General features: G+C 43.3%; 3 protein-coding genes and 1 long non-coding RNA gene across 19 annotated transcripts in view; 1 reads left to right on the top strand and 3 right to left on the bottom strand.

Moving 5' to 3' along the window:
• Positions 1–8066: 8066 nt before the first annotated feature.
• LOC146352779 (uncharacterized) lies at positions 8067–14023 on the bottom strand. 2 transcript variants are annotated; one of them, XR_014787846.1, is made up of 7 exons: positions 13872–14023; positions 12400–12571; positions 11544–11739; positions 11251–11396; positions 9564–10869; positions 8891–8934; positions 8067–8663 (listed from the first exon to the last, which is right to left on the bottom strand). It is a non-coding gene; the product is annotated as an uncharacterized LOC146352779 (long non-coding RNA). The 2 variants fall into 2 exon arrangements; XR_014787847.1 differs by lacking the exons at positions 11251–11396; positions 11544–11739; positions 12400–12571; positions 13872–14023 and having other exon boundaries at positions 8073–8663; positions 9564–9681; positions 10126–10280; positions 10766–10850.
• A 5184-nt stretch (positions 14024–19207) lies between these two features.
• Positions 19208–34345, bottom strand: ATP5ME (ATP synthase membrane subunit e). 14 transcript variants are annotated; one of them, XR_014787845.1, is made up of 10 exons: positions 34237–34345; positions 32962–33016; positions 29730–29828; positions 22553–22716; positions 22165–22296; positions 21938–22030; positions 21786–21825; positions 21361–21508; positions 21055–21209; positions 19208–20832 (listed from the first exon to the last, which is right to left on the bottom strand). XR_014787845.1 is itself a non-coding variant. In XM_084834845.1 (5 exons), exons 1-4 carry the CDS (start codon positions 34270–34272, stop codon positions 22589–22591), a joined length of 318 nt encoding a protein of 105 aa, XP_084690971.1. In that variant the 5' UTR covers positions 34273–34345; the 3' UTR covers positions 19208–22296; positions 22553–22588. The 14 variants fall into 14 exon arrangements, 4 of the variants coding, with proteins under 4 accessions (XP_084690971.1, XP_084690970.1, XP_084690973.1 ...); XR_014787843.1 differs by having other exon boundaries at positions 19208–19783; positions 20016–20059; positions 20621–20700; positions 20812–22296; XR_014787844.1 differs by having other exon boundaries at positions 20291–21508.
• Positions 34346–34797: 452 nt separating this feature from the next.
• MYL5 (myosin light chain 5) lies at positions 34798–50846 on the top strand. Of its 2 annotated transcripts, none has more exons than XM_084834842.1 (7): positions 34798–35008; positions 43853–43960; positions 46399–46474; positions 46955–47059; positions 48690–48768; positions 49736–49784; positions 50662–50846. In XM_084834842.1, the coding sequence occupies exons 1-7, from the start codon at positions 34892–34894 to the stop codon at positions 50758–50760; spliced, it is 633 nt and encodes a 210-aa protein (XP_084690968.1). In that variant the 5' UTR covers positions 34798–34891; the 3' UTR covers positions 50761–50846. The 2 variants fall into 2 exon arrangements, with proteins under 2 accessions (XP_084690968.1, XP_084690969.1); XM_084834843.1 differs by lacking the exon at positions 34798–35008 and adding an exon at positions 43302–43515.
• A 1816-nt stretch (positions 50847–52662) lies between these two features.
• TMEM175 (transmembrane protein 175) overlaps positions 52663–70594 on the bottom strand; it is a 25029-nt gene continuing 7097 nt past the window's right edge. Inside the window, exons 4-10 of the mRNA XM_084834838.1 lie at positions 69938–69989; positions 68500–68535; positions 66738–66821; positions 65984–66148; positions 61974–62052; positions 59370–59499; positions 52663–54781 (exon numbers count right to left, since the gene is read on the bottom strand). Coding sequence (XP_084690964.1) covers positions 54118–54781; positions 59370–59499; positions 61974–62052; positions 65984–66148; positions 66738–66821; positions 68500–68535; positions 69938–69989 — 1210 coding nt within the window. The 3' untranslated portion in view covers positions 52663–54117. The remainder of the gene's footprint in view (positions 54782–59369; positions 59500–61973; positions 62053–65983; positions 66149–66737; positions 66822–68499; positions 68536–69937; positions 69990–70594) is intronic.

Here is a 70594-nt window from a genome sequence, read left to right as displayed (position 1 = left end):
TTCCCAGTAGTAATGTATGGCTGTGAGAGCTGGACTATAAGGAAGGCTGAGCGCCAAAGAATTGATGCTTTCGAACTGTGGTGCTGGAGAAGACTCTTACGAGTCCCCTGGACTGCAAGGAGGTCAAATCAGTCAATCCTAAAGGAAATCAACCCTGACTGCTCATTGGAAGGACAGATACTGAAGCTGAAGCTGAAATATTTTGGCCACCTAATGCAAAGAGAAAACTCTCTGGAAAAGACCCTGATGCTGGGAAAGACTGAAGGCAAAAGGAGAAGGGGACGGCAGAGGATGAGATGGCTAGATAGCATCACCGATGCAATGAATATGAACTTGAGCACACTCCGGGAGAGAGCGCAGGACAGGAAGGCCTGGCGTGCTATGGTCCATGGGGTCACGAAGAGTTGGACACGACTGAACGACTGAACAACAACAACCCCCTAGTGACCAAAGATGAGATAGCAGCGGTGTTGCCTTTAGGACAGCCTGATTGGGGAGTGGCCACCGCTGCACAAAGGCAGAGGCATGCCGAGTACTTTCGGCTCATTTTAGCAGGCATGAGACAAGCCGTGCGAAAGGCCCCCAATTTACAAAAGGTTTTAACATTAAAACAAGATAAGAACGAGCTGCCTGCAGCTTTCCTTCAGAGATTCAGGGAAGCCTTCGGGAAATATACAGACATTGATCTGAGTGATCCCAATAATTTGAGAATTCTCACGACTCAGTTCGTGGGTAATAGTTGCCAAGATATTAGAAAGAAATTGCAAAAAGTCGATGGAGGGTTGGCAGCGGACCTGGGAGTGTTAGTGGAAGTGCCCAAAAGGTGTATGAGAGACGTGAAGAAGAAGAGAAAGTGCATGAAAAACGGCAGGCAAAGCTTATGGCAGCTGTGTTTAAAAGGGAAGAAGAGAAGAAAGGAGAGGGGAAAAGAGGGAAAGGAAGGAGAAAGGGGCCTCCCCTTGGGAAGGATCATTGTGCCTTCTGCAAGAAAACTGGGCATTGGAAACGTGAATGTGAAGCGTTGAAACAAAAAGAGAGGGATGACGCTGAGGGAGGAGCTCAGGGAGTCCTCCATGTTAGGGAAGGCTAAGACAGACCGGGGCCCAGCCCCCTCCTGGCCATAACAGAGTCTAGAAGGGACCTTATGGTCAGAATAAAGGTTGGGGACCATCCTTACGATGCCCTCATAGACACGGGGGCTGCCCTGTCCATCCTCCCTCTTGCTCGGCCACCAGGGGGGAACAGGAGGGACTACCACCATAATGGGCATTGAAGGGAAAGCCACCCGGGTGCCCTTGTCCCGACCACTCCTCACAAAGGTTGGAAACACCCATTTAGAGCATGTGTTTATCTGTACCCCCTCTTGTCCGGTGGCATTATTAGGGAGGGACCTATTGGCTAAACCCCAACTCGAGATTGCATTTACCCCAGATGGGAAAATGGAGGTGCAGCTCCCCAAACAGCAGAGTAGCAATTATCAGATGGCACTCTTGAACGCCATACCAGAACCCCATGCAGAAAAGGGGGAAGAATGGAAACAGACAGAAAACCGAGTTAATCCCCTGGTTTGGGCTGGAAAAGGAGGGGCGGCCCACGCCAAGACAGCCACACCCTACAGAATACCTCTTAAACCAGGAGCCAGGCCAGTTCATGTGAAGCAGTACCCCCTATTGCGACAAGGAAAAATTGGACTGCAGCCAGTAATATCAAGACTGCAAGAAGAGGGACGCCTAATCGAGGTAATGTCCCCCTACAACACCCCCATCATCGCGGTATCCAAAGGGGAAGGAAAAGGGTACCAACTTGTGTAAGACCTCTACCTCCTCAACCAGCAAATAGAAGCCCCCTACCCCGTGGTGCCAAACCCACACACTCTCTTGTCAAAAATTCCAGAAAGCCATGAATGGTTTACTGTCATAGACCTGAAGGATGCTTTCTTCAGTATCCCACTGCATCCAGACTCAAGGCCGTTATTTGCCTTCCAATGGGAGGACCCAAGAGGCGGGGCCAGAGTTCAACTAACATGGACAATGATTCCCCAGGGACTTAACTTATCGCCTGTTGTCTTTGGCCAACAGCTTCAGAAGGATTTAGGGCCATGGATCCATCAACACCCGGAGATAAATCTCTTGCAGTATTGTGATGACCTCCTAATTTCGTCTCATACCAAGGATGAATGTCTAGAAGGGTCGATCCCCCTTCTAAATCATCTGGCCGAAGGAGGCTACAAGGTGTCCAGAGAAAAAGTGCAGCTAGTTCAACAAGTCGTGAAGTTTCTTGGATATCAACTAATGAAAGGAACATGAAGCTTGAGCCAAGACAGGGTCGAAGTTGTCTGCACTTGCCCTGCTCCCTCCTCTCCTCGCGAGCTACGGGCCTACCTGGGACTGACTGGGTTCTATCGATTATGGATCACAGAGTATGGAGAAATAGCGCGACCATTATATGAGGCGTTGCAAAAGGACAAACTAAAGGAGTGGAGATGGACCAAAGAGATGAATAAGTCTTTCCTCAGTCTCAAAGCTGCTCTTGTGAATCCACCTGCCCTGGCTATACCGAACCGCAACCGGCCCTTTAGGCTTTACGTACACGAAAACAAGGGGATAGCTTCGGGGGTTCTCTGCCAGAAGAAAGGGCCAGCCTGGAGGCCTGTGGGATATTACTCCAAGGTCTTGGACATTGTGGCAAGGGGCTGGCCGAGTTGTCTTCGAGCTGTGGCAGCTACAGCCCTAATCAACACAGAGGCAGAAAAAATGACTATGGGAAGACCCACTGAAATTTGGGTCCCCCACGGTGTGCCACAGATCCTGGGATCTGGAGGAGGAAGCAAATTCCTCAACCCTGCCAGGCACTCCAGATATGAGATAAGCCTACTCCTGAATGAGAGCTTCACCTTTAAAGCATGTTCCAGCTTTACCATTGCCGCCCTACTGCCAATACTCCAGGGCCCAAATAAGCCCGGACCACCCGACCATGATTGCCTTGAGATATTGGACTTAGATACAAAAGGCCGACCTGATTTAGAGGATGAGCCAATTGAAGGGGCTCAGGATTTGTTTGCTGACGGGTCCAGTTACATGCTAGACGGAAAGCGGTATACAGGAGCAGCAGTCGTCACTCAAGACAAGAGCATACATGAAGAACGGCTACCGCCACATTTCTCCGCCCAGTCCGCCGAATTGGTGGCCCTAACAAGAGCGCTCCAGGCTGGAAAAGGGAAGCGAGTTAATATCTACACTGATAGCAAAAACACTTTTGCCATCGTACACGCCCATGGGCAATTATGGAAGGAAAGAGGCTTCCTCACGGCTAATGGATCCCCGGTGGCCAACGGGGACCTAATAGTAGATTTCCTTGATGCACTTTAATTGCCCCTACAAGTGGCCGTCATCCACGTCCGAGCTCACGGAAAAGAGGAGGACAGATGGAGAAAAGGAAATTAAAAAGCAGATGAGGCGGCAAAGAGGGCAGCCCGAGAGGGAGTTCAAGGGGTGTTCCTAGTCGTACCGGGGCAGGAGGACCCACCCATATATTCCTCCTCTGAGTTGCAGATGGCGCAGGAACACGGAGTATATCCTCGGGCCGATGGGTGGATCCAGATGACAGATGAGAGGTTACTTCTACCACAGACCTTGCAGAAGGCCGTCTTAGAACAGGTGCATCACTCCCTCGGACACCCAGGGGCCTCAGCTATGATTGAGTACTGTAAAAAACTGTTTGTGTCCCCAGGTTTGACAGTCCGCGCCCATCGGCTAGCATCAACTCGTGAGATCTGCCAGAAAACTAACCCTGCAAGATCGCCTCCTCCACCCAAAGGTGGGAGGCCTTGGGCATATTATCCCTTCCAGAGGGTCGAGATTGATTTTGCTGAAATGCCACCTTGCAGGAGTTACAGATACCTGCTTGTCACTGTGTGTCAAATGACAGGATGGATAGAGGCATTCCCATGTAAAAATTGCCAGGCAAAAACTGTAGTCTCCAAACTATTGCAAGAGGTAATACCACGGTTTTCTTTGCCTGAAACTATTGAGTCAGACCAGGGTTCGCACTTTACTTCCACCGTTACCCAAGGGTTGGCCCAAGCTTTGGGGATATATTGGCATCTCCATTGCCCCTGGAGACCCCAGGCGAGTGGCCAAGTTGAAAGGGCCAACCATAGCCTCAAGGAAACTTTAACTAAGCTCCAGAGAGGGGTTAGGCTCACGTGGGTTGAGGCCTTGCCCGTCGCTCTGACAAAAGTTTGAAGGATGCCCAGAAAGGGGATAAAACTTTCTCCCTTTGAATTAATGTTTGGATTTCCGCCCCGGGTGCATTGCGGAAGAAGGGAAGAGGTTAAATGGGAATTGGGGGATCAGATGTTGAGGGGGCAATTAACTACTCTGCAGTCTGTTCTCTCGCAGCTACGAGCTTACTCTGTGCTGTTCCAGAGGCTACCGTTCAATGCACCAATCCACCGATTCCAATCAGGGGACGAGGTGCTGCTGAAAAAGTGGAATAAAGAAACTCTAAAGGAGGGATGGGAAGGGCCTTATTTAGTGGGACCGACTAGTCACTCATGCGTAAAACTTGTAGGATCAACTAAGTGGACCCACTGCAGTTGAATAAAACCTTTCTGGAGGCCTCTGTCTCCTCCTGTCACCCGGAAAGAACAGGAGGACACAGGCAGGAACAGCCCTCTGCTCCCTGGCACTCACCCGGAAGCTGCAAGGGACACAGGCGAAGAGATCAACCAGGAGCCACAATCTTCTGTTATTTACAAATTCCAACACTTGGGGAAAGCTAAGGTTCGACTTAGCCGAGCCTGAGATTCAGGGGGATTACCTATTGACAATCAAGGTATTCGTGTAATAGAGGCAGAAAATCCCGTACGCTGACAAGTGATCGGGAAAATGGAGTGGTTATGGGTCCTAGCACTGCTTACCAATGGGGTAATGGGATCAAAGCAATCTTGTTGCCAGGAAGGGGGAAAAATAGTCTTCAGAACCTCTCTAGGGGCAGAATACTACAGATCCATGAAGTCTATCACTTGCTTAGGAAAGAAGGTTTTTGAGATACAATTGACCAAACCCTACATCTATTACACTGGTAGTCAGATAAGCCAATTATCACTAGGGGCCAAAGTTTGCCTCACTAAGGGAGGGCAGTGGGGATTAGATAAATGGAGCCCGCCTCGGGTCCATCAGACCATTAAGCAAGCTGTGCAGCAAGCCGGGTTAACCCCTGCAGCCCCACATCCGCTGCCCTTAATAGAGGTCCCAGAGATAGAAGATCGCCCCTGGAAAGCCCGGCTTGGGCTTCAAGTGGCCCAAGATACTGACAATGTATGGTTAGAATGGGTAAAGTACACCGCCAAATCCTTGAACAAGTCTGATTGTTTCGTGTGCGCAACTGGGAGATCTGTCACCAAGGTATTGCCCTTCCCTTTAGGCTGGGATCAGCCCTCCCTCCTCACTTGTATAATCCGTTTGTTCCAGCACTCCAATGCATGGGGGGATAAAAGCTGCCAGAGCCTTAATAAACTCCCCCCCCCCTCAAGAGGGAGGATCGCGTTGTACCTCCCGTGTCTTCCATAGAGGGATGGAACCATACTGGGTGCATCTCTTGGGCCCTTGAGGAAGATAGTATTTCATTAGGAAACCTCTCGACCTGTACCAACATCACCACGTTTGCTAATGACTCTTTGCCGATTCCCCGTGCTGATCTTTGGTGGTATTGCGGAGGCTCAGAACTCTTTGAGACCCTTCCCTCAAACTGGTCTGGAATCTGTGGACTGGTCCAGTTTGCGGTCCCCTTCTCCATCTCCTTCCACCCGTCCCAGCAACCCACTCACCGCTGCCAAAGACACAGCACAACCCCCTTTGACAATCAAATATACATAGATTCGATAGGAGTCCCGAGGGGGGTCCCAGATGAATTCAAGGGAAGAAATCAAATAGCTGCAGGATTTGAATCCACCCTGTTTTGGTGGGCAACCATAAATAAAAACGTTGATTGGATTAACTATATTTACTACAATCAACAGCGATTCATAAACTACACCCAAGATGCCATAAAAGGACTAGCTGAGCAGCTAGACGCCACTAGTCAAATAGCCTGGGAAAATAGGCGTGTCCTTGATATGATGTTGGCAGAAAAAGGAGGGGTGTGTGTGATGTTGGGCGGAAGGTGTTGCACCTTCATCCCTAATAACACCGCTCCTGATGGCACAGTGGCAAAAGCACTACAAGGTCTTACCACCCTATCTGAGGAATTGGCCGAAAATTCCGGGATCAGCAACCCCCTCATCATTTGGCTAGAAAAGTGGTTCAGCAGATGGAAGCATTTGGCAGCTTCCATCCTTATCTCATTGGTAGTAATGGTAGGAATCTTGGTGCTGTTTGGCTGTTGCATCATCCCATGTGCCAGAGGCCTGTCCCAAAGATTGATTGAAAGTGCTTTATCAAAACAAATGCTTCTACTATACGACACAGCCGAAACAACCAGCTAAGCACTCGGACCACCAAAAAGCAAGCTGTGAGACATGAGTAAAGACTTAAAGGGGGGAGTGTTAGATAAAAAGGGGAGGTCATAAGTAGCTAGTGTAGCTAGTGACTTGGTCAAGTAGGCATGACACGTGACAGATGAGTCAGCTTAAACTGAGAGCAGGCGGAGAGACAAAGTACAATGGGTCAGTTTAAACTGAGAGCAGGCGGAGAGACAAAGAACAATGGGTCAGTTTAAACTGAGAGCATGCGCAGAGACAAAGAACTGATGGAGAAGTATTGAGCTGTTAGGGGTGGGTATAAAAAGGTTGGGCGCGCCATGTTCTGGGTCCAGACTGCTCTGCACCCGTTTTGCAAAACGATCAATAAAACTTTGTTGGCTCCACTGTCGCCTGCCTGGCCTCTCATTTGACCAGAAGCAAGAACTTTTTCTAACACCCTCCCTCACTTGATGTAGTTACCAGAGGAACCTGAGACTGCGAGACCAGCCCACCCCTACCACCAAGACCTGAAACTCTTTTATGTGTCTGGAATCGGCTTCTGCCTCGATGGTGTCATCGAAAAGGTGCCTTCCTTCCCTAGGCTGGGACTGGCTGAAAGGGGGAATATTCAGCCAATTGAGAAAATGTGCTCCAGGGTTGCTGAGATGATCTTGCCCAGGCAAGGGGAAGGCAGGCATCGCCCTGGATCAGTTGGCATCCAAGGCCACCCCCACCACTCTGCCTAGACCCCATGGTGGGCCTGACAGCCATACAGCCCAAACCGCTGCATTTACTCAGAAAGAGTCCCATTTATTTCAGTGGAACTTAGACCAAGTGAGTGTGCAGTTCTCCTGTATATGGAGAACTTTGTGGTTTTGGGTAAATTCTTATAAAAAATGAACTGAAAATTCTCACCCGCCCCTACTTCAGAGCTGTGTGGGGCATGTGGCCTGGCCGTGCTTCCTCAGCTAGCGGGCTGACCTCCTGCGGAGTGGGTGGCCCTGTCCCAGTGCCAATGTGGAAGGAAGAGTCAACTGCCAGTCTGGTTCCCTTTGGCACATGGGATGGGAGGGGGCCATCTTGTCTTTTGCCTCAGACAGCAAAATGTCTTGGGCCAGCCTTGCAGTACCCTGAGCAGTTATCGGTGCATTAGAACCTAGATAAACGTACAAATCACAATGCAGACACCATCAAGATTATTAATATATCTGCCACTCTGCCTGTCTGTTGCAGGGAGAGAGATGGGACTGCAGGGCCACTCCATCGCCTCTGCTGACAGGCCTCCCTCAGCTGTCATGGTGCACAGCCATTCCATCAGGCTACAGCGGAGGGAGAAATGGAAGGCAGAGTCCACTACAGGGCTTCCTTTAAAATGCCAGCTCCATTTGTCTCCTCCTCTCCTGAACTTTTTCCGTTCAAGCTGGGCATTATAAAAACGTTGCTGTGCCTGAATTTGCTAGTTCTTCTCGTCTTGCCTCTATCCCTTTTCTTAGATTCTAAGCCTGCAGGGAGGGACTGCTAGCAAGCTGTGTTATCACAGAATCCAGGCCACGGCAGATTATTTGACTTAGTAAAAAAGCCAAAGGAAAAGAAAATTGATTTTATATCACTGTATTTATTTTCCTGTTTATCTCTTATTTTTTATGCTAGTTTATCTTGATCATTTTTATTCAGATCTTTGAAAAGATATTTTAACTTATAGGATTGTGTCAACTAACCTAGCAAGTGACCCCTGCTCAATGCCCAGAGGAAGGCGAAAAACCTCCAGGAGCTCAGGCCAATTTGCCCTGGAGGAAAATTCCTTCCCGACCCCAAACGTGGCAGTCAGCACTACCCTGGGCATGTGGGCAAAGGCCATGAGCAAGCAAGCCGCCAGCGCTCCCTCCTTCCCCCACCGTCCCCTCCAATGTCTTGACGGTTGGTGTCCTGCATATCCTGTGGCTGTCCTCCCTAGAAAACCATCCTGGATGGACACATGCAAATGAGGAAGCTCCTTCTCCTTCTCTTTGCAGCTATGGACTGAATTGATTCACTGGTGAGCAGGCCTGAGCATGTATTCCAAAGGGTCCAGCAGATTTTTCCTTCGCTATAAGCCCTTGGCAGACATTCTTTGTACGCTTGAACTTTTTCCACCTCTTTCTTCATCAGTCATGGCTGGTCCTGCTGTCCTTTCTTCAATACTCTTCTGGATTTTTATCTTCTGCAATGATCAATACTTGACATTTATATACTGTTTATCAGTTTGGTGAGGTTTTATTATTTTTAACCTTGCAAAAAGCATTCGTCTGTTGATGAAGGAACTGGAACACTTTCGGGGTGGCTCCAGCACAACTAGTTCAAATACTTGTATCTTTTGGTTGTATTCAAAAAAATTTCTTTGAAGCACTGTCCATACCAAAATGTCTTCATTCACCCATACCAACTCACCTGCACTCCTAGATCAGCCTCGGAAGCCTTGCTTGTGTCCCCACCTGCAAAAGCAATAAGGTTGGCAGGTGATAATGCCTTTTTTGTAGTGGTCCCCCGCCTGTGGAACTCTGCCCCTATTGGCTTCCACAGAGCCACATCATTATGAGCCTTCAACTGGATCTGAAAAACTTACCTTTTCACCTTGACCTATAACAGAGCCAATTTCTTGGGTGCTGTTGTGTAGTTGGGGCCAGCTGGTTTTAATAGTTAATATTTCAATATTCATTTTATTTCAATATTCATTGTTTTATTATATTTTATGGTTTTAATCATGTATTGGGAATGTTTAATAAATTGACTAATTGACTAGAGAGCCTGTAATCTTGCGTATATTGGCCATTTATGCCACCATTTTGCATACAACTAGATGTGCGCATATTCACCATCGCCAGGTTTTCTGCAAAATGGCAATTGTGGCCTTCAAGAATGGGTCTCAGGAGAGTCCAGGTGGCTCGGTGAGGGGGTACAGGTGGGGGGGTGTCAAGTGGGGGCAGGGGCTTGGTGAGTGCAGGGTGGTCAAGTGGGGGCAGGGGCTCGGCAGACACGGTTTGGGGGCATGGGGGGGGGTCCGCCGGACTCCTAGACTGAATTGGGTGCCACCCTGCGGCCATCCCTAACTTTAAGGGCCTACCTGCATGTTGGTAATGATCTTCTTTTGTTTTGTAAAGCCAGTGTTCTGAAGGAATGCAACCAGTTGTGTCCTCTATTTTGTTTTCTTCATCCATTTGAAAACTCCAAATTTCTTCATCCTTTTCAAGCCAAACCAATGAAGGGTGCAGTGCTGTCAGTTTGACTGCACTTGTGCTTGCAGCATGAATGCATTTTCTTTTCTGGAGAACTATTGTTTCACCCTTGTAATCAAGACTTGACACAGATTATTTAGAGAGCCAGGGAAAGTAAAGGACAGACTTTGGCAATTGGAGATTACGAAATACTGACCTCATTTGTTGGATTCCTTCATTCCAGTCACCTTCAGAATATACAACTTCTTGTTCTAGACATGAAAGATGATTCTTACCTCTCACCTGGCAGCCTTGGCCATTGTTCTGTGTGTTTTAAAAGGGCGGCAATTCCTTTGATTAGTCTATATGTTTTTCAAAGTATTTAGCCTCCATTCTTTGACAAGTGTCAACTTTCTTATTTTTCATCGTCGCTAATATCAGATAAATAAATTAGAAATCTGGAAAGCTCACCTGGCTAGTTGCAGTTTTGAAATATTTTTGGGAAAATGGGTGGTCATTTTGTTCTTTTCTATCTTTTATCACAGTTTTTTTACTTAAGGTGCTGATTGTCTTTTATCCATGAAAGCTCTCTTGCTTCCTTCCTTCTCTCACATTTGGTGCTGTAACTTATCAGAATGCATAGATTTAGTCTCTGCAGCAACTTTAACTTAACGGAGTTAATAATTACTTACTTTCAGCTGTCCTAAGTTCCCCTCCCTCTGGATGACCTGTGTATTGAAAGTAACTGTGAAGTTGACATTCCTGAAGAGACATCTAATGCTTGGCTTCATATGAAAGCTGGTTTGATTTTATGGATTGTATTTAAGAAAACATGGTATTTCCTGCTCAGATGTTTATTAGATAAAGTATAGCACCTTTTGACTTGGAGAATTCCCTTTCCATCTGTAAACATTCACAGAAATTAATAGTGTTTTAAACTTCATCAGTGTTTTCAGTGATTGATTTGAAAAGGCCTAGCAGCCAGAAAAAGTTACCAGTATCTGCTTCCTTTAGCAATAAAGACATCATAAGAACCAACTTCTAAGTTGACGATATTCATCTGTGACATTTTATTTACACTTCCCTCTTTTCGAAATTCAGAATTACATACCTCACACCAGACTTCTTGATATGCGTTCTTTCATTTATACTGTTGAGAATATATACAGTATATATATGCACACACATTTTACCTTGGATAATTCTTTATCAAATCTGCAAGGAAATACAAAAATATCCAACAAAAGTTTGACAATCAAATATATACTCAGTGCTTGGAAATTTGAACAGGTCAGCCTGCAAATAAGTAGCTAAAAATCTGCTTTCTTCCCAATATGGAACCTACCTCTTAAGGACTCACTGCCATGTTTATGATGCTGATCTATGATGTTTTACACTTCCCTCTTGAAGAAATGGGTTATGCTCCTTACCTTACATCCAACCTATTATTATGAATTTATTGCTTTCCTCATCCTGTTGAAAACCACTAATTTATTTAGCAATTGGAAATTCAGAATCCATTTCTTTAACGATTGGAAATTTGGAAATGCTCACCTTCTTGTTCTCAAACTGAAAAAAATGTTTCTTATGTCTCACCTGGCAGTCTTGCCGTTGTTCTGTGTATTTCAAAAGGAGGACACCTTCTTTGATTAGGCCATATATTCTTCAAAACATTAGTCTCCATCCTTTCACTGGTATAGACATATGAGGAGCAGCACTGTTCAAGCTTTGACTATTCCAATCTAAATTTACAAAGTGACTAATTGATCAAATCAACTTTTAACCATCAGAGAGGTGTTTCTCCAGATATTGGTTTGCACAGGCCAGACAGAAAGGAAAAATGACCAAGGATCTATCATTGCAATAAAGGAGACCTTCTTAGGACCTACCTGCATGTGGGTGATCTGCAATGATTCACACTTCCTTCTTCTTGAAGCAATGCAACAAGTTTTGTTCTTGATTGCATCAGACCTTTTTTTAGTAGATAGTTGCTTTCTTAGTCCTGTTAAAATCCATGAATGTTTTTATGCTTTTCAACTCCGTCATTCTTTAGCAACTGTAGTTCTTTTTAACTCCCTTTCAGATCTGCAAAGAAGTTGACAAATTATCAAATAAATGTTTATACATCATAGCTGTTTCCAGTGATTGGCCTCAGCAGGCCAGCCAACAAAAAAAAAAAGGACATACCTCTTAAGGATTTACCTCTCATCAGATTTTTTGCAATGTTTTTCATTCTTTCCTAAGCTTTTCAGAAATGAAAATGCCCACAGCTTTTCTAGCCTTATTGCTGAAGTTTGTCTATAGTTTCCTCTACCAGTGCATGTTTGCAGGTTGAAGATGTTATTGACTGGAGAAGAAGAATTTCCCCTCTGTAATCAGGTCTTGGCAAAAGATTATCAGAGAGCCAAACAAAGAAAGGAAAAGTTACGCTTTGGCAATTCTGAAATACTCCACTCAGCTACTGGTTTGCTTCATTCCAATTTCCTTCAGAATATTTAAGCTTCCTTAATAGTTAAGCTTCCTAAGAATGAAGATGAGAAAAATGTGTCTCACCTGGCAGCCTTGCCCATTCTTCTGTGTATTTTAAAACCAACAGCACTTCCTTGATTATCCCTTTATCCTTCAAATCATTTTGCTTCCATCCTTTGATTGGTGTGGACATCTGAACAGCAGCATTGTTCAAGCATTGACCATTCTTATCTTTCAGTGTCTCTGATAAATAAAGGAGAAAACTGAACAGCTTACCTGGTTAACTGAAGTTTTGAAATCTTGATGGGACGGCTGGTTCCTTTTGGCTGTACATTTTTTGGTGTCTGATTATTCCTCATTGTGTTATCTCAATCTTTCCCTCCATCAGAGGAAAACAAAGCTGCTCCTATGAGCTCCTTCCTCATCCTCTACCTCTGGCTCTAACTGCCTATCAGTGAGAGAACAATGAGTGCATCATAGTGGAATCCTCACAGGCTTCATCATAATCATCACATCAGGGGAGTGGGAACCTGCGCCCCCCCCCCATGCCCCTTTGGGATATGTGATTTCCTGACACGATTCAAATCTCTCTACACTAAAAGCATATACCAGACCAGTCTTGGGAATTGTAGTTCAGTGACAGAGTGGAGAATTCTTTTAGACTGCTCGCTCATTGCTCACAGAACTACAGTTCTCACGTTTCCATTGGGAGAGGGAACCATGAGAAGCCTGTAGTGTGTAGGTAGTCGCATTTTTGGATTTCTATTTGTTTAGGGGGAGAGTTGGGGTTGAATTTTGCTGTGGATATGGAGTGGGTCTCTTAGGGCTAAACCAGATGTGTGTGTGTGTGTGTGTGTGTTTATGATTTTTTATACTAAGAGGACCGCATGGGAGAGTGGAACAAAATCTCCCACTCCCCCACCAGAACTCATCCCATGCCACTGTTTTAAGCCATTTTCTCAGCCCAGCTCCAATACTGAAGAGAGCTGGCAAGGAGAAACAGCTCAAAGAAGAAGAGCACCGAATGATATTGTGGACTATGGGGTGGGTTTTGCTCCACTCCCTCCTCCTTAGTATAAGAAGGAAACCCCCACTCTCACTGTATAGGATGGTGAACGGGAAGCACACATTTAAAGAACACATGCTTGATTTGGCCTTAAGTGTCTATGTGTTTGTGTTTACAAAAGAGATTTTAAAAAATAGGAAATGCTTGTAATGGCTCAATTCTCACAGTATGGATCACTGTCTAACCTACACACACCCCTACTTTTTCCTTTCTATTATAGCAACACTAGCAAAAGGACCTGGCTTAGCACGGGGTGGGAAGAGCCCTTAGTTTGATACAACAAGGCCTTACGGATACAGCGAAGCCTTCAAGCACAGTTCCCCAGCTGCCCGAGTTGGACACCTTATGCCTGCCCTGGCCTAGGCCCAGCCCTTGCCATGCTGCCCCCATAGCCCTGTGAGGGAGGGGTCTGCTTGTCCCTCGTCCCTTGGAGACTGTCTTGAGCTTCCCTATCTGAGGCCAGCCGTGGCGCCCTTCTTTGGCGCTCGTCCTTCTCTCCCCCCCCACCACATCAACTGCCAAGAGACTTCTTCCGTTACCTGGGCAACTTGCTCCCTTCTCCCGGCCCCTGCTGCATCTACCCGTATCTCTTTCAGCTCCTTCTACAGTATCCCCCTTTCTTTACAAAATCACTATGCCTATAGCCATCCCAGATAGAGGGAGAACATGTCCTGAAACTTACATAACAACTGAGTGTATGGTTTTCAAGTCCACCAAGCATATACAAACACTTCCTTTCATATAGAGAATAAGAGAAGATTCTGTTTTTTATACCACCCAATGGCTGAACTCTGGGTGGTTCATCTTATGCAGCATCACGCCTAGATATGCCCTGAAGGTGTGAATAGGGACAGCTGCGAAAGAGGGGAAATAAAAGCTGTACCCCTGAAAATGGCTAGGGGGCAAGCCAACTCCAAGCAAGTTGTGCCAAGATGGTGTGGACTTTCCCCTACCAGCCATTTCCAGGGTGCAGCCTTTCTTTTCCCCCTATTGAACGATGATGTGACAACTGCTACTGTCAGTGTGAGCAGGGCCTGTTCTCAAGGCCCATAGCAGGCCTTTGATAGCGGCCCCAACAGACACCGTCAGAGCAGTTCCTTCCCACATTGGCAGTGGCAGTTGTCACATCATCATTCAATGGGGAGACATCCAAAGCTTCAGAAAACTGAAGCGAGGCTCAGCCTTGGGTCCAAAGTGCAGTGGGCTGAAGCAAATCAGCCCCTACCAGAAGCACCAAAGCAGGTTCTGGTGTGGGTGTGTTTTTGCAGTACGTACCCCTACTATGCGGCTTTCTCTTTACAGACAACTGAGGACCTAGAACTGTCCAGGAGGAAGAGCGGGTTGTTATTGGTCAAAGCAGTTCATTTGCATGAGATGAAATATCCAAGTAGTTAGAGGGTAAACATTCATAATTTGAGAACTGAGCAAATTGTTTCTTCATTTACATAGAAAAGCAGTCTGGCACTGATCCAGCAAAATTTAGTAATGTGTAAGGGTCTTCCAGACGAGGACTTTAAGGTGGTATTGGCTTGCCTTGTTAGCGGGATTTTATCACTAGTTGTCCTTTGTCATCCCATGTTTGCCCCACACTTCTCCCATATTTTCTCACACTGTGGAAAATCTGTCCATTATTTTCTGGTGCAGTGTGATCCTCCCAGCCCCCCTGCCACATCCTAGCACAGTGATCTTCACTGTTTTTGAAACCGGAGCCACTTTGGCTCCAGGCACCAGCCTTGAGACCTCCCCACCCCACCCCAAAAGCTAAGGGCTCTCCATCCCAAAAGCCTCCTTGGGTAGCCCAGATCACAGCAGCCAGCTAGAGATGTCAGAGAATTCCGCCATGGATCTTGGTGAGGCCAAATGCCAGTGCATTCAGCCCCCTGAACTCCGTGGCGGAACGGCCTGCCACCCCCCCACCCCCCGCGGATCTCCCCCAGGACGAGACTTACCTGGGGCGGATGTTCCGAATGGCGGCGGCTCCAGCGGTGGCTTCGGCGGCGGCAGCGGCTGGTCTTCTGACCGGCTGCCGCCGCCACCGCCATTTGTAGTCTCCCCCCCCCCCATTCGTGATAGGCTTTACGTAGCCTATCATGTCTGGGTTAAAATAACAACAACACACGTACGCAAATGGCGGCTATGGCCACCACCATTTGCATTCCCTATTTTTGGTTGTCTTAGTCTACATAAATATTTACGTAGACTAAGATGGCGAAACTAAGGGGGAACGCGAATAGTGTAGCAGACGCTACTTGCGTTCCCCCTTATTTGCATTCCCCCTTACGGTGAAAATAAAGGGGAACGCAAATAGCATCCGCTACGCTATTTGCGTTCCCCCTTAGTTTTGCCGTCTTAGTCTGCGTAAATATTTACGTAGACTAAGACAACCAAAAATAGGGAACGCAAATGGCGGTAGCCATAGCTGCCGCCATTTGCGTACGCGTTTTTTTTTTTTTAACCCAGACGTGATAGGCTACGTAAGTCTTTACATAGCGTATCACGGCTGAATACAGGGACGCAAACGGCGGCGGCTACGGCCGCTGCCATTTGTGTCCCTGCTAGCCAGCGGCTGGATGTCCGGCTGCTGGCGGAGCCAGCCAGCAGCTTTGTGGAATCCCCGCGGAGCGGATTCAGCTGGCGAGGATTCCGGGGGGAGGGACGGAGCGCCTCCCGCACAGCGGAACCTGGCGGAGGCAGGTAAGGGGGGGTTCGTACATCCCTACAGCCAGCCCACCCCAAAGCAAAGCAAGAGAGCCCCTGCTGAGAGTGAGCAGCTACTGAAGAGAGAGAGAGAGAGAGAGAGAGAGATGGAGAGAGATGGAGAGAGATGGAGAGCTGCACATGAGGTGATTGGGAGTTGCCAGTAGCCCTTGGGCCTTTCAGTGAAGAACACTGTCCTAGCATGTACCTCGTGACTGGGTTGGTCTCTTCAGTGGAGATAGAATGCATTGATGGTTGCAGTCCTAAACTCTGTTTGGGGACAGAGGGAGGGAGAAATAGAGTTGGAGGAGCCTGAGGAGTGCGGATGGGCTTTGGCAGGACCATTCCAGCAGGAGAACAAATGGATGGATTTGACCCTGGCCCAGGGCAGCTTGAGCTTGGCTGCTACTGGCATGGACATTCCCATGAGAGAACTTCTGAGAATAAATTGTAGTACACCAACCATAAGCATGTTTCTGCAAACTTCTATCCCATCACGTGAGTTTTATCTTGGCATTTCTGAGGTGCACAGATCTTGTAAGATTTGAAGGGGCCCAAGAAGCCACACACTTGGAGCAAAAACAACAAAGTTCCTTTAAAAAATGAGCTGCTGGCCTAGGCCCTGCTCGAGAACCGTAGGCAGAACCCAGGCCTGACAGCTGGAGCCTGGTACTCTTCTCTCACTAATAATGGTCTCTGACTGGCTGCTGTGGGAAGCAGAAGCTGGAGCATGGCCTAGATGCGCTTTTGGAGTGATCCAGCAGACCTCTTTGTGGTCTTATGACCCAACGCCATCCTACAACGGATATGAATATAAGACACCCACCTATATTGGGGAATTAATTAATTTCATTAATTCCCCAATATAGGTGGGCATCTTATATTCATTAATTAATTTCATCGGAGTAACTCTGTATGAAATTGAAGCCTATTATTGCATGCCTGGGGTGCGGTAGCTTAGTGGTTAAGACGCTGAACTGCAGACCGGAAGGTCGGCAGGACAGCAGTTCGAGACCCGAGTGCCATGTGACGGAGTGAGCTCCCGTCTTCAGTCCCAGCTCCTGCCAACCTAGCAGTTCGAAAGCAAGAAATTGCAAGTAGATAAATAGGTACTGCTTTGGCAGGAAAGGTAACAGTGTTCCGTGCACCTCGGTGTTCAGTCATGCTGGCCACATGACCACGGAAGCATCTTCGGACAGCGCTGGCTCTTCGGCTTAGAAATGGAGATGAGCACCACACCCTAGAGTCGGACACGACTGGTTGGGGACACCTTTACCTTTATTGCATGCCTATACATGACTACTCAGAAATAAGCCACATTAAGTTCAATGACACTTACACTCAGGTAAGTGTGGGTATATGAATATTGTCTAACATTGCAATCCTGACCACACTTATTTGGAAGTAAAAACCATTGAAATCAATGTGACTTGCTTTCCAAATCAACCTGGTTAGAATCTGGTTGTTAAGGGTGACCTGGTTTGCATGATCAACACAGCCCACTGTGATTTATTGGCCTGCAGATGGCCATTTTGAATATTCAAGCCACGACTGCAGTTTGTCTTGACATCTGAACCCAGCGAGGATGAGTTGTTGGCACGATTAACAAACTATCCACAACCCTAAAACATCCCATGGGTTCTGGGTGGTTTGCTAACCATGGCAACAACTCACCCTTGGCAGGTTTGAACATCACGACAGCTGTGGCTGTGGCCTACGTATTCAAAATGGCTGCCTGTACACACCATCACCCACTGTCGCTTCAAGAAGTGACAGTGGGCCGCTTGATGATGTGAACTGGCCCATTAGCTTGGAAGTTAGCACGTTAACTACTTCACCCTAAAAATCGCTTCCCTCTGTTCACCTATACCTTTTGCGACATTTGAAGCCCATTCTGAGATTTTTTTAACTAGCCCCAAAGCAGGGCTGTGTGTGTGTGAAAGAGAGAGTACAAAGGGCTCCTTTGAGCACTTCTCCAGCTGATTGGGGTAGGGTGGGTTATCTGTTGTATCTGTTTGCATGCATCCCCAAAATTCTGTAAATTCCTGTACGTTCTGGCCACTCATGACTCCCAGAATGGGGGGGTTAACCCCCTCCCTCACCCGATGTACTCACCAGAGGAACCTGTCACTGCGAGACCAGCCCACCCCTACCACCAAGACCTGAAACTTCATTTTATGTCTGGAATCTCCTTCCTCTTCGTTGGTGGCATTGAGAAGGTGCCATCGCTGGGCTGGGATTGGGTGAAAGGAGGGAATAGTCAGCCAATGGGGACAATGTGCTCCGGGGTTGCTGAGATGATCTCTGCAAGGTAACAGAGAGGCAGGCAGCACCCTGGATCAGTTGGCACCCAAGTCCCCCTCCCCCGCCTCTAGCTAGTCTTCATGGTGGGCCTGACAGCCATACAACCCAGTCCTAAGATTTACTCAGAACATAGCCCCATTTATTTCAATGGAACTTAGGCCAAGTAAGCATGCACAAGTATTGCAGCCTTAGAGTCCAGGCCTAACGTATTCAAGATGAAAGCTATTTCCACGAGATTAAGTATCTAGTTCTTTCCATCCTGTATATGGAGAACTTTGTGATTTTTGGTAAATTCTTACCAAAACTGAACTGAAACAAAATTTTCACCCGCCCCTACTTCAGAGCTGTGTGGGGCATGTGGCCTGGCCATGTCTCCTCAGCTCGCAGGCTGACCCCCTGCACAGTGGGGAACCCTTTCCTAGTGCTGCTGTGGAAGGAAGAGTCAACTGCCAGTCTGGTTGCCTTCTGTACATGGGATGGGAGGGGGCCATCTTGTCTTTTGCCTCAGACAGCAAAATGTCTTGGGCCAGCTCTGCAGTACTGTGAATGAGTGGTTATCTTTCCATTAGAACCTAGATAAACGTACAAATCACAGTGCAGTCACAGTCAAGATGACTAACGTATCTGCCACTCTACCTGGCTGCAGTAGGGACAGAGATGGGACTGCAGGGCCACTCCATCGCCTCCGCTGAGAGGCCTCCCTCAATTGTCATGGTGCACAGCCATTCCAGAAGGCTACAGCGCAGGGAGAAATGGAAGGCAGAGCCCACTGCAGGGCTTCCTTTAAAATGCTAGCCCCATTTGTCTCCTCCTCTCCTGAACTATTTACGTTCAAGATACATTATAAGAACATTGCTGTGCCTGAATGTGCTAGTTCTTCTCGTCTTGCCTCTATCCCTTTTCTTAGATTCTATGCGTGCAGGGAGGGACAGCCAGCAAGCTGTGTTGTCACAGAAGCTAGGCCACAGCAGGTTATTCTACTTAGTGAAAAACCAAAAGGAAACGAAAATTGATTTTATATCACTGTATTTATTTTCCTGTTTATGTCTTTTTTGTTATGTTAGTTTATTTTGATCATTTTTATTAAGATGTTTTAAGAGATATTTGTATTTATTTGATCATGTCAACTAACCTAGCAAGTGACCCCTGCTCAATGCCCAGAGGAAGGCGAAAAACCTCCAGGAGCTCAGGCCAATCTGCCCTGGAGGAAAATTCCTTCCCGACCCCAAACGTGGCGGTCAGCACTACCCTGGGCATGTGGGCAAAGGCCATGAGCAAGCGAGCCGCCAGCGCTCCCTCCTTCCCCCACCGTTCCCTCCAATGTCTTGATGGTGTCCTGCGTGTCCTGTGGCTGTCCTCCATAGAAAAGCCTCCTGGATGGACACAGGCCAATGGGGAAGCTCCTTGCATCTACGGACTAAATTGATTCCCTGGTGAGCAGGATTGAGCCTGGATTCCAAAGGCTCCAGCAGATTTTTCCTTCGCTGTAAGCCCTTGGCAGACATTCTTCATACTCTTGATCTTTCCACTTCCTTCATCAGTCATGGCTGGTCCTGCTGTCCTTTCTTCAATACTCTTCTGGAATTTTATCTTCTGCAATGATCAATACTTGACATTTATATACCATTTATCAGTTTGGTGAAGTTTTGTTATTTTTAACCTTGCAAAAAGCATTAGTCTGTTGATGGAAAGAAGGAACTGGAACAATTTCAGGGTAGTTCTAGCAGAACTGGTTAAAATACTTGTATCTTTTGGTTGTATTCAAAATGTTTTCTTTGAAGCATTGTCCATACCAAAATGTTTTGATTCCCCCATACCAACTCACCTGCACTCTTAGATCAGCCTCAGAGGCCCTGCTTGTGTCCCAACCTGTAAGAGCAATGAAGTTGGCAGGTACAAGGGATAAGGCCTTTTCTATAGTGGTGCCCCACTTGTGGAACTCTGCCCCCACAGAGCCACGCCATTATAAACCTTCAAGTGGATCCCAAAGACTTACCTACTCACCTTGGCCTATAAATGAGCCAGTTTATTGGGCGCTGATGTGTAGTTGGGGCTAGCTGGTTTTAATAGTTAATATTTCAGTATTCATTTTATTGTTTTATCATTATTTTAGTATGTATTAGGTTTTTAATCATGTATTGGGAATGTTTCCATAAAAGGTGGCCTATTAGTTTTAAAATAAATAATAAACTGTACATTGACTCCCTGGCCAAAGAGTTTGCTGAATGTGTTGCAGTGCTTGCTTGCTTCTTTCCTTCTTTCTTCTCACACCTTGCTGTCTTTATCAGCAATCAGCTCTTTTTATCAGAATGCACAAATTTAGTCTGTGCAGCAATAAATAATTTGACTTACAGGAGAGAGTAATTACTAGCCTCTCAGCTCTCCGCAGATCCTCTCTCCCTCTCTGGGTGAACTGTGTAATGAACTTACCTGTGTTCTTTACATTCCTGAAGATGCGTCTGTCAGTTGGCTGGCTTCATTTTATAACCAAGGTGGATATATTTTACAGGCTGTATTAAAGATTTTAAAATATGATAGTTCCCTCTCAGGCATTCATTAGATGCAGAGTAATTAATGAAAGTGGTAAGAAATTCAGAGAGGGCATATAATGAAACTCCTACCTTTGAAAATTCCCTTTCAGTCTGCAGAAAGACACAGAAATGAACAAATAATTTAGAAAACACCACCAATGTTCTCAATGACTAGTTCAAAAAGACCAGTTAGCCAGGAAAAGTTACCCACCTGTTTTTTGGGTTGTTTTCTTTTTTTTGGCAGTATAGACATTTTAAGGGCCTACCTGCATGACCCTCTGATGTTTTGTACATCCAGTATCCTGAAGCAATGCAGCCATTTATGTTATTTACCTTGCTTTCTTCATCCATCTGAAAGTACAGACTTATTTCTCCTTTTCAAGTCAAGCCAATGAAGGGCGTATTGCTGTCAGTTTGCCTGAACCTGTGCTTGCAGGCTGGATGTGTTTTCTTTTCTGGAGAAGTATTATTTCATCCCTGTAATCAAGCTTTGATAAAGATTATTTAGAGAGACAAGGAAAGTAAAGGATAGATTTTGGCAATTGGAGATTCTGAAATACTGACCTCATCTGCTCGATTCCTTCTTTCTAGTCCCTGAATATACAGCTTCTTGTTCTAGAACTGAAAGATGTTTCTTACCTCTCACCTGGCAGCCTTGCCATTGTTCTGTGTATTTTAATGGAGGGTAATTTCCTTGATTAGTCCATATATTCTTCAATGCATTTAGCCTCCATTCTTTGACAGGTGTCTACACAGAAGGCATTAACCATTCTTATTCGTCAGGGTCCTGAACATCAGATAAGTAAATGAGAAATCTGGAAAGCTCACCTGGCTAGCTGCAGTTTTGAAATCTTGGTGGGGAAACAGGTGGTCATTTTGTCGCTTTGTATCTTTTATCACAGATTTTTACTCAAGGTGTTGATTATCTTTTATCAATGAAAGCTCTCTTGCTTTCGACATCATAAGGACCAACTTCTAAGTTGATGATGTTCATCTGTGATATTTTATTTACACTTCCCTATTTTTGAAATGGAGAACTACATTTGAAATACAGAAATACATACCCCACAGCAGACGTCTTGATATGCATTTGTTTCTTCAATTCTGTTGAAAACCATGAATACAGACATATATATACACCAACTTCTAAGTTGATGATGTTCATCTGTGACATTTTACTTATGTTTCCCTCTTTTCAAAATTCAGAATTACATACCTCACACCAGACTTGATATGCATTCTTTAATTCTGTTGAAAGCCATGAAAATATACACACACATGTTTTAACTTTGATAATTCCTTATCAAATCTGCAAGGAAATTGGAAAAATTATCTAATAAAAGTTTTATGATCAAAGATATTTTCATTGATTGAAACTTTGAATGGGCCAGCTAGCAAGGAAAAGTAGGTAAGAATCTGCTTTCTTTCCAAGATGGAACCTACCTCTTAAGGAGGACTCACTGCCATGTTGGTGATGTTCATCTCTGATCTTCCACATTTCCGTCTTGAAGCAATAGGTTCTGTTCCTTACATCACATCATACCTCATTATTATGAATTTATTGCTTTCCTCATCCTGTTGAAAACCATGAATTTCTTCAGCCTTTTCAAGCCAAGCCAATGAACGGTGTATTGCTGTCAGTTTCTATTCCGTTTCTTGAAGAAGTGTGTATTTGCATTCTTTTCTGGACAAGTATTGTTTCACCCTTGTAATCAAGCCTCGACAAACATTACTTAGAGAGCCAGACAAAGAAAGGAAGTGATAGGCTTTGGCAACTGGAAATTCGGAAATGCTCACCTTTTTGTTCTAGTACTAAAAAAATGTTCCTTACCTCTCACCTGGCAGCCTTGCTATTGTTCTGTGTCTTTTAAAAGGAGCATGTATGATGCCATATATTCTTCAAAGCATCTAGCCTCCATCCTTTCACTGCAGTGGACATATGAGCAGCAGCAGCAGCACTGTTCAACCTTTGACCATTCTTATCTTTCAGTGTTTCTAATAAAGAGAAAACAGAAGAACTCGCCTGGATAGCTGAAGTTTTGAAATCTTGACCAAAACATTAGTGTGTTCTCTTGTTGTTGTTGTTAAATGCTTTTACTCAATGTCTTATTCATCTTTTGTTATTTCCTATTTTGTTCTCCCTATTTATTTCCTCTACTGGAGGAAAATCAAGCTGTTCCCATGAAATCCTTCTTCATTCTCTGCCTCACTGGCTCCAACTGCCAAGCTTGACCCATCACTGAGAGAACAAAGAGTGCATCATAGCAGAATCCTCACAGGTTTCATCATAATCCCCACATCCACATGGGGGTTGGGGGAGACTAGTTGCCATCCTCCAGCATCTCTGGGAGATGGAACTTGCGGACACCTATTAGGATAATCTTTCTACACTATGACCTGATTCACACATAAGATTTAGTGCTTCCCAAAGGAAGCCTGAAATGAGCAGAAACACTTGTTTCTTGATTGGAACAGGTCAGCGGAGCTCCCTTATGCAAGCTCCACCGACCTGCCCTGTTTCAAAAACGAGCATTTTAGCTCATTTCAGTTGCCTCTGGAAGCTCTCCGTCTTTGTTCTGTACTTGGTGGTGCCATTCTGGATGGAAATTGGCAGGGCGCAAGAGAATTGGTGGGGGCATTAAGCACCCCATTGGATTGTGCCCCAAGGTTTGTTAGAGCAGCTGTGTTTGCACAACATGATAACATGTGTTGTCGTGTTGGGTTTAGTGTTCTGTGCGAACCCAGCCTATAGCAGTGAGGGAAAGACTAGATAAAGCACCAGGAGTAGGAAAACTGCTGAGAAGAGAAAGTGAAGGAGGAAAAGCTGTGAGGCAGAAAAATATCACCTGCAGCTACTGTTTTTATGTTTCTTTTCACCCCATGTATGTCATGGAATAAAGAGACAAAGGCTCAGGATGTTGAAAAAATATATATGGTTTTATTCCAAGAAGTAGCCATACACATTTCAGCCCCGAGTATAGTCCTTCTTAAGGGGCTAGAGTAAAGAAAGGGGACATTTTGTAGAACAAAATCATTCTGTAAAAGATATAAGGTTCTGAGCTTTGTAAAATGTTTTTACAACAGATGATAGGACCCTATTACAGATAAAGATATGCCTATTCTAAGGCCTGTGAGCCTTAATGAAGTGCTAGAGTTTCAGGCTCTTCAGTAAAGTGCAGCACTTTTGAGACACTCCCTTGGAATATGCTGTATGTCTAGAAATGGGAGACCTTGCACCTCATCAAATAACAAGACTGATACAGCTGTAACATTTTGTTGAAAATGTAGAAAAACTACTCCATATCACAAGTTCTCACCTGTCACAGGATTTATCTTGGAGACTATCATTTTCAGAGATTTCTGCAAGCACTTGTATAAAAATCTAAGCAATTTCACAGTGGAAAATTAGCATTACTATGTTTTTAAAAAATGAATGTATATTTATGTGCTTTTGTCCCTTCCTTCTTTAATCTAGCCCCTGAAGGACCATACTCAGGGCCGAAATAGGTAGGGCTACTTCTTGGAATTAAAACCACGTCTATTTTTTCAACATCTTGCGACTGCCTCTTTATTCCATTGGATCAGTTTGGATGTTCTCCAGTCTCGTTTACACTTAGCGCATATATATGCCATGATGTTGCATAGCTCAGAGGCGGAGCACTTGCTTTGCATGCGGAAGAACTCAGGTTTATTCCCTAAGAGCTCCAGGCAGGGCTAGAAAAGGCTCATGTCCAAGACCCTGGAGAGCCACTGTCAACCGGCATCAACAGTGCTGGTCTAGATGCACCAACGGCCAACTGAAGTACAAGGCTGCTTTCTAGAAGTGTCTATAGTTTTTTACCCAAAAAATCTGAAGGACTTAGTGGGAGGGCTCAGGCAATCAACCTGCATTTGGGGTCGCCTTTTGACAAAACAGACTAGGAAGATGCCTGAGGGGGCTGCTGAAGCTCCAACCAAAGCACAAACCCTTTCTTAAAAAGAATGTTCAAGGCTTAGGTCTGCCTCAAAAACACACTCACCCAATCGTCAGATATAAAGAGATTGGCTCTGGTGAGAGAGTGGTACTTTCTACAGGCTCAGAGGCACAGTTGCAAGGACTGGGTCCATCTACTTTAGACATAATTGGGGGACAGATGCCATTACTCAAAAATGGCAAGTTGAGTGCCTGTGAGGTGGGCAACAGCTGTTTTCTTCCTCCTCTTCTCCCTCCTCCCCTCAAGTGAAGATCAGGGGAAGGGACGTGGTAATGGTAGCAAATCTGAGCAGACCCCAAAGTTGAGCGTTAGAATAGGGTGGGGTGAATCAACTGTACTCCTGTCATTGATGTCAGGAAAAGTTCCTTTAATTCTTTGTTAAAAGGAGAACGTCCGCTCCCCCCCTGCCCAACTCCTTTATCCCCTCTGACTTTTGGCACTATCAGGAAAGTGTTGCTTGCCTCCCTCATCTAAACCCAGCACCATCTGCTGCAACGCTTTGAGGCCCCCACTCCTCCAATGATTTTTCAGTCTTCCATATAGGATGCCAAACCCAGTTTTCTGTGAATTTAATTTAAGGTGAACATTTTGGTTATGTTGTCCTCTTTTACTTACATTACATAACCACACAGACATTAGAAAACAGATTGTGCAACAATGTATTCAGAAAGGAATGGTATCTCTTCCAACGGTAGATAAGATATAGAGTCCACATTTCACAAAACTGGTGTAGTATTTTTCTTCAGAGGCTTTTGTCGTATAAGTCATTTAGTTCATTCATGTTTTAAGGTATACTTTCTTCATCCCGTCACTCACTGTTGGACACCTTTCTCTTCCACCTCCATACCCTGTCCAGGATCTGACTGGGCCGCTTTTCAAAGAACCACACTAGTTAAGCAAAGCCACCATGGGAGATTTGTCTTTGTCTTTCTCAAGCAGCTGTATATGCCACGGCAAAGCTCTTTTTAAACTGAAGAGAGTTTCCAAAGCAGTTTGTGATACAGCACAGGGGTCTATGTGTGTGCATGTGTGTATATCTGGCATCAAAAAAACACTCAAATGTTCAGTTGGGCATGCCAAACATTTTAGACTAAAATTGCTCTTTGGATCCCAGCCACTGTTTTTCAACATTACCTGGCCTGTGTTCATGGAAAAGAGCCCTGTGTGCTTTGGCCAGCATGAAAACACATGAGTAACAGCAGGATTTTATATTTCCAAATGTAGATCCAATGTTTCCTTCTCTGGTTCCTAGCAACTCTTAGGGCAGTTGCAGGTCCAACCTTGTAATCATCACATGACCTACAGACTTAATTTGAATGTCTGCTATGCTCTATCCCCTGCTTCATCTTGGGACCCTTGAATATGCAGACACCGACATCACCATCAGGTCAGGTTGTTGTTCTCTCGGTTCCTCCCTGCTGCCAAACCAACTTTTAACATCTTGCCCGATGAAGCGATCCAGAGACCGTGAAAGCTTGCACATTGCTTGTCATCTTTTTGCTGGCCTAATAAAGGAACTAATACGGATTTGGGGATTTTTCTTATGGTCAACACCCGAACTTGTTATCTTCAAATGCAATTTTAGAAATTCTAAGTTACATAGCATGTCTTTATGCAAAAAGCAAGGGACGCATAACAATTATAGTTCAAAGAAGCCATTTTTTAAATTTTGTATTTTTTGGTTAGACGTTACTGAGAATCACTTACATCTCTTCAAACTAATTAAAGTCAGTCACTGAACATGTGATATAAAATATTTTTACATACCAATTTAGGTCATAATGCTTTACTTGATGATAGAACAAAGGGAATGATTAGCCAAGTTTAACATGTCTTTCAATGCCCACCTCTCAGCTCATTTGTCACACTGAAATCCATTCCCCACACAAACAGACAGGCTGATTGTATCTCCTACTAAGTGGCTAACTTGATATTAGAATTAGGTTCCATTTTCACAACTATTGCTGCATGATAAGAAATATCTGCACACTTACTACTAGGTCAATATGTGGGAGCTGATTTTATGCTTTTGACTTTTTACCTTGTATTTCATACATCAAGAAATCTGGACTGTTTTCAACAAGTGTTTATTGATGTAAATAAGTTTGTGTTTGACACTTAAGATTATCTACTTCAACATTTCAAACACTGGGTATTAAAGGTAAAGAGGAAGATCAAGCAGGTTTATTTCAGTATCGTATCTTCGCTGGCTGAAAAGGAGAGAATAAGACAATTAAGATCACCAATACAGCTTTCAAATATGCCTTAAGTACACAAACCTTTCTACCAAGTGTACTTAAGATATGCCTAATGTATTGTTGGCAGCTGTTTCTGCAATTTTTAAAAGATTTCATTTAACAAAATTCAACTTACAGTTGCTATTTCACTGTTTACAGGATTTACTTGAGGTACCATCTAGATCGGCAGAGACATGTCTTTGACAACAGACATTCCATTATTCAGTTCATGAAAGGGCTTCGCAGGGAAATATGATACATAGAATCACTGAGTTAATTGTTTTTCTCCGTTTATATAAAAAAATTAAACTGTGATACTGAAAAAAGTATCTCATTCTGATTGTCCTCTATTCATCCTTATTTGATGAGTTAACTTATTCAGCTAAAGCAATGCAACATTATTTTTGGTACCTCATTTCCAGGGATACGGCTGCTGTACTTTTCCGGAACTTTGGTACTGCTAGTCTTGCAGCCACTAGCATGAATTTGATCAGCTCCTCAGAGACTACTTTTATTTTGGTCCTCAAATATCCTTAACAGTGCAAGTTTTGGCTCTGTCTCTACAATTCACATTAACTGTTGATGACTTAGTTGCCAGATAATCAATGACACAGCCACTTAATTTCCCCCCAGATATGAGAGAGAACACATTTCCAAAACTTCTGATAGTGAGGCACGCTTTTCAGAATTAAAACTTGGGCCACACTTCATTCTTATGCCTGAAAAGGTTTGGAGCCCAAGAACTGCCCACCTCCAGAGGACTTATACCCTGTTTTTCTAGGTCACTGATCTGGACAAGCCCACTAAGGCAAGCTAAGATTCTGACAGTGGGCAATTTTGCTACATCCCAGATGTTTCATTCATTCAAATATTCCTGATGCCTCCAGCAGAGTGACTGGAAGAAGGCAGGGCCAGAACAGGCAATCGTGAGGACTACTTTGTGGGCACGCACAAGTCCTTGATAAATTACTTCTCACAGAACAGTTTCAGAATTACTCAGCTCAGGAACGCTAATATTACACTTAGTTCTCAAGAAAAATAGCTCCAGAATCTTAACTGGCTTATTTTAAGCTTATTGACACCTCACTACATGTTTTGGGAAAATACAAATGGCTGCCTTTATAAGGAGTAGCTTTAGATAAACAGAGCGGTCCTAAATACTGCATGCAACTGAGTAGGAATCTTATATTGTGTATATTGTCTGTTTTTTTATGTAATTGGCTTTTAAAATCTGTATACTATAATTTTAAATGTTTTTAATCTTTGTAAACTGGCCAGAGTGCTTTGGCTATTGGGTGGTATAGAAATGTAATAAATAAACGAACAAAGTTGACCTCAAAAACAAACCTCAATTCATAGCAGCACTTATAGCGCAGTAAATGAAGACAGGCAGTGTGCTATTAAGCAACGAAGGGAGCAATGGCCACTAGACACTGTCTAGAGGGTCACAGGATTTTTTTGGTTTCTTGGAACCGAAGTTGGAGCCAGGGCTCCAAATGCAGTTCCCAGAAACTGCACTCCCCTCCCCCACCCCCTTGTAGCCGGTACGGTTCTTTCTGCACTCGGAAATGGAGCACGGAGGTGGCAAAAAGGGGGCAGTCCTGGGGTGGTGAGGAGACTGCGGAAGCCGCTTTACGCAGCTTCCTATATGCAGCGTGGCCTCCTTCCCTCCCCCTCCCCCTCGCCATGGCTAGCCAGACAGAATCAGTTGTCTAGCCAAAAATGCGGTGCGGCTGGAACACAAAGGCAAGGAAGCCTCCAACTTCAAAGGATGCTGACTATCTCCAATGCATAGCAGTTAATAGGGATTTGTTAAACATGCTATTCAGTACATTTCTTCATGGCATTCCTCCAACTGTAATACTGGAAGTGAACTGCCCAGAATTGAATGAAATTATGCTAGTTATAATTTCACGATAAAAATAGCTGCTCTGGGCCTGTCTATAAAATATAAATTTCTTCTTGTCATATCACAGCCAGTGAGAAAGTTTCTTCCCTGTTACTCACAATGCCACCTCTCATCAAGAGAAGAATTGACTTCTGGATAAATTTGAGGAGCAAATATCTGTTGGTACATAGTACTTAGCATAATTGCGCTGGGGCCAAAATAAAGGAAGGCTGGCAGTATTCATAAAGACGTCTATCTGGTGCACCACTGAGAGCTGCCAAATTAGTGAGCACCAGGGACAGAGCCTTGTCTGTGAGGGACCCACCCACTCTAGGAATCTGTTGATCTTTAGGTGAGCCTTGAAACCCTTTTTTCAGTCTGCTGTGATGGTGCTGTGTTTTACAAATGTTTTTATCTGCTGCTGTTATGTTTTACTGCTATTTTAATCATATTTTTATTGTTTAATTTTAAAGGCTTTTTAAATTTAGTAATTTGATTTTTTGATTATTTTAACGCTTGCATAATTTGATGTTTTGAGGCTGTAAACTGCCTCAAGGTTTACAAGGTGAAGGAAGTTACGCTGAAAGGCAGGTTAAACATTCATTAAATAACAACATCTCAGATTGTTCTTAGCCTTGAGTCTTCTATAGGCTTTTGGAAAACAATTCTGATTTTGAGAGCATCAGCAGAAGAATATTTTAAAAAATGGTTTCGCTGCATTAGAGGCCTTCCTCTTCAAAATGAGCCATTGAGGGCAAAGATTCATCGGGAGAATCCAGCACACTGAAATAGAATCAATTAAGCAGTTTCTGCTGTTATCATAGGCACATCATCGCACCTCCTTTTCAGCCTTTCAGTACTTTCACATTTCTTAAAAATTAAAAGAATGAATAGATTTAGGAAAAATACCTTCTGCAATTGCTTTTGCAATACGTTCCATTTCCTCACGTTTCTTCTTCTCCTCTGCTTCTATTCTCTTTTCCTCTTCAGCAATAGGCTTCAAGTAGTCTATCATTAAGTAAAACAATTAATGTTCAATATCACTGTATACTTAGAAGTCTATTATAATCTATTTGGACAACAGAAGACTTGCTCAGTAAGTCATTATACACCAGTTATTCCTTCACAATTCTTTGCATCCAACTCTTTAAAAACATGGCAAGTTTCAAGGTATACACACAGATATATCAGTGAGATCTCTGGAGAACAGCAGCACTTTAGGTGGGCTCAACATAGATTAAGATCTGTGGCCTTGTTGTTTTTGAACCCTAGCAGTTATGTCAGTTTCGGCGTAAAATGAAGAACGTAGGGAAAACCACTAAACCATTCAGGTATGACCTAAAGCATATCCCTTATGAATATACAGTGAAGGTGAGGAATAGATTTAAGGGATTAGACCTGACAGACAGAGTGCCTAAGGAACTACGGATGGAGGTCCGTAACATTGTTCAGGAGGCAGCAACTCAATCCATCCCAAAGAAAAAGAAATGCAAGAAAGGAAAGTGGCTGTCTGATGAGGCTTTACAAGTAGCTGAGGAAAGAAGGGAAGCGAAAAGCAAGGGAGAAAGGGGAAGATATATCCAACTGAATGCAGATTTCCAGAGAATAGCAAGGAGAGACAAGAAGGCCTTCTTAAATCAACAATGCAAAGAAATCGAGGAAAACAATAGAATGGGAAAGACTAGAAATCTCTTCAAGAAAATTGGAGATCTCAAGGGAACGTTTTGTGCAAAGACGGGCATGATAAAGGACAAAGAAGACAGGGACCTAACAGAAGCAGATGAGATTAAGAAGAGGTAGAAAGAATACACAGAAGACCTATACAGGAAAGATCTTAATGTCCCTGATAGCCATGATAGTGCGGTCACTGAACTTGAGCCGGACATCCTAGAGAGTGAAGTCAAGTGGGCCTTAGGAAGCATTTCTAAGAACAAAGCTAGCGAAGATGACAGTATTCCAGCTGAGCTATTTAAAATCCTAAAAGATGATGCTGTTAAAGTGCTGCATTCAATATGCCAACAAATCTGGAACACTCAACAATGGCCACAAGACTGGAAAAGGTCAGTTTACATTCCAATTCCAAAGAAGGGCAATGCCAAAGAGTGCTCAAACTACCGTACAACTGCGCTCATTTCACATGCCAGCAAGGTTATGCTCAAAATCCTACAAGCTAGGCTTCAGCAATATGTGAACTGAGAACTATCAGAAGTACAAGCTGGGTTCCGAAGAGGCAGAGGAACCAGAGATCAAATCGCCAACTTTCGCTGGATCACGGAGAATGCAAGAGAATTCCAGAAAAATGTCTATTTCTGCTTCATTGACTACGCTAAAGCCTTTGATTGTGTGGATCACAACAAACTGTGGCAATCTCTTAAAGAGATGGGAGTACCAGACCACCTTACCTGTCTCCTGAGAAACCTGTACGAGGGTCAAGAAGCAACAGTAAGAACCAGACATGGAACAACCGATTGGTTCAAAATTGGGAAAGGAGTATGACAAGGCTGCATATTGTCGCCCAGCTTATTTAACTTATATGCAGAGTACATCATGAGAAACGCAGGGTTGGATGAATCACAGGTCGGAATTAAGATTGCCGGGAGAATTATCAACAACCTCAGATACGCAGATGATACCACCCTCATGGCAGAAAGCGAAGAGAATCTAAAGAGCCTCTTGTTGAGGGTGAAAGAGGAGAGTGCAAAAGCTGGTTTGAAACTCCACATTAAAAAAACAAAGATCATGGTATCTGGCCCCATCACTTCCTGGCATATAGAAGGGGAAGAAATGGAAGCAGTGACAGATTTTATTTTCTTGGGCTCCAAGATCACCGCAGACGGTGACTGTAGCCATGAAATTAAAAGACGCTTGCTCCGTGGGAGGAAAGCTATGGCAAACCTAGACAGCACAGTAAGAAGCAGAAACATCACCTTGCTGACAAAGGTTCATATAATCAAAGCTATGGTTTTCCCAGTAGCAATGTATGGCTGTGAGAGCTGGACTATAAGGAAGGCTGAGCGCCGAAGAATTGATGCTTTCGAACTGTAGTGCTGGAGAAGACTCTTACGAGTCCCCTGGACTGCAAGGAGGTCCAATCAGTCCATCCTAAAGGAAATCAACCCTGACTGCTCATTGGAAGGACAGATACTGAAGCTGAAGCTCAAATATTTTGGCCACCTAACGCGAAGAGAAAACTCTCTGGAAAAGACCCTGATGCTGGGAAAGACTGAAGGCAAAAGGAGAAGGGGACGGCAGAGGATGAGATGGCTAGATAGCATCACTGATGCAATGAATATGGACTTGAGCACACTCTTGGAGAGAGCGCAGGACAGGAAGGCCTGGTATGCTATGGTCCATGGGGTCACAAAGAGTCGGACATGACTGAACGACTGAACAACAAAGTTATGTCAGTGCCCAACTAATTTTGCAAGAAGAATATCAGTTACTAGTGGCTGTGAATTCATTTGTTAGCATAGGGCACAACAAAGCAACAGACACTTTAATTAAAAAAACACTACTGTAATATTACATTTACATACATACTTAAGTACAAATGGTGAACTTACAGCTCAAATTCCTGATAACACATTCTTTGGAGTATTATACTATAATTTCCCCTACCTTATATAAACATTTTGTTTTGCTTGTTACTAAGCTTTGTAGAGAGAAACACAGGTATACCCACTTACACTCATCAGGAGTATTTTCTTCAATAGTTTTTAAATTACTTTACAGAGGTGTTTAGGTGAACATGCTCATATTATTCATATCCAAAAAAACCATATGCATTGCCTCAGAACTTAGGAACTCCTGACATTGACTCACCAACAGAAAACTCTAATACGGACCAATATCTCTGCAACCAAATGCATGTGCAACCAAATGAACTATTTTCAAGTGACCCAAGACATCTCACATCAGATTACTGACAAGTCAGACACATGTCAATATTTGTTACAAAGGAACAGAAGAGAAAAGCATTTGCATATGTGAATCCATTCAGCTTCACGAAGTTCTCTCGTATACAGGATAACAGCCTACCTTATTCATAATTATAATGTAGTTTACAAAACCAAGTGTAAGCACCTGAAAATGGAAAAAGCTCAATTAGAACTGTACATAATTATTTTCCTTAGCTCCTTACCGTATCTTTTCTTTCCATAGATCATTCCAAGTAGCAGTGCTGAGTACCTGGTGAACTGTAAAATAAGTTACAGAAATGTGAAGGAGAAAGAACATAATTTAAGTGCACAAATACACAAACTTTGCCTGCAGTTCCCAGACTTGAAGGATTGCAGAGTTTGGAGCAAATCTCTAACGCTGCAGCTAAGGTCTCTCTCACCCCCTTTACCACCTGCTTAAAGATAAAAAGAAGTCTTGCCTGCTTAAGCTTACAAGGGAGAAGCACTGTGCTGGGTGCGTCACTGCACACAAAGAAGTTCACTTCAAAATCCAGCCAACTTCAAGGGGCTCATAAGATTCAGGGCTAAAAGCTTAAGTTGTATACAGTTATATCTACTGAAAATTGAGAATATTGGGGTTTTGCTGGATAATCTAATGTGAGTGAATAGCCAAGTCTAAGAGTGTTACTATAACCCAATTACACCCATTTTAATATTCTGACCACACACCTAAAACGTGTTTCCACATAGTTGCCTGCATTATTTGGCCAAGATAAATATGTATTTAAGTATTTACAACAATCCACATCTACTCATCTTGAACAGATGTCTATTATACCTATAGCTAGCATACCTATTAGCTTTTAGCCAACACACCAAGGCAGTTCTCTTCCAGATTAGATTTCCCTAACTTTTGTTGTTATGATTAACGCTGCGACTTAGTATTTGCAGGATGCTTTCAACGACTCTGGCATGTTTTCACAGGGCACAAAAGTGGATTGCTTTCAGTTTGTTTTGCGAACCATCTTTGAGACACTTGGTCAAAAGGCAACCTCCAGTCGTTTTTGTAAGTAGGTAAGGGTGCGATCCGATGCATACTTGGACAGAAATAAGTCCTACAGCTCCCAGCCTCCCCCACCCTGAGAGTTGTAGGGCTCATTTCCCTGGGAGCTGTAGGGCTTTTCCTGTCAAAACATGCCAAGGACTGCGCCCTAAGTGAGATATTAAACCGTGACAGGCGGGCTTGCTAAAAGACGTCCATTTGAACGGGCAGAAGAAAACCTCCCTCGCCCGTGAAAGCCCAACAACGCAGGCAGAGAAGGGCAGCGCCACAGCATCAGCCGCACACAGAGCCGTGCCCCAGCCATTCCCCTTGACCTCCTCGGCGGTCACCTTCCGGCAAAAGGAGAAGGCCCCGCGCGTCGCTCCCGCGACCTCCTCGGGCCCATCCCGGCCCGACGAGCACGCCCCCAGGCGGCCCCGGAGGCCCGAAGCGACCCGCGAAGCGCCGCCAGTACCTTGACCAGCGGAGACACCTGCACCGGCGGAATCATCTTGCCTCTCGCCAGAGCGCCAACGCGGACGCGACGCCAGAGGCGCTGAGGAAGCAGGGCCCCCTGGGAGCGCGGGGACATGCGCGGGCTCGGTGACGTCAGGGCGTCGCTGGTTCCAGACGCGAGCGCGCCTGCGCCGCGAAGGGAGGGCAGGAGGCAGGCATAGAGATAGAAAGCGGAGACAGCGCCGCCACAGTTTTCCTGGTCCAAAATTGAGCAGGCTTCCCACTTTAACCTCCAGCGCGCAGTGACTGTGTGGGGTGTTCAGGGGAGCCGAGGAAAAGAGCGGGGCATTCAGCGTTCATAGCGAATCGCGGCTGTGTTAAATTGCCATTGGAAACTGGGAGAAAACACAGAGAAGAGAAAACACGGGGAAAGTACAGAGGGGGGAAAAATGTGATTTCGGCTGCAATCCCCTACACATTTCCCTGTGAGCAAGTCCCCTTGTACCCAGGAAGGATTGCATGTATAGAATTGCGCTGTAAACGAGGCTGGGTATCATTCTAGCCTTTTCTATCTCTATGGAAGGAGAAGGCGGCTGCGGCTGCCTCAAGGAGGCGGGAGTGACGCCAGGCCCAGCGAAATGCGCATGCGCAGGATCTAGTGTCGCGGTCGCCTCATGCCTCCCCCACAAAGCTGGTTCGAGGAGGGCGCGGAGCCTGATGGGCGAGGAGCGGGGCGCCTCCCGTCCCGCGCCTTCGCCTCGGCGTTCCTGCCCTTCAGGCCCCTTGTTCTTGTGAGGCTGGGAAAGGGCCCGTTCGTTCTTCTGCAGGATACATAGTGATGTGACAGATTAATAATGATTATTATTTTAAATGGCTCCTTCTGTGGTAGCGTTTTTGGTGTAGCATTTCAAACTAGAAGTCTGTGTTCCCATTGGGGGGGGGGGGTGTTTCTGCCTTCGGCACCTGCAACGGAGACCTGCAGGAAAACGGTGCCGTGTGGGGCGCTCCTGTTCAGCGTGCCAGCCAGCAGCAACTTTCAGGATGGGCTCCCCTGCTGCCCCACAATGGCAGCTTGTTTCAAAGTATGGTAAATTTCACCCTCCATTTCTGCACTTCCCTTGCTAGTGAACACCTTAAAAAGGAAAAAAAGGCTGCTTCGTGTTGCGCTGAAGTAAGAACACCCAGCCCCAAAGTGCCTTCTCTCTGGTAGCCAGCACCCACTTTTGGCTCTGCCCCACCTTCATGCTTGTCATTTTCCTCTACTGGTCTCCGTTGCTGGCTGTCAGATGTACATGAAGATTACACCAGATCACAAAAAAAGAAATAATTTTCTGAGCCCTTATGAAGGCAGGAACTCATTTGTAAGGTTGGGGGAGTGTCTTGTGCTCTTGCGCAAGAGTGAAAGCCCCCCTGTCTGCTATTTAGCCAGGAATACTCATATCCCCCTCTTGTCAATGCCCTTGTAAATTCTATCCTCCCTTTTGATGCTTCCATTGTTAGAGAACACCTTTTTTCAAAAAAGGCTGCTTCAACTTACACTGAAGTAAGACTACCCCCCCAAAGCGTCTTGAGGGTTGGAGAGCAGTGAGCAGGATCACAGAAAATATGTAAATTTCAGGGCAGAGCAGTAAAACGGAGGGGGAAATTACACAGAATTCCTAACAGCAGCCGTTCGCTCCCACACACTTGCGCAGGAGCAAAATACAAAATAAAAAATTGTGAACTTGTCCTTTCTTCAAGATTCCTACAAATAATATATATTAAACATCCATCTTCAGGCTGAGAAGGGATGAGGGAAAACGGCAGCGACGCTAGCAAGCTCGCAAGGAGTGGTAGGGATTTTTGCTGCTCTTGCTGGCCGTTCCTGACAACTTAACATAAAAATTGTCCTGCTGGGATCGGACATCACACTAAGGTACCCTGAGAACAAGCCATCCTAAACAACCCTACTACAAGTCATGGGTTCTCAGGGTGGCTTGTTTGCGCAAAACTACCCCCTGACAAGGAAAAAGCCCTGGGTTCGGACATCACACTAAAGGCACAATCCTATGCTTGTTTAGACAGAAAAAAGGCCTACAACTCCCAGGACAGATAAAAGGAAGTACTTCTGCACAGAGCACATAGTTAAACTGTGGAATTAACTACTATAAGATGTATTGATGGCCACCAATGTGGATGGCTTTAAAAGAGGATTAGAGGGATTCATGGAGGATAAGGCTATCAATGCGACTAGTCCTGATGGCTATATATTACTGCCAGTATCAGAGGCAGTATGGCAGTGTATACCAGTTGCTGGGGAACATGGGTGGGAGGGTGCTGTTGCACACATGTCCTACTTGTTGGTTTCACCTGGGCAGCTGGTTGGCCACTGTGTGAACTGAATATTGTACTAGATGGACCCTTGGTCTGATCCAGCATGGCTGTTCTTATGTTCTTTTGCTGTAGCAGTGGATTTGCTGCACTGACAGGGAGTTGGATTAGATGAAAAAAAAGCCCTACAATTCTCAACATTCCCCAGCCAGCCATGCAGGGTGGGAGTTGTAGGCCTTTTTTCTGTCTAAACATGCATAGGTTTGCACCCTAAGCCACTCTGTGGCCACCCATAATAATAACCCATTGTGGCCTAGCATGACGTGCTAACCCAGTCTATGACTCCACTCTGGAGAAAGTTATTCATGCTTAAGTCCCAATGAAACAGTAGCTCAGGAATCCTGCAATAAAATAAAACAGATGCTATAAGTTGTTGGCAGGACTGATATCTCCTAGTATGTATAGATGGGAAGAGAAAACTCACTGGAAAAGACCCTGATGCTGGGAAAGATTGAAGGCAAAAGGAGAAGAGGACGGCAGAGGATGAGATGGCTAGATAGCATCACCGATGCAATGAATATGAACTTGAGCATGCTCCAGGAGAGAGCGGAGGACAGGAAGGCCTGGTGTGCTATGGCCCATGGGGTTCCGAAGAGTTGGACAGGACTTAACGACTGAACAACAACAACAGTATGTATAGAAATTGTATACTGTGATTAATTCATATAGCAATCTGTGCTATAAACCTTTTGGAAAGCTTATTCTTGTGACAACTCCACTAAGAACAACAATACATGGCTTTCAGTGATAGTCTAATTATCCTCCCCTATAGTCTGAAGACTGTTTCAAGAACAGTATAATACAGACTTTTTAAAAGTTGTTTGAAAATTATTTCCTAAATTGGATCCTGAAGAGTAAGGGAATAGCAGATGCTAAAGATACACATGCAGCTTACCAAAGCCCAGAGAGAATATCGTAACACAGTATAATTGGTGAATATTATTAGCATGAGCAGCTGCAGGCAAGAGATATGAACAGCAAGAAGCAACTGCACAAGAATGTTAAAAGGGTAGAGTTAATGAATATTTCTAACATGGCACATCACTTTAATTATCTGGTTTATGGTGGAACCATTCTTCTTTTGGAGTTAATGGAGCATGGAAGCTAACGTTACTACATCAGTCTCACCCTTACTTACTTAGATTAATTCTTACAATGGGATATGTTATTAACATTTGTAACTGACAATACTGTGTTACAATTCAATGGGATCTAATGTAGATGTCTCAAATCACAATACAATATTGGACCCAGTATTTGTAGCTTGTGTAAATTATACATTAAAAAATCTATATACAGTTCTATAGATCTTTGTTGCCTGCATAATGTTAAAGCCATGAGAAGTGTTTATGTCATATTTTCATTGCCTAGCACCTTTTTTTGACACGGTGTTTCTAACGAAGTTTAGGAATCTTAAACTTTCTTGCTTTAACTAATTCTAAGTAATGGGCATAATCCACCCAAACTAAGACACTTTTCAGTCCCATTGATCTCAATGGGAGAGAAATAAGCATGTCCTTGATTCTCCTATTGAAATCAGTGGGATGTGAAAATTTTTCATTTTGGCTAGATTGTGCTATAGTTTGCTACAGGAATTTTATAATTCAGGCACTTCTTTCCTAAGAACAGTAATATTATATAGAAAGGTTTGAATAGTGCTTATGTGCAGAGATATTCATAACTAGTGCAGTGTCTTAGATCTCATTTCTATTCCAAAGCAATGCTCAGAAAAACACATTAAGTTCAGTTCACTCAGGTCAGGTATCTACTTAGTACCTGAGCAGACAGTCCACAAAAGGAATGGTGCTGTACAGCAGCTCAAATGGATGATCATCATCACTGCTGTGGCATCTGCAGTAGCAAATAGTGATTATATGTATAGATAATAGGGGTGAGCAGGGGGAGGAGAGACAAATTAAGGAGGAAAAGCATTGTTCATCAGAAGTATTACATTTTAGGCCACACTACTGTTTCCAGTTATGTGGTACCTCTGTTTAGCTTTGCAGCCCACAAAATCTGCAAAATTAGAGTCATGAAATCTCCAGGAACCCTTTCCATTTCTAGTCTGTGGGCTTCTCCACACAGAACTTTTATCCTGCGATTGAGATTGGTTACTCATGGAAGTTTGAGGGTCCTTTACATGACGTCATCAACCACTAGGGCGTCTCCTGCACTAAATGACCTTTTCCCCATTTTAAAAAAGATTGGAGATAATGAGATATCAAATTACAGCATGTTGAGTTTTATCATGAAAAGAGGGAGTCGTGCAGTAAGAAGAGCTAGACCACAGCACCATCTAGTGGCTGTATAATGAAACATATAGAAAATGCAGATATCTGGGGGAAAGGGGTGGGGAGGAAAGCACGTGTAAAAGGAGCCTGTCATGATCCTGCATTTAAAACAGAAGCAGAAAGCCCCGGTAAAGTTGTGAGATTTTAGGCTGGTGTAGAAATGCTCTATGAGTTGGATTCAGGATCTGCCTTCTGTTGATGGAAGGGCTTCACTCATGGAAAGTGCCTCTGCCCAGTTTTCAGAGGTCCCCCCTTCCCCCTCTCTTCACTATAGCTCATTCCATTCAGCAGAGTCCCCTGACCCTACGACCTGGATTAGGCAACACGACAGCCCACCGTGGGTTAATTAACGCTTGGGGTGTTGTGGCACATTGCTATCCACCATTATGAATGTGAAAGCCCCAGCCAGGGGGTGCTGTGGCTTGTTTTGTTGTCCGAACCTGGATGGCAGGGGTTATTTGAAGGTTAAACAAGCCCTGCATAACCCATGGTCTGTTTTAGGGTTATACGAAGGTTGCTTAACCCTCAAGTAACCCCCGCCACTCAGGTTCAGATGACATGACAAATCCCAGCAACCCACGGCTGTGACTGGCATATTCATAATGGCCACATGCCCCAGCTCCTTGTGGGTAAATCAACCCATGATGGACTGTCGTGGTATTCGAACTGGCCCTCTTTGGAGCATTTTCATGGGACTGGAGGGGATATTGTGGGAAGGACGGTGGGGAGTCTGCTTCCACTAATCCAGATGCACATGTCTAAATTTGGATCCAACCCCGTAACTGGAAATCAATACATCCAAGGAAATGCAAAATCAAATCTTGTTGTCTGTAACGTAAACTCAAATTATGTCCAATTCTGCCTTAAAGGTACATCTACATAACCCAAGAAAGAACATGACATCCTTCCCCCTGCCTTGTTTATACTGCAAGACAATACTATATACATACATAGAATAATGTTGCTATCTTGTGCAACATTCAGAGCCATTTGAGATCAGAAACAAATGAACCATGATGAATTACGCTGTAACCTGGTTCGCACATAACGAGAAGCCACCGTGGGTGAATTTCTCCACAGGGCTTTTTGTTGTGGTGGTGGCCGCCGTTTTGAATATTGAAGCCGCAGTGAGGGCACGCCATAGCTTATGATTATGTACGAACCTGGTGAAGGTGGATTGTCGGGATGGTTAACAAGCCATACACAACCCATGAGTTCTGGGTGGCTTGTCAACCATCCCAACAGTCCACCCTTACTGGGTTTGCATGTAACAACAGTCAGGTTCTCCGCTCAATAAGGAATGAGGCTGGAGGTCAAGGTTGAGTTATCACAAATCCTTTATTCATGCATGAAGGTTGGCCGCCAGCAAAGGGGAAACAACAACCCTCCTTCCAGAACAACACATTCATATACCTGAGGAAAAACCGGCCCGAGGACCAATCATAGTATATCACCATATATGGAATCTAATATCCGTTATTCACAGCAGTTTCTTAATCATATGATTATTCTAAATTAGGACTGCTTTATTGCAAAGCTTTTACAAACTCAACAATTAGCAAAGTTAGAAAGCAACAGTTGGCAAAGTGAGCGAATATGTTCCAGGAAATGCCTGGCACATTATGGAAACATTCCAAGTTTCTTTTCTTAGGTTCCCCTTTTTTTAAGGCCCATTGCTAGGGTGCATCTGACCCTTGCTCTTAGTTATAGCAGACAAGCTAAAAATGATCTTTTAGCAAAATAAAAATGATTCTTATCACAACAAGCTATGGTGCAGCCCCACCTTTGCTCAAATATTCAAAATGGCAGCTGCCCCCACAATGAGAAACCCCAAAGGGGTTTGAGAGCCAGTGTGGTGTAGTGGCTAGAGTGTTGGACTGGGAGCTGGGAGATCCGGGTTCTAGTCCCCACTCAGCCATGGAAGCTCACTGGGTGACTTTGGTCCAGTCACAGACTCTCAGCCCAACCCACCTCACAGGGTTGTTGTTGTGAGAATAAAATGGAGGAGGAGGAGGAGGATTATGTAAGCCACCTTGGGTTCCTTGCAAGAGGAAAAAAGGCGGGATATAAATTAAGTTAAAGTAAATTAAAGTAAATTAAATTGAAATGAATGAATGAATGGAAATTTACCCATGGTGGCTTCTTGATACATGCAAACCGGACCTCTAACAGTAATTGTTGTGTACAGAACAGTGAAATATGTTTTAATTAGTCTTGATATGTATGTTTATTATGTGATGTATTTAGTATTTGTGATGATCTGAGGTATGATTTATGTATTTTACAATAAAATAAAAGTTTTATAACTTCTGCACTGTGGATAACAGTTCTTGCAATGTGATCAATAGACGTTCGGGTTCAAATGCTACACACAAATTAACAGTGATATGGACTTCCGGTTGGAACCAATGTCGGTCTGGCAGCTTCCCACAGGTTCTCCCGTGGGAGCTTTCTCAAACAGCTTTTTATAAGGTTGAAAAACCTTTTCATCTCCCCCCTGGAATTAAAGGGGGGGCAAGGCGGAATCTGGACAACATCTTGGAGAAAAGTACCCCCCTCGAGATAGTGGGGGGGCAGGATTCCAGGATTATATCTCCAGAGCTTTCCCAACGCAAAAAGCTGTACTGAGACTCCTATTTCATAGGAGAAAACAGGGCTGACGTGTTCCATAATAATATATGCTTTAAGAAATATCAAAACTTGAGGGATGATTTAAGAAATGTTAACAATATTGGAGAACATCTGAGGACCTGCAAGATCTGTTTGAGAGAAACATGTCTGCGCTGAGGAGAAGAAAGGAGCCGGCATCAACTCCCCCCGCACCCCCGTGTCAAAAGTTTTGAGAACAGAAGATATAGGGGAATTAGTTACTCTGATAAAGACTTTATCTTCGCAATTTACAGAGCAAGCCAGAAGGTTGGATTTAATCCAAAATTCCATCACTGCCTTACAAGGAGCCGTCGATTTAATAATGTGTCATGGCAAAAAATGGAGACGAGAATGAACGAGCTGGAAGACCGAGTAGCAGCGAATGAAACTTCGGCATAAGTTTGTTTTAAAAATACCTCTGACAGAATTTCTCAACTGGAGGCCTTCATGAGAAGATCCAATGGGATTAAAAATCTGTATTATTGGGATTAAAAATCTGTCTAATGATGTAAAATTGCCTATTTTTGTGGATAAACTTTTGCATGAGATACTCCCAATCCCATCTGATTATTTACTTGATATTGAGCAAGCATTTCATGTGCCAAATGCGAAAGGGACTGACTATACCATCATAGTCCAATTTGCAAAAGTCTCCACAAAGAATTATATCCTGCATTTGGCAAGAGAGGGTGGAAGCCTTTCCTGGAAACAAGATAAAGTTATGTTATTCCCAGATTACAACAAAGAGGTGGCGAATAAAAGAAGGCAATTTATCAAAGCAAAAAATATGGCAAAACAAATGAACTTACAATATTACTTAAAACATTCTGCTACACTTTGTATCGTGTCTGAAGGTCAGATGAAGAAGTTTATACATCATGAAATGGCGGAGGCATGGTTGAACGTAAAAATGTGTGAAATTCCTGTTACAACCCCATGAACTGGAATCTTTAAACAAGATTTGTTAACTGGATTAGTCTACATGATCCAGGCTAGGTCAGAAGATAAATGATTATATATATTCATTTATTCTCTTTCATCTTTTGTTGTTTCTTGCTTTTCTTTATATTTTTAATTTCAAAATAGATATGGTATGCTGTATTTAAATTAATTGTTTGAGGGTACAATGTGTACTTATATATCTAGTATAAAATATAAAATATATTACTGACTATTGAAGGTTTATTTTAAGTTCTATTATTATATAACACTATATTCCTTTTTTTAAAATTACTATTATTATTATTAGCAGCAGCAGTAGTAGTAATAATCTAGGCTACTGGGAATGAACTGTAGACCTGTTTCTTGGATATAAGATTGATGATATGATATTGAAATGTAAGGTTCTTTATTAAACTGTAAGATTGTTAAGGTTATAGATATAGTTTGTAAAATAGAATAGCATCGGAGGCTGGGGGGTATTGGAGTTTAAATTTAATTCTTTAAGGGGGAGGGATGGGGGAAGGGGAAAGAATCTTCTTTCTTTTTCTTCACCTCCTTACCGCCTCCATTTGCCTTTTTTCTCTTTCTTTCTTTCTTTTTCCTTCTCTTTTTGTTATTATGGTGTCCTCGTCAGAATATTGTATTGTTGGGAAATTCTAGTATTGATCAGATTGTTGGTATGTTTGGTATTGTATATTTCATTTATAAAGATAAAATAAATAAAAATATATTTTAAAACCCCCCAATTAACAGTGATATCAGAATTTACAACCATATACACTTTAGCTGGTTGTGATTAAAGCAAATGATGTACTAGATGATTTCAAGTTTCAGTAACAGTTGTTCAGCCACTGGGGAACAGAAGGTATCTTGTAGTTCTGACCATGTATGGAGTAGGTCTTGTGAGCTCAGAGTTCTTAAGACGTTTGAGATCTCCTTTGGGAAATGCTGTCTGAAAAGACAAGATCCTCCCCTTCTTATAAGAAGCACTTAATATAGAAACTTTCCCAGAGGAAGACAAGCAGAGTAGCTTTCCAGGAAAGATGGTGAGTTCAGCTTGTATAGAGAGATGATCTAGGTGGTTTTCATTACTACATTCTTGATTGATTAAATTTTGGAGGTACCTATGATAAAGATGAATTCCCTTCTAACTGCACAATTCTCTGCATGTCTATTCAGAAGTAAGCCCCGTTGAGTTTAGTGGGGCTTACTCCAAGGTAAGCGGGTATAGGATTGCAACCTCACTGTATGCTTTAAAGGATGCATGTTGTTAACTGGAAAGCGGACCCATAAACTGTCCACGGGTTGTCACATCTACTGCAGAATATCAGAACGCAGTATGCTGCACTGGCTGTTACTGAATTCATATCATCTACCTTTCAGGCCAGCAGAAAAACCAAGAAGAAGGAGGGTGGTGCCAAACGTGCTCAAAGAGCTTCCTCTAATGTGTTCTCCAACTTTGAACAGACACAGATTCAAGAATTTAAGGAAGTAAGAAAACCTCCTTCCGTTATATGGTGTGAACATTTTAAATTAGAAGTAGGGTGTGTTTCTGTTACAAAATTAATTGTCTGTATGCCCAGACTGGATTTAACTTGTTGTAGTTAAATGTCAGTGGCTTTTTAATAGAACTTTGAAAAGGGTGGATATTCATTGCAAATACGTGTTTGCATGCATCTCCCATGAAAATATGGAGGTTCCCACATTTTTTTTTTTGTCTCAGTTGACAGCCCATATAGTATTCAGTGATTCTCAGTTTGTAGGTGTGTTTGGAATCAATGGGATTTACAATTGCAGAACCTTGGCTGGATTTGCCCTTGGCAAATCTGGTGCTCTGAAGGGACCTCAAAGAGAAATAAACGAGGTAGAGCAGCAATTAACCATTGGTGTCCAGATGGTGGGTCATGTGCCAACCTAAAGTGGGACATGCTAGTGGCATCACTATGTTGTTTGGTTTCTTGTTTGCTGTTTTAACAGTACAATCCTATGCCTATTTACTCAGAAGTAAGTCCCGCTGTGTTCAGTGGGGCTTACTCTCAGGAGAGAGAGAGAGAGAGATGAATGAATGAATGAATGAATGAATGAATGATTAGAGCCTAAATCATATCAGAAGCAGGAAAGACAGTAAGTAAAAGACAGAGGAGGAGAAAGATGGAAATATATTAATGGTAAAGTGGGTCACATGTTGCAGGTTGGAGTTAAAGGTGGTTCCTGGATTTGTTGTCTACTGTGTTAGGCAACCTTTTCCCTCTGTTCAGTAGGAAGGGAAGAAACAATGTGAGATGTTACCTATTATGAAATGTAACTTTTGTTAGAATGCCACATGGCATTGTTCTGTATGTTGCTGTGACACAACAATGCAAAATATCAAGATTAGTCTTTTAGGGAGCAATCCTATGGCCACTAGACAGTGGCTAGACAGCTGTAGGATATCTTGTTTTCCGGGAACCAACCTCGGAGCCCGTGCTATGAGGTTGGTTCCTGGAGAACCGACCTCCCCTCACTTCTGCGCTGCCTCCAAGGCAGCGCGGAACAGCCCTGTCCTCTGCGCTTGCAAGAGGAGCATGGAGAGGCCGAAAAGGGGCGTTCTGGGGTGGGGAGGGCGGAAATGTCTGTATGACACATCCAATGTGTCCTTCAGCAGCCTCTTCCCCCGCTCCAACCTCCCGCGGCTAGACAGCCGCAGTCGACTGTCTAGCCACGAATGAAGGGCACAAGAAGTGCAGAGGGAACAATCCCCTCTGTGCTTCTCCCTGCCCTTCTTTGGATAGACGGTTGCCTCCAAGTTCAGAGGTGGCCGCCTGTCTGGATAGGATTGCGCCTTTAATTATGAATTTATACTCTGATAAAATTATTTCGCCTAGACGGTCTAATCTCTGGACTACTTCCTATTCTACTTTTAATAGTCAGGAATGTGTGCACACCTGGATCTTGAGATGTATAGAAATGTAAGATGGAAAGAGCAATGCTCTTCTGGGGGCATGTAGGTTGTGCCTCTACTCCACTCCAGAAATGAGTCCAACAGCTACATGCCTTTGTGTGAGACTCGTGCACTACCAACAATATTTTCATGCAGCTTAACATGTGGTTGTGTACATCCTTTTCCTCTACAAATCATTTGGGAAGAAAATGATATCACAGGATTAGGAGACAGAAATTTATTAGTCCCTGGTTTGTTTGTTTTTTTCCTGTTAGAGAAGGGTGAGGGCATACCTGTTTAGCCGTTTGGCTAAATGAAGCACAATAAAAATGTGTAAGTAATGACTTGAGAAACTATTTAGCTCTATCTGCAGTACACATGATATCAGTTTTATATCCCCTTAATGGTAATAATGTTCCCCACAATGCATCATAGGAACCACAGTTGATTGAGCTGTTAAAAATATATAGCTCACTTCACAGAACTCCCATTCTCATCATGCTCTGGAAAGCGGGAATTATGTTTGAACTCATAGTTGAGATATGCCCCTTTGATGCTTGTTGAAATAGCTAAACTAAGGGCATAACTACCCTACAAATACGCTGGTTTAATAATCAATCCTTCTCTCCGTAGAACCTTTGGGAACTATAGTGGTGGTGGTGGTGGGCTAGGAATCTAACAGAATTAACAGTTATCCTCACCAAAATACAATTCCCATGATCCTTTGGGGAAATCCATGACACTTAAACTGATATATAACTACATGTTTTTATTAAGTACAAAATCCAAGTCTACAACCCTGAACTTTTAAGTAGTTTAAGTTTATCACATATTCACTCTTCAAAGTACTGAAGTGCAGAAAGCTCCTTCTGAGGATGAAATCCTTTACATTGAAATAAATGGGCCTAGACCCAAATAAATGTGGTTAGAATTGCAATATACTGTAAATATGCTTGTGATTAGCAGGATCTGTCTCATTTGTTTATTTATATAATATACTTGTCTATAGGCATTCACACTAATTGATCAGAACAGAGATGGCTTCATTGATAAAGAAGACTTAAAAGATACCTATGCATCCTTAGGCAAGTATTGTGAAATGATCTCATTCCCCTTCCAACTCCTTTATTTATTATTTGTCACCATGATTTATACCCTGCCTTTCAAGATATAACGTCATCAAGATCCTTCCCACAGGACAGCTGATTATAGATGTGTGTTTTTCCCTTGAATATAATTTAAATTGCTTCACTGGGAAATGTCTGCCAACTCATTTCCAAATATAGTATCCTGTTAATTTAAGGAGAAAGCAGGATTGGTGTCTGAAGTTCAAGCTTACTGTTTTTTTGTTTTTGTTTTTGCTATTGCTGCTAATGGTTTGAGCTTCCTGTGTTCTTTTACACTGCATAAAATTTCAAAGGAAATGGGAAATAAGTGGGAGAGTTTTGAATAATACAAAATTAAGTTTAGAAGCAGGGTCTATTTACCACCAAGCACGATATGTAAATTTGATACATGTATGTACTGACAATGAAATGGATAATTAATTTTCTGTTTGATTTTAGGTAAAACAAATGTCAAAGATGATGAGTTAGAATCCATGCTTAAAGAAGCCACTGGACCTATTAATTTTACAATGTTTTTGAACCTATTTGGGGAGAAGTTAAGTGGTAAGTTTAAAAGGATCTTGTAAAACCAGGTTTTCCAGAAATCTGTTCTGAGGTTCTTTGCTTTTCTTAACTTAGGTCTGTTTGCAGAGAGCTAATCTATGACATTACAGATGAGTTATTTTTGCTATAGCAGCACAATTTATACTGTACAGAAATTAAAACCAGCATAAAAAGAGAAAGTTGACAGTAGAAAGACTGCTTGAAAAAACCAGTCTTTGTGAATTCTGACGCTAACTGACCTGATCCTCATATCCTGGACTAAACTACAGACTGGAACGTTATTATCCTTTGGATTTTGCACTTCTCTGAAGTTTGCAATGCAGTTCTTGGCTCAGAGAATATACTTATAAATGCATTTGGGTACATATGTTAAGATAAAATGTGTTTTTAAAAGCATTTTTTGCAATAAAGTTCTTTTATAAATGTGTATTTTGTGAGAAAATACATTCAAAATATGTATTAAATACATATTTAAATAAAAATTTTCTCATGGATTTTTCAGAATTGGAAATAAATGTGGAAATGGCATAGAATGGATTTATGAATGAAAGCATGTGAAACTGATATGGAATAGAAATAGAACGATTTGTCTGTCGATAGTTGAAAGTAGCCAATCTGATTGTACTAGCTGTTTTGGTTTTCTTCATGGGGCTTTCTTAGTAACATTATGGTAATCCGGAAAGTTTGACATTATAGTTTCCCATGAAACAAAGCAAGCTTTCATTGATCCTAAACACTCTTACTTGGAAGTAAGTCCCATTGACATCTGGGTAAACATGTCAAGGATTAATTTCAAAGTCGCAGCCATGCTAAACTGTTAAAGTGAAAAAACCTGAGTCTTGTGGCACTGCAAAGGCTAATGGATGTATTTGTGGCATAAGCTTTTGTGGAGATGCATCTGATAAAGTGGGCTGTGGTCCATGAGTATGTCATGATAAACCTGTTGTTAGTCATTCAGGTGCCACAAGACACTTTATTTAGGATTACAGTGTTAGATACAACACTTGATATAAATGGGAACACAAATTGAAAAATTGATGGAGGCATTTGCTGCTGTTCCAAACTTCACTTCTCTTAGAGGCATCGCTCATTTCCAATTGTCCCCACCTTACTTTTCCAAACTAAAACTACTGCTAACTCCTTAGAGCTTAATGGCTGCCAGTCCATCATGGTAGCATAGATGATACCGATGCATTAGTCAATTTGTATCTAATATTCACACATACAAATCCCTCCCCCCACATATACCTGATTTTAATGTCAAGCTAGCTTTTAAGGGTGGTGTCTGGGAAGGCTGCAAAACTGTTGGTATTATCTTCCTTCCTCTCGCATTTATGGTACACTACCCCCTGCAAAATGCTCATCCAGTCCAGCTTATTTCATACAACTGGACAACCATCCCATCCCACCTTTTGCTTGCAACCTTCAAGCACTTTTAGGGAGGCCTCTTCTTCCCAGGGATATACTACTAGGCAGCTCAGCCTGCTACGACTGAGTGGTAACAACCGAAGTGAATGCTGCATCGGCTGACAGAGCATCTTGAAGATTTGATTTTAAATTATGGCATCTGTAGCTCACAAGTAACAGCACTGCCAACCTAGCTTCAATTGTACCCCATTATTTTCTGTAGGTACAGACACAGAAGAGACCATACTAAACGCATTCAAAATGTTTGATCCAGAGGCTAAAGGAAACATTAACAAGGACTAGTAAGTATTAACCACTTAAGCAGAACCCCTGTTGACTGGTGGGCAGCTCATATTATTGACTGGTAATGGCCAAACTGCATGTGATGGTGGCAGATCCTGGTCTTTATGGCTCTGCCCCAATCACCTGAAAAGTGGTTTGTGGGGTGTGTGTAGGGTGCAATTTAAGGTGCAAAACAGATTACAAGTAGGAAGTGCTGAACCCTTCCCTTGCACAGGGAACAAAATGGCTAGGGTAGGGTTCAGCACACCCCATCTGTTTTGCATTTTACCCCCCCCACACACACACACACAGTTTACACTTAACTCAGGCAGAGCCACAGTTAAAGATACATGTCCACCGTTGTTTCACATAGCTTGGCCCTAATAATCACTCCTGAAGTTTGCTGGCAATTGCTACGCCACTACAGTGTACAGGACGTAGGGTGTTGTGTTTAAAGTTAATTTGTACTGAGACTGTAAAATTGGTATCAGTTAGAATATCCCTTCTGCTGTCCGTCTTGCATTAAAAACATCCACCAGGTGCACAAGAAGCATGAGAGAGGCTCAAATGCGCTTGTTCATGGCTCATGTGAAAAAAGGCTTAGACCCATTTCTAAGGTATGGTATGAGTGTTCGTGCAAAGCCTCTGCCGCACCATCGGGGCCTCTACCACAATGGCAACAAATGCAAAGGCTGCTCACATGCATCTCCCCGCTGGAATGGCTATTTTTTTCTTATGCCAGCACAGCCCCTGTAAATAACCACATAAATCAAGGTACCCATGGAAGCAGCACTTACATAGGCTGCATACGTGGAAGAATCTTTTCAGTGGCCGCGATGCCACAGGAGGTAACCATATAAGCAGAAGAAATTGCCGAGCACTGGAGTTACTTTTCATACAAGGTGTTTTAAACTCTCAGACCAGTCTTAATAAGTTTGTTATAAATTATTATACCAAGTATTTGTTTTCTTTGTCTTTCTTCAACAGTATAAAGCGCTTAATGATGTCACAAGGCGACAAATTTAAAGCTGAGGAGGTTTGTATTCTTTATTCTCCGAAGTCCCTATCCCCCCCACCCTCCAAGACGTTCCAGATAACATAAGAACACATGAAGCTGTCTTATAATGAACCAGACCATTGGACCATCTACCCCATCGCTAAGATCCACTAGCAACAAGCTTTTCAAAGTTTCAAGCAGAGGTCTTTCTTGGCTGTTCCTTGAGATTAATTTAGCTGGAGATGCCAGGGAATGAACCTGGGATTTTCTGGATGCAAAGTGTTTGCTCTGTCACTGAGCTAATGACTCTCTTTGATATCAGGGGACAGGACTGCCTACCATTTAACTTGAAAATCAACCAGGTCTAAAGAAAATGGAAATGGCCTCTATTATTTATTTAAATATTCAGTCGGCAATCTAATATGCATTTAGTGGCTCCAACTATATTATTATTGTATTATTATTATTATTATTATTATTGGCACTTAGAGAAACAGAAATTGTTTGAAACTATTTTATTATTAATCTATTAATAAATAAATTATAGTAAGAATAGTAGTATTATCTTCATGGGAAGATGTCCTCCAGTTAGTTATTGCTAGTCTAACTGGTTTATTTTGGGTTTTCTCCTATTTAAGTGGCAAGACGGAAATGAGACCATTATTAGATACCTTCAAGAGATAAGAGGGGATTTTGGTTTTGGTTGTTTTGTCTCTGCATTTCTTACTGAGCAGGTGGTTGCTGATTATATTTGTGCTTTGAGTTTGACACACCCTTGCTTCTTATTTGATAAGCTGCAAGAAATGATTTCCAATTTTAAAGACTGCAGAAACACTTCGCAGTAACCTTTGCCTTGTCCTGCTGAAGTTCATCTTCTAAACTCTACCTTTAAATGTTTTTTCCTGTTGATGTACAGATAGATCAGATGTTCCAGTGTTCCCCTATTGACGCAGCAGGAAACCTGGATTACAAGGCTCTCTGCTACACCATCACACATGGAGATGAAAAAGAATGAAGGCCATGTGCTTTTGGAAGCTGTGTCAACATCTGTATGTCTGTGCATTAAGAATAAAACCAAAAAATTGCATTATTTGCTTTCTCCATGGTTGCAAACACTGTGTATTTTTTTTTTAACAAACATCCTACAGGAAAATGTTGAACAGATGTTAACAAAGTTATTAGGAATGAGGGGCCATTACATTTTTAAAGTAACACATTTTGAGTGCTTCCTTCTCGCTTTCAGTCATAAAACAACTATTTTGTGTACCTCTGGAAACATCTTAATTTGCTCGATGGTCTATTAGGACACTTCAAAACAGCCATGTCACGCAGAGATGGCGTACCTTCATGGGTAACAGGCATGTTGAATTAGTGTCCGTTCCTGCAATCCAGATGTGGCCTGTGCTTAGCCCCATGCTGAATGACTGCCTAAATGGTCTACCAGGATTAGTACGGGTGGGACAGAGATCATTGCACACAAACGCTCATGGGAGCAGTAGACACCTGCACTAGATGGTAGCTCTTCTGTGCGGTACTTCTTCCTCTACCATAGGTAGCAGCCACTTGGAAATGCCCATTCTGAAAGAATTAGGTTGAGCGTGTACCATTCAATACCACTGGGACATGAAAAGCATCGTTTGTATTTGGAACTCTTTGTTCTTAAACAAGCTACAATCTAAAATGTTGCCTTTTTTATTATTAAGAGAAAGTGCAAGGAGTGGTTGCTCCATTCCAAACTAGACATGCTGCAGGAGATCTGTGATGAGGCTCTCCCATGTGGTTTTGCTTTTTCCTAATCTGCAGTTCTGCCACTTGTCGCTCCATAGGGAGGAGGGAGGTATAGTGGTTCCACCTGTCTTTTCCTTGTGGAGCTAATGGCAGCTGAGGGGCGGATGCAGGTGCTGATTTAGCTGTATAAAGGGTAAGGGAGAAAAGGGTTTAAAATCCATAGAACTAAAGGCTTCAAAATCAAAATATGCTGAGAGAATACTAGGAAGTGGAGCTGTGCTTATAGAAGAAGTCTCTCCCTGAGCTGAAAGAGCCCTTCCACGAGCACACCCCTTCTTCTGTGAGTGGAAGCTCCTTCCATTCATGGAGCGAATAGTGGCTTGGATCCTGTGTCCTAACTGGAATTTACCCAAATTAGGAAACAGAACTTCTTTCCAATATGATTGGTTGATTGCTGTCACTGCCCAAGAGGGTAGTGACCTTCCTACCTGTGTGAGGACTCCAACATGGTGCTTGTCAGCACCAATGTGCTTGCTCATACCTCTGTTGGTGCCTATCAGACTCCCTGCCCCCCCTGATTTTTATTTTATGCTTTAGAATTTTTTTAAAAAAACTTTTTTTAACTGGGAGGCCCATCCTTATTTGGGTTCAAAAGAGTGGCTTTGTGTTTTGGAGCTCAGACCGCCACCTCTGCCTTGTCCTTGGGCAAGTTACTTTTCCTTTAGGCTCTCACCAGTTTGCCTTGTGGGAAATGAGTGTTTTGTGACCAGCCATGCCCACAGCGGTAGCCATTTTATGTATAGGCAAGCCTTGGCCCATGCCCTGATACTCTCACAAAATTCCAAACCCCAAAAGGTTGGGAACCCCTAAATGTGATACTAACGAACTTTTGTGTTCATCAATCTCATGCCTCGGGAGTTGTGAACACCTCCAGGCTGGGCCCCCGACTCCCTTTCACTAAGGAGAAGACACTTGTCTCCGCCGCCTGCACTGATGCTTATATCTTTGTGAACTATTTTCAGTAATTTAGTTTCATTCGCAGTGGTATATAACTGCTCTAGCTCAATTGCTAACTTGTTTCTGGCTAACAAGCCCTACAGACGCTCATTATTTTGCCCCAAGCATTTGAAGTGTTTAAAAAGACAACACTTATAATTCAGAAAAGATGCTGAAATGAAATAAAACAGCTGTAATTGTAAACACAGCATTTTATTTAATAAAAAAATAAAACATTCAACTCATTTTAAGATTAACAAATGTATAAAATAATAAGGGCTCAAACAGTATTAAGGAACTGTCTCCTGGATCTTAGGCTGAATTTCCACATATAATACAGTGCATTACCTGAAAGCAAGTATACCATGATCAATCAAGTACAGGTTACTGAAGCATCATAATTCACTCACAATGCAAATACCATTTCATGTTCATAGTAAAGTGCAGTAAAGAAGAAAGCACAGAAGCTATTTGAAAGCTAGCCCATGTAGTGCTTTTTCAAGAACACACTGCTGTATTTCTGAGTGGCATAATGTTGAGCTTTTCATTAGGCACTAACAGTTCTTGCTTCAAGATAGCAGCAATATCTAATCAGGCAGCCTTGTGAATTAGGCAAGGCAAGGCCTAGATGACTTTATACTGGAAGTGTCCCAGCAGGGCATACAGAAGAAAGGGACATGAAGCCAGAGCTGGAAAAATAACATTATGTTTTCAAGTATCGAAAGGGTTGTCACACAGAAGAGGGCCACAACCTGTTCTCTATCATCCTAAACTGTAGGGCATGAAATAATGGGCAGAAAATCAGATTTCAGTTAAACATTTTAAAAAACTTCCTAATGGTCAGAGCAGTCAGACAATGGAACCAACTGCCTAGGGAGGTAGTAGGCTTCCAGTCACTGGAGTATTCAAGAGACTGGAAAGCCATCTATCTGGGAATGCTTTAAATTGGATTCCTGCACTGAACAAGGGGGTTGGACTCAACAGCCTAAATCTACGTGCCAGCCTTACTTTCTGCTAGAACCCACACGAGCCCTGCAAAGGGTTATGTAAAATTTTCACATTCCTAGGCACTAACATTACATTTCTAGCATCCCAAGCAATTAGGTTTCCTTAGATTTTTCTAGCCCCAGATTAACCATTTCTTTTATTGCCCTAAATAGCAATTTGTATTGTGGATTCACAGTCAGTTGGCCTAACACCATACATACTAGTTTTCACTGCTATTCCAGAGCAAATAATCCAGTGTGTATTACAGGGTGCGGTTGTTGATTTACTTGCAAGAGACACACCTTGGAATATAGAACAATTTAATACATGCCCCCCCACCCCTGCTGTTCACTCACTCATATGGCGCTAACATGTATATTCATATTGGCTTATCACCTTTCTCTTGTAAGTAACGTCATCTTAGCCCAATTCACTGAGCCCAAATGCCAGTCTGCAAGCAAAATATGGGCAGTGGGGCCCTGATAATTCTCCATCTCTAGGGTTTGCATATGAAGTCTTCATATTGGAGACATTTATGTTTCACAAACAGAGGGACCTAACGTGGCTAAATGCTGAATATACAAAGTCATGGCTTTGTGTTTGACCAGACATGTTGAAGTCATAGCAGTACCATGGTTTTCTAAGTAAAGTGCAAGGAAAGCTATGACAATGTTTCAGCAGGAGACAAACATGCTTCCTCTTCTTCTAATACATTGGCCCTTGGTCTGGACAGAGACATTATGACCTTCAACATCACCAAACCAATTCTGACAAAGAGGCGCAACGCGAGGAAAGCAAATGGGACAATGATCTGCGTGAGATGAAAAATGGCTGTACTCAGTTCACTCACAATACAGGTTAAAATGAAGACTGCAAGGCTTACACAAGGGTAGAGCGCAAGCTTGGCAAACATGAAGGCGTGTTCTTTGCCACCGTATCTAGCAAAAGCATGCAGCGTTTCCCTTTCGTGGAACAAAGCAGCAGTCCATATGCCAAACTGGAAGATGCTAGCAAAGAAAATGGTAACACAGCTCACTTGGATGGCTTCTATTTGATTATGAGACTTATCTGCAAAGTCACTGGTCAGCTGGTAAGCAAGAGGGAGGCCTCCAATAAACGCCAATGAAAGGGTATTAAGGACGCCCATCAGTCGAGTTGCTTTCGTCACGTGAAGGAAAAGTGAATGGTGGACAAACCAGAGAAGGCCAATAGTTACAAAAGATCCAAAGTAGGCAAGGAAATTTGGACCATATACGCTCAAAGCATCGATGAGATGACCATGGTATTTCTCTTTAACCTCTTTAGCATCAGGAACATTATCTTCACTGTTGGAGGAAGAACAGAAAAACAATATTTTGGTTGCACACACTCAGGCATCAGTCATTAAATCTAAACTTTAATGTTTAGAAATAAATCTTCCTGAGGGCAATGTTTAAGTAAGGAAAGAGGACCAAAGTACCCTGGTAATTTGGGGGGTTACTTAGTAGGGAGAAGCTGCTTTGACTTCTCCCCATGTAAAAACAGGAGATTCTTGATCTAGGAGTCTTTTTAAAAAATCTATATTTATTTTATATTTATAAGTGAAATAAACAATACCAACAACATAGTCAAAATCTACAGCTTCCAACATTACAGTATTCTGGGGAAGAAAAAGAAAAAAGGAGGAAAGAAAAAGAAAAGGAAGGAAAGGAAGGAAAGGAAGGAAGGAAGGAAAGATTATATCTAAGGTTCAGTGAAAGCAAACCAAATATACACATATAAGACCGATGGCAAATTATACCTATACAGCACTCTTCCAAACATTGCAAATATTATCACATCTTCAATCCGCTGCTCCATAAACTGTGAGCCTTGTCTTTCAATGTTATAACCTCAGTCTTATAGCAAATAAATGGGAGCAAACAGTCCATTTCCATTAACCATATATTACCATTCCATTAACACATATTAGTAGACATTAAAAGTTTAACCAACAAGAAATAATAATAATCATAATCCCATAATAATTATTTGTTTTGTTGTTTATTCGGTCAGTCGCTTCCGACTCTTCGTGACTTCATGGACCAGCCCACGCCAGAGCTTCCTGTCGGCCGTCGCCACCCCCAGCTCCCCCAAGGTCGAGTACATCACCTCCAGAATATCATCCATCAATCTTGCCCTTGGCCAGCCTCTCTTCCTTTTGCCTTCCACTTTCCCTAGCATCAGAATCTTCTCCAGAGTATCCTGTCTTCTCATTATGTGGCCAAAGTACTTCAGTTTTGCCTTTAATATCATTCCCTCAAGTGAGCAGTCTGGCTTTATTTCCTGGAGTATGGACTGGTTTGATCTTCTTGCAGTCCAAGGCACTCTCAGAATTTTCCTCCAGCACCACAGTTCAAAAGCATCTATCTTCCTTCTAGGGATGGCGGAGAATTTCTCCCCGAAACTTCGGGGGGCCGAGCGCCAATGTGTTCGGCCCCCCGAACAAGTTTCGGGGAGAAATCCTCCGCCCCCCCGGCCCCCCCCCCGGGACGGGACTTACCTTCCCTGAATGTCCCTCCCGGCGGCGGGTCCGGCTGGCGGTTCGTCCGGTGTTCGAGCGGGGCGGGAGCGGCAGCCGGTCTTTCGACCGGCTGCCGCCCCCGCCATTGCAATGAAAGAAAAAAAAAAACACGTCCCCTGATAGGCTACGTGACGATTCACGTAGCCTATCACGGCAAGATTTGCAAAGTCAGCCGTGATAGGCTACGTGAATCGTCACGTAGCCTATCACGGGTGACTTTAAAAAAAAAAAAGTGTGTACGGATAATGGCGGCCCCCATAGGGAGCCGCCATTCCCGTTCCTTATTTGGTCGCTGTAGTCTACGTCAATGTTTACATAGACTACGGCGAAAATAAGGGCAACGCTATTTGCATTGCCCTTATTTTCGCCGTAGTCTACGTAAACATTGACGTAGACTACAGCAACTAAATAAGGAACGCGAATGGCGGCTCCCTATGGGGGCCGCCATTCGCGTACGTGCTTTTTTTTTTTTTAAGTCACCCGTGATAGGCTACGTGACGATTCACGTAGCCTATCACGGCTGACTTTCCAGATCTAGCCGTGATAGGCTACGTGAATCGTCACGTAGCCTATCAGGGGACGTGTTGTTGTGTTTTTTTTTTTACTTTCGTGTTCGCGGCCGGGCGAGGCGGGAAGCCTCCCCCCCCGGCATGAATTTCGGCCGGGCGAGGCGGGAAGCCTCCCCCCCCCGGCCTGAACTTCGCGGGGGGAGCAGCGAAGCGCTCCCCCCCACCGCGAAAAAGCTGCGAGAAAAGGTAAGTGACTTTCGTTCACCCCTACTTCCTTCGCTCAGCCTTCCTTATGGTCCAGCTCTCGCAGCCATAGGTTACTATGGGGAATACCATTGCTTTAACTATGCGGACCGTTGTTGTCAGTGTGATGTCTCTGCTCTTCACTATTTTATCAAGATTTGTCATGGCTGTCCTCCCAAGAAGTAAACGTCTTCTGATTTCCTGGCTGCAGTCAGCGTCTGCAGTAATCTTTGTGCCTAGAAAGACAAAGTCTGTCACTGCCTCCACGTTTTCTCCCTCTATTTGCCAGTTATCAATCAAGCTGGTTGCCATAATCTTGGTTTTTTTTTGAGGTTTAACTGCAACCCAGCTTTTATAATAATGATAGTAATACTACTATTAATGATAATTTTAAAAAATGGAAAAAAAAGAATTTAAGAGGATAAAAAAGAAAAAGTAAAAAATAAAAACAAACTATTTATTTATTTAAGTAATATCATATCTAAAAATGTATTTAAATGTGTACATTCACATACACACATACAATATAACACACAAATGGGAAAGAAAACAAAAATATGCAAACATTTAATCTGGCAAACTTCCCAGACATCCTATCAGCTAAACCCCAAACAAGACTTTAGAGGAACAGTAAAAATGGCTAAATTCCAACTCAGGAGGCTGGGAAAGTTGGCTCCCTTGTTTTAATGTTAACACCAATGAGAAATGATTCAGCTGCATCAGAATTTAAAAACTTTTTCATTTGGCCTTCACAACGAATGCAAAATTAGTAGGATATTTAATATGATATTGCAGGTTATTTTGCTTTGCCAAACTTCTTGCTTTGGTGAATTGCCTTCTTCTGTCAGCAATTTCTTTAGTATAATCAGGAAAGAGCATAATCTTGTCATTTGCTGGTCCCCACCGCAGCTCACCTCATTCTCTTGCCAGACGCAGAAGATAATTTTTTGTAGAAACTCGTGAAAACTGCACAACAACAGTCCCAGAAGTCCCTTTAGTGCCACGTATTGAGCCAGGAACACAATATGCATGATCAGTATCCAGTAAAAAATCAGATGGCAAAATCAGTAATTCATGCAAAAGTTTATCCACAAATTCAGCCAAACATACATCAGCAGCCAATTCTTTAATACCCAGAATACAAAGGTTCACTCTGTGTGTAAAAGCCTCCAATTGGGAAATTTGAGCAAAGTATTGTGCGAAGCTTGCATAGCAGATTCATGAGCAATAACTCCATCTTTGAGCGCATTACCCTTCGTTTCCATCTTTTGAAGAGAGATATTAATTAAATCCACAGCCCCTTCGAGGGCAGTGATTGAGTCCTGGGTTGTTTCAAGCTTCTTTGACTGCACTGATAGTTGAGAAGACATAGTTTTTATCAATGCGAGCAACTCTTCTTCACCTCCGGCCTTTCTAGAAACCTTTGCTGGGGGAGCAGTTGGGGGGGTAGGTGGCATTCCCAGACCTTTTGTTTTTCCCTTTGATACTGCCATCCTCCACTTCCAAAAGCACAACAAGCAAGTATAGTTGCAGAAACAGAAAAGACAAACGTTTAATTAGATTTAAGTGCCAGTCCCCAGATATTGCTGGTAGTTTAAGTTCACAAATATTTTTTGGAGCTCATCAGTCTTGTAGTCTCCTAATTGCTAGGAGTTTCAGACAGCATTCAGCAGACGATACTCTGGCAGCTGACCTGAGATTGCAGCCCTTCTGCTGCACTGCAAAAGCCACTGTTCTTCCAAGATTTCAACCGGATGGTACTGTAAGATTCTCCTTTTAATTCCAGGGGAATTTTAAAAGGTTTCTCAACCTTTTCATAGCTGTTTGAGATAAGCAACCTGCAGAGCTCCACAGGTCACTTCCAAGATGACATGGCTCCGACCAGAAGTCCATCTAGGAGTCTTTTGTGATCACATGATGAGTTAGGAGAACGGCTGTGCATGTGCCATGATTCCACCGAATGTAGAAAAAACATAGAATGGGGCATTCAGCTTCAAGTCCATCTTTCATTTTGTAAAAGGAGCAAATAGCTGTGATGGTATGTTTGAAAAAGTGGACAATGCCTAATGAGAAACCAAAGGGTCAGCTGAACCACATTTCCAGTGGTAGGAGGCATAGCTTCAGTGCCCTGCCTAGCTCCTTGCCCCTCCTGATGACTAGCAAAACACGAGTGAGTTGTGCAATATATTTTTCAACTGTAGAATAAATTATGCAAAATACAAATATGAAAATTGGCACAAGTTGCATAATTTATGCAGGTCCCAGAATTCACCTTTTCTTGAGACAAAATTTGGATTGCCTGGGCACAGAATTTTAGCATGTAACATGCACAGCCTCAACTATGAACTACTGACATGAAACAAAGGTGGACGTTACATTCTTTGGGAGCATGAGGCACAGATATTTCCCATATGATTGGGGAAGTACTAAATATAATTGTACAAGACGTTGGTGGGGTCACATGGTCAAGACAGATTAAAGGGAGTTCCAGATCATAACAAAAAAAGCCAACTCCACACACCTTTTTTTCCTTCAGCATTGTATTCCCATACAAAGAAGAGTAAAGACCAATATTGGGTGGAACTTTATTATAATGCATTCGAATAGCTGAGGACTTACCATATATCCAGAATTAGCAGGGTTGCTACAATTGCATAAACTCCATCACTGAATGCTTCTACTCGTTCCTTACTAAGGGGTTCAGTAAGAGAAAAAGTAAACAATTCCAGAGGGATCTCCTCTTCTTGATCTGCAAGCCACAATTATCACACTTAATAAAAATATCTGGCATCTCTGTTATGATAAAGCTTTTATTCATTTTATCCCATCCTCCAGAAAGCAAGAAAAAAACATTAACCAGAATTATTTCCGCATGTCATTCCTCCCCTACCTTGTTCTAGAGACGTGTTGCTTACCCAAAGCTCATTGGGAAAGCCTTGTCTGTACAGTTTCTAGGAGAGAGATTTTAAAACTGTATTGCTGGGGGGTTCCTTGAAAGCCTATCAAGTTTTCCTCGGTGGGAAGATCAGTGATGGCAGACAAAGACAGCTTGCCCACCACTACCAATCTTCCCCTGGTACATGCAACAGTGAGGGAGCACTGGCCATGTTCTTGGCAGACAATGATGAGGGCCAACTGGCCTGGTGGCAAATTGAATTGAAGGTGTACCCTAGGCATGCCCCTAAATCCTCTGCAATGCACAGCAGTCCTTTGGCAAACAAGTCCATGTGGGAAGGGTTCCTTAAAGTTAAGAAAATTGGAAACCCACTGTTCTAGCCTTAACAACTGTGAAGGAGAGAGTTCATTTCAAGCTTTTCTAACTTGTGAAGAGAAGTAACGTTCCTGGATTGCAGAGAGGAAAATATAATTGCAGAGATTGCAGAGAGGAAAATATAATTCACCACCAGTGAATAGGGGGTATGCTAAATTCTTACATTCTAACATTTAGAATCAAAATAAAACAAAACATAAAACTCTGAAAACAGTTCCAGAACTGCAAGGGGAACAGGGGCAGGTCTTAAATGTCATGAATGTTTGCTCCCATGTCAACTTCTTGACATACTTTGTTCATCTTGGGAAGCTCGTTCTAAATGCTATTACCTTTCAGAGGCAAGGCTGGCAGCTACAAAGGATAAAACCTTTCCTATTGTGATGCCACAATTGTGGAACACCTTGGGAGGCTGGTTTGATCCAATCTTTGATGACCTTTTGAGAGGTGAAGATATTCCTTTAACTGAAGGTAGAGTGGCATGAGATTTTAAAATTCTGATATGTTTCATAATAGTTTTATTGGGTTAAATCCATCAGATTTCTCCATTAAATGAAATCACACACACCCCAGTTCCGCCAATGGAAGCAGTTCTATCAGCAGAATGATACCATTGGGTCCAGCTCATTGTGTTTTTATCATTTTACTGATGTTGGCTTTATTTTATAGTTTTATAACCTACCATGGATTTACATGTTAGAGAGAGGCAGTAAGAAACAGAATTAATAATATTCATCATCAGGGATGAAACAATCACTATCCAATAAGTAGTTCTGATTATTGCAGATACTCAATAGTAGCAAGGCTAACAAAAACAGTAGCGGAGGATGGAATATTGGCCTTTGCCAGCAACTATGATTTTCAATTTGAGCAATAACAGAACTGTTTTTCCCTGCCCTGTGACAGATGCTCTACCTCAGGGAAAGATATCCTAAAGAAGTTAAAAGAGCACCTTGATTTTCTACAACTGCTCTGTACTTAAATCCAGATCTAAACTTTGTTTTCCAACCCAAGGTCTATGGAGGTAAGTGGCAGAAGCTAGAGGGCTTGATCTGGGGCTGAAATGTGGCAGGCAGAATGTACTGATTCAGTACTGTCCAGTCAAAAACAGAAGGCCAGGCTCCTAGTCCTGGCAAATGCAGAGGAGTCGCACCGCACACTGTGCAGATGGTCATTTTGCAAACCCCCTATTCTCTTTTGCATCTGAAGTGACTTCTGGGAGGCCCGAATACACACAGTCCCAGATAACTCATTAGCCTTTGATTGAGAGGTTCCTGGTTCATGTCCCAGAACTGGTGAAACAGCCCATGTTTACTAAAACGGTTTATTAGTGTCATATTAGGCAAGGGGATGCTGTTTATTGATTTTGTAAAGACTTTATTTATTGATAAGGTATCTGCCTTAGTGCCTTTTGGGTTGTCTGTTTACTCTTGGACACTGGTTGGACACCTACCTATCCTATTTTAGAAAGACACAACTTGGGAGCATTCTTGTGTCACAATCACTGTCCAACACTAAGCAGGGAGAAAAAATAATAATCTGAATTGTCCTTGTGTTTTCATGCTTGATGGTACTTTTAAAATCTGCTTCCTAGTCACTGAGGAGGAGAGAACCCCTGTCTCAACAGGCCTGTTTCCATCAGCAGCTGTTCTACGTAGCTGCATCTGAGGGAGAGGATGGACAACAAAGCCCACTCCAATGGGTAGGCTGGGACCAGCTCCCATTTCAGCTCCTCCCCTCCCCAAACAGTCCCCTAAGTAACCATTCTAGCTGGTAATTATAAGATCAGTTGTGTAGCTTTGTTTAACTAAGAACTGGTACCTGAATTTCCTTTCCCATTCCTCTTTCCTTCAGTATCATGTCTATAAGCTTCAGGGCAAGGATTGCCTAGTTTTAAAAAAAATCTCTGTACTATGCTCAGAAAATTTTGAAGCTTTATAAACAAAAATACTCACCAAGAAACTTGCTTTTAAACCATTTGGTTAGGTGGCTGATATATGGGAAAAAAATAACAAGCCCAAGGAACATGTAAGACTGTAAGAAAAAAAAGAGTTTGTTTATTGCACAGCAATCTTTTATGTTCCTGCAATCATATGCTTGTAGTAGGTGGACAAGGATAAATATCATTTTGCCATATTAACAACATACTGGAAAGCATGTCACAATAAGCCACTCTGAAAATAAGTTACAGCGGGTGGGTTGTCTGCTCACTTAGGCGCTCTGCGGCTTGCCATGGCTTGTTTCCCCCTTGGTCCTCCTGCATGTATCCCATGGGCCTTTGCGGCATAACCTCAGCAGCTTACTCCACTGCTCTGCTAATGAGTGTAAATGTGCTCATTAGCAAAGTAGAGTTTATTTTGTAGAAATTTGTTAAATTTGTGCAAATCTTCCCAAAGGTGGAAAAAAAAGGTGTCACTGTCTAGGCAGGCGACGAAGTGGAGGAATAAATTGACTAGTGTCGTTTCAAGATATAATAATGAGGTGACTGGGTTTTTTGCCACTCCTGCCAGGCGCCTCTGTAGCCCTATCCAACAAGCCACACACAAGCCATTGTGCCAGGTTCACACATCACAACAAGCCGCTCTGAAAACAAACCACCCTGAACAACTCAACAAGCCTTGGGTTTTCAATAATCCACACTGAGGAAACCACACTGGGTTCAGAGGTCACAACAACCCACCCTGAAATAAATAAGGCTGACAACCCATGATGAGTTGTTGTGTTGTGCAAACCAGGTCATAACTGAGTGCCATAACTGAAAGCAAAGGGCTCCAGCAAATTGAATGCAAAGGGCTCCTATTGAATGATTCAGCTAAAGTGGGTGTCAGAGAAAAAACAGTTCTGAAACTTTTTCATTAATGCTGTGCCATCAGGGCTGGCCCTACCATTAGACAGAGTGAGGCAGTCAAGGTATTGGAGGGAGAGCTGTGGGCCAAGCAGCCTGCCCTGTGTCCTCTAAGCTAGCCTGCTGCCTTCATTTCTGGTAGATGATACTGTCCCATTGCCAGTGTCAAAGAAAGATTCAACTGCCAGTCCAATCAGCTTTTGTATATGGAATGGGAGGGGGCAACATCTTGTCCTTTGCCTCAGGCAGCAAAATGTCTTACGCCAGCCCTGTGTGCCATGATGAACACACAAGAATGTCAGCTGGTTATAATTTGCACACACCATTCCATGTAAAATGGGCCACTGGTAGGAGAGTTCCCTCTTGGAGAAAGCAGAGTTACTTCTTTAAGCTGATACACCCATGAGACACATGCTTTGCAAGATACGTGCTTCTTTGACACATGCTGTATAGAGTATTGACTCACTGCAGGATATAGACACGGGCAGTTTGGAACTGTATCTTCTCAGTATGTTCAAAATCCTACTTGCTAACAAAGAACTCATTCTCTGAGTTCTGATCCTTATGTAGCCAAGAAGGCCCTGTCCATGCTCAGGAGGAGCAAGGTATCAACTTGTTCAGAAGAACCTCCAGGGTTGAAGTAGTACAAAAAATCTTTAGGGGGAAAACCACCACTATCAAAATAGCCCAAGAACTGAGCATTCTCAGTGGACACAGAATGCTGACTTGTCTGTGTGTGTGTGTGTGTCTAGGGGGGGACAGGACCAAAAACTGAAGGGCAGGAGAAAGGGGTGAATTGAATGGTATATTCTGGAAGTGGGCATGGCTGGCTGGCTCCCTGAACAAGAGCACTCCACATTAGGGATGGACCCGGCTTTACTGGGTGCTCGCTGAGCTGGTGCTGCTGCCCATCCCTGCCTGCGGCAACATGCAAAATTCATTGCGGCCTGGCGTGCGCTCGAGGAAGCCTCAGGGCCACCCATCCTCCCTAGTGAGCCGCCATTGTGCATAACAGTGGCAGCTTGGGCACTTCCAAGTAAGCAATGTGCAATTGGCGGCCATAAAGGGGCCATCTATGCGACACTGCAGGCATAAATGGCAGCTCGGGTGCTTCCAGGTAGGTAATGTTGTGTAAGTGGCAGCTGTAAAGGGGCCATCTATGCAACATTAAAGGTGTAAATGGAGCATCGTGCACAACAAACCAACATACTTTTTGTGGGAGACAAGGGGAGGTTGGGGGATGCTGACCTGGTGTTGAATGGGGTGCGGCTGCCCCTGAAGGACCAGATCTGCAGCCTGGGGGTCATTTTAGACTCCCAGCTGTCCATGGAGGCTCAGTGTCAGCCGTGAGCCAGGCGGCGCTGTACCAACTCTATCTGATACGTTGGCTGCGCCCCTACCTCCCTAACCATCTGCTCCCATCAGTAGTCTCCTCTTGCTAGACTACTGTAACGCGGTCTATGTGGGGTTGCCCTTGAAGACAGTTTGGAAGTTGCAGCTGGTGTAGAATGCGGTGGCCCGCCTGATTAAAGGCAGCTGTCGGCGAGATCACATCACTCTAGTGCTGAAGGAGTTGCACTGGCCTAGTCTATCTTAAAGAGTGCCTCCAACACCATCAGGGATGCTGCTCAATGAGATCGGCCTTGGAAGGCCTACTGTCTGTCCCATCAGCCAAGACAGCTAGGCTGGTGAGAACTAGGGAGAGGGCCTTTTCTGTGGTGGCGCCCACTCTGTGGAATTCCCTCCCTAGTGACCTCCGCCATGCCCCCTCTTTGATGAGCTTCCGCTGGGCTTTGAAAACCTGCCAATTATGCAACATTACCTACCTGGAAGCTCCCGAGCCACCACTGTTGTGCATAATGGTGGCTTGCTAGAGAGGACGGGTAGCTGCCGGGCACTTGGTAAGCTGCAGGGTGCTCACTGAGTGGGTCTGCAAGTGCCCTGCGGTTTGGCGAGCGGGGTCCCGGGGGGGGTGAGGGGGAGTCTGTTGGACTCTACCCCCCCCTCCATGGACTCTCACAACATCCCTATTCCATACTACATCATTTTGTTGCAGGTCTCACTTGTATCACTATAATTTGCATCCTCAGTTCCTACTGGAGGTTGTCAACTCTAATCAACTATGTGGTCCTACTGGGCCACACACGTACATTTGCAGGCTTCTTTGGGAATGGGTGCAGGGTTTTTTCCTTTGCTATCAGGTTAGCTCTGATTCCCCCCTGCCTTTTCTTCTGTACGTACGCACAAACACATAGATACATACACACACCCACACACCCACCCACTCACACTGCAAATCTGGCTCCAAATCAGAAAGCCCAGGCTGGGCAAGGTAGCAGTAAGTGTGGTGACTGCTGGGGCATTCTGGGAGTTGTGGGACGTTTTCCTGTCTGAACATGCATAGGATTGCACCCTTATTTGCTGTCCCAGCAATGATGATACTCCTGAGATTCCCCCATGCTTTGTGAATCCAGAGATCATGACCTCTGCACAGAAGCATCCTGATGCACGGGCCCTTAACACACAGGCATATTGTGGCAGATGCTATGATGCCTCGTCCTGTGAATGTGAAAGGTCTAATGCTGTTATTACTAGCCTGCTGCCACCACTTGAGGTATTTCTCTTCTGTTACCACGTGCCCTCAAGAATACAAAGTCAACTGTGTTGCTGCTGTATAAACTGTCAGCTCTAGTTCACATAGGTATTGATTGATCAATACACTAAGTCACAATGGATAAATGACAATATGTTTATTTTCTTATTAAGTCACTGTAACAATGTTCTTCCAAAGCCAAGTAAAATAATAAAACCAGCACACACAAAGAACTCCTTTTTTCTTCCTCAGCTTCCAACTCCATTCTCCTAAGTGCTCTTGGAAGCCGGACTGTCATAACTGCCCTCAGAACCCCACTGACCAATCCCAACTCAGCAAATAAGCCCATTCCCAATGCAGTTCTGCTGTCAGCACCGTGCACCCCAGCAACAAATATAATCTGAACTCCAATAAAAACAAAGGCTCCCCATTTCACGAGAGACGCAGCCAACATGGCGGCTTAATTTCTTAAGGCATGTTTCAGCCACTCTCGTGGCACATGAGATACACAGTTCGGGTGGACTTACCAATGGGATGAAGAAAAATGAGAAGATGGCAGCCAAAAAGCTCAGTGTTGGTCCTCTTAGTATAATCTTCAGGATGTGATATTTATAAAATGCTTGGTTTTCAGACTCTTGTATTTGATGATTAAGTAAATATGGATGGTGGAAGCTATACACTACGATGATTGCCTACAGAGTGAAGAAAATATTACATCAGCATAGGAGACCAATGGATGGTTCAGCCAAACCGTGTTCTGGTGTTATGAGAACAACCATTGGGCGCACATGCTTCTTTCTTACACTTTCTCCTACCCTTGCACATAGAGACTGTGCAAAGTTTTCCTTGGGTGAGTCAGAAGTGAGATAGTCTCAAGTAGCCATTTGGAAACTGTAGAAGAAACTAAGGATTTCCTCGATGAAGAGATTTTCTAAAGAGGTGTGTCGGGCTCTTTTTTTTGTTTGGTTCCATTTTGTCCACGCATTGAAGGGATGGTGTGTGTTTGCCTACAAACCTGGAGCACAAACCTGGAATAAACAAGGATCATAAACCAATTCTGCAAATCCTTACAGCCCATCTCTCTGTCACCTCTATCGGCTGCTGATGCAAAGGAATAAGCTTCTTCCCTGGGGGCTTTATACAACTGTGTTCCCCCATAAGGAGGAGAATGTGTGTGTCAGCCTACAAACATCACCTTCTTTTAACACCTAAGTCTTCTTTCTTAGTAACATTACATGATATTAATCTAATTTTAAATACTAAAATGAAAGGCAACTACACCTGGATAAAGCCGATTATAACAGCACAGATACTAAACATGAAAATGCCGAATGGTACATCTGGAAAGGAGGCCATTAAGGAGAACTGCAAGACAAAATATTAAATCAGTTATGTGCTTCATAAGACATTAAAGGGAAAAAATAGATTTTGCTTATATCAGCTTTTTAAGAAGTTATACATCTGCTAGCTCTACTTTTTACACCCTTGACACTCAGTTGAATGAACAAACAAACTGATAAACTGCAAGTTATTTTGAGAGAGACTGTGAGACGCTCTGAAAACCCAAGAGTACAATATTAACTTGAAGAGGAAAATAGTAAGAAAAATACTGAATGCCAACATTCCTTTAATGAGCAAGTGCATGTGTATAGAATTCTAGGATAAACCAAGCTATTAATAGCCTGAATTGCATATTAAGCTAAAAAGCTATTAAGAAGACATTGATACAACTGCATTTCAAAAGAAGTGAAATTTCCCTGCGTTATCTGGCAGGGCACAATTTCAAGCATGGACAGGAAGATGTAGCTGATTCTAAAGCAGACACAAGCTACAAAACCAAATAATCTAATTAGGGCTAAAAGTGTTAATCAGATGACAACTGAAACAATCCTTCATTATTATTATTTTGATAATGGTGCTCTTTTACTGGGGCACTGAGTCAACAGCGTTTGCGGCCATAGGCACACTCTGTTGATCTACGAAGCAATGGAGGGCCCTGTGCTGAAGACCCCCTCCTAGAGTCCAGGGACCACATGACCCTAAATGCCTCACCTCTCCTAGTGATGCTGCATTGGCTAAGACGAGCTGTTTCAACAGGAGCTGAAGGCTAATGGTGCCCTAATCCCCTGCTGGGCAGCTGATAAGAGTGCTCTAACCAGTCACAAAACCTTCTGGCTAGGAACACTGAAGTGCTGGAGGATGCGTTCCAGCTGTACTTTCTAGTTCCCATTGATGCTTGGGATATGCCAGGGCCCAGCTGCCTGCACCGGGAGGGAGGAGAACAGCAGCACAGCACATGAGTGGAGGGGAGAGTTATGGATCATAGCCTTGCTTGCAATGAGATTCCAAACCATGCCTATTTGGTTTCTTGAAGGATGATAACAAAAGATCCCTTCAGACCAGGGGCTTTGCATTTAAGGAGCTCAGGTGACTGAGAACATTTGTCATTACGTAATTCACTGTGACATTTATACTTGAACCCGGAAGGAAATTCACTGAGACATGGTTGGATTGTTTGGCCAATTCTAATGATATGAGTTAAAATCATTTACCTATCGTTTAACTAAGAAAAATATGTTACATTTAGAGCTGCAAGTTTCACTGTGGTTGCACATAAATGGGAGCAAAATCTATTGTGACAAATCCTAAGTTGTAAATGTAAGTTGTAAAAATATGCATATACATAAGAACATGTGGTTCTGAAATATGGTATACCAACATGCACTTTGGTTTGGCTTTTACTTCCAGTGTAGTTTTATTTAATTCTCAGTTTTTATTTACTTGTAATGAATGAAGTCTTGCAATGACTGGTTAAACAATAAATCTTTGACTAGCATAAAACATAGAAGTGCAAACATTACTGTTTACTATAGTATGTGTATGTTTAAGTTTTGGTGCAACAGATTTGTACCCATTTCAAAGAGAATGTACTCCATTCTAACAGTTACAGCCTTATGTTTTCAGACTTTAAAAGGCTTACTTTCCCTCCAATAATCAACAAAGCAGTAACATCAAGCATGAAAGAAGCTGAATGCATACATACCGTATATGGCAAAAAGGTAATGAGCATCATACATGCCTGGGAGAGGGAAGAAGGGATTCAGCACATGAAAAGGAAAGGCTTCCTGTGCATGTTAATACAATTAAAGTCCCTTCCCACATTACCTTCACAGTTTGGCTTCTTCCTGCACTTCTAAGGTAACGTTAGAAGCCCTGAGCCACACTGGGGCACATATACAGCAGCTCGTTCTTGGAACAATATTGCCCCATTTTCTAGGAGAGGTGATGGTAGCATGGAGACGACACAGCACATCCTGTGGTTTCTGACAGTACCTTTGCAGTACTGCAGTGGCTCAGACTGAACAAAGATCATGTAAGAAGGTAACTACATTAAGCACTTTGGCTTAGGAAACCTCTATAGGCCTCAGGCTTTCTCCAAACCTAAGCAGAATGGTTCAGAATCGGAATAATAGTACAAAGAAATGCTAAACCCGATGTTTACAATTCCACAACAAAGCGGACTCCAGTCCATGAAAGTCTTATGCCATAATAAATTTGTTTAAGGTGCCACAAGACGCTTTGTTGCTTTTGCTCTGACAGACAAACCTGGATACCCCTCTGGAAATCATTCACACTGATGTCAGTTGGCTTTCCACAATCACCTGTGTGTAACGTCAGGCCATTTCCACGAGCAATGTTTAAATCTGTTTCTTGTGTTAGAGCCAAACTACTTGTGATGTAAGTCACCTTTTTAAACAAGCATGCTTAACCCGGCTGCTCTTTTTTTTGGGGGGGGTGCATATTACTTCCCCCTGGATCATCCTATTTCTGTCTGTTATGCACTGGGATCATTCAGAACCTCCTGTGCTTTAAGGTAATTTTAAAAAATTCTATTTTGCATTTAGCTTTGAAAAGCATTACACATAATGTATCCTAGGTGGGAATTTCCCCTGCAGTAACTTACTGTTATCATGCGGTTCTGTTCCACCATTACTTTTAAAATGGACCTGAGCCAAGGGCTCAATTCTAGCCCCCAGAAGGACAATGGAAGTTCCCACTGAGAGGGACTAATTCCTCAAATACTAGGGTGCCCACTTTCAAGTGGATGCCAGTGACTTAATGTTAAAAGATCCTTTAGACGTGTGTTTGGGTTGGGTGCGTGAGGTATGCAGAAATGCAGGTCAACCAGCATATGTTGTAACAATACTTTGTAACTTAAACTCCAATACCAGAGAAATAGTGTAATAGAAATTTTACAACAGTGAGGTGGTTAAAAAGTGTCATAACCCAATACTAATCTGGATAATTCTATTTCTCAAATATCAATATAATGAAATTTGTAACCAGGACAGGAGAGCATTCAAAATTGTTCCATCTTAGCTCTCAGGAATAGTCAAGGCTGGGTTCATTGAGCTAAATTTAGTTACACTAGTGTTCTTTGTTTTTTACAGACATTTAACTGAGTTATTTATTTCACTCACCAAATTTAGAAGGGCAAGTACATCATCTACGAGTTCAATAACTTGGAAAAGTCTGTGAAAGAGAGAGATTGATAACTTCCTGGAAAAACAGATCTAGAAAGTTTGACTGACAGACATGTGCACTGAATATGCAAGCCTTAAGTCTAAGGACAATGTCATTTTGACAGGGTTACAGTGCCTGTTTTATTCTGAACACACCCATTTGGCTTTCAGTTTTTCTATATACAGCAGTCAGAGTGAAATGGATATGAAACTAGATAAAGGTGTACAGAATTATGCATGGTGTGGAGAATGTGGATAGGGAGACATTTTTCTCCCTCTCTCAAAATACTAGAACCCAGTGGGGTCATCCCATGAAGCTGATTGGTGGGAGATTCAGGACAGACAAAAGGAAGTCCTTCTTCATGCAGTGCACAGTTAAACTATGGAAGTCACTTCCACAAGATGTAGTGATGGCCACCAATTTGGAAGGCTTTGACATTCATGGAGGGTAAGGCTATCACTGGCTACCATTCCCGATAGCTATCCGCCACCTCCAGTATCAGAGGCAGTATGCCTATGTACACCAGTTGCTGGGGAACATAGGCGGGAAGTTGCTGTTGCGCTCTCGTCCTGCTTGTGTGTTTCCCACAGGCAGCAGTCGGTTGGCCACTGTAT

Source organism: Heloderma suspectum, chromosome 2 (assembly GCF_057233095.1).
Source record: "Heloderma suspectum isolate Gila_16-S chromosome 2, 16-S_ref, whole genome shotgun sequence".
Lineage (NCBI taxonomy): Eukaryota > Metazoa > Chordata > Lepidosauria > Squamata > Helodermatidae > Heloderma > Heloderma suspectum.
Note: the sequence above shows the minus strand (reverse complement) of the source record. Positions and strands in the feature narration are given on the sequence as shown.

Excerpts from the sequence above, each read along its gene's own strand:
- ATP5ME (XM_084834844.1), bottom strand. The coding sequence starts at position 34,272 with ATGATTCCGCCGGTGCAGGTGTCTCCGCTGGTCAAG. Across the intron at positions 29,829-32,961 it reads CTATGGAAAGAAAAGATACG|ACTACTTGAAGCCTATTGCT; the intron begins GTAAGGAGCTAA and ends ACTTAATGATAG. Across the intron at positions 22,717-29,729 it reads TGCAAAAGCAATTGCAGAAG|AAACACTGAAAGATAAGAAT; the intron begins GTATTTTTCCTA and ends TCTCTTTATTAG.
- MYL5 (XM_084834842.1), top strand. The coding sequence starts at position 34,892 with ATGCCTCCCCCACAAAGCTGGTTCGAGGAGGGCGCGGAGCCTGATGGG. Across the intron at positions 35,009-43,852 it reads CCTTCAGGCCCCTTGTTCTT|GCCAGCAGAAAAACCAAGAA; the intron begins GTGAGGCTGGGA and ends TCTACCTTTCAG. Across the intron at positions 49,785-50,661 it reads ACAAATTTAAAGCTGAGGAG|ATAGATCAGATGTTCCAGTG; the intron begins GTTTGTATTCTT and ends GTTGATGTACAG.